Source organism: Zingiber officinale, chromosome 8A (assembly GCF_018446385.1).
Source record: "Zingiber officinale cultivar Zhangliang chromosome 8A, Zo_v1.1, whole genome shotgun sequence".
NCBI classification, from domain to species: Eukaryota; Viridiplantae; Streptophyta; class Magnoliopsida; order Zingiberales; family Zingiberaceae; genus Zingiber; species Zingiber officinale.
Window position 1 is genome coordinate 2,859,458 of NC_056000.1, and position 67,440 is coordinate 2,926,897.

At 39.9% G+C, this 67,440-nt stretch overlaps 6 protein-coding genes and 1 long non-coding RNA gene across 9 annotated transcripts; 2 read left to right on the plus strand and 5 right to left on the minus strand.

Moving 5' to 3' along the window:
- Positions 1 to 10,838: 10,838 nt before the first annotated feature.
- LOC122011905 lies at positions 10,839 to 13,277 on the minus strand. Its single transcript, XR_006120059.1, has 4 exons — positions 13,026 to 13,277; positions 12,811 to 12,954; positions 11,392 to 12,674; positions 10,839 to 11,209 (listed from the first exon to the last, which is right to left on the minus strand). It is a non-coding gene; the product is annotated as an uncharacterized LOC122011905 (long non-coding RNA).
- Positions 13,278 to 27,848: 14,571 nt separating this feature from the next.
- On the plus strand, positions 27,849 to 29,582 carry LOC122011906 (BTB/POZ and TAZ domain-containing protein 4-like). 2 transcript variants are annotated; one of them, XM_042568337.1, is made up of 6 exons: positions 27,849 to 28,017; positions 28,110 to 28,371; positions 28,450 to 28,577; positions 28,650 to 28,956; positions 29,032 to 29,345; positions 29,410 to 29,582. In XM_042568337.1, exons 2-6 carry the CDS (start codon positions 28,135 to 28,137, stop codon positions 29,537 to 29,539), a joined length of 1,116 nt encoding a protein of 371 aa, XP_042424271.1. In that variant the 5' UTR covers positions 27,849 to 28,017; positions 28,110 to 28,134; the 3' UTR covers positions 29,540 to 29,582. The 2 variants fall into 2 exon arrangements, with proteins under 2 accessions (XP_042424271.1, XP_042424272.1); XM_042568338.1 differs by having other exon boundaries at positions 27,896 to 28,017; positions 28,096 to 28,371.
- Positions 29,583 to 30,015: 433 nt separating this feature from the next.
- On the minus strand, positions 30,016 to 34,582 carry LOC122011907 (GDSL esterase/lipase CPRD49-like). Of its 2 annotated transcripts, none has more exons than XM_042568339.1 (6): positions 34,308 to 34,582; positions 32,561 to 32,638; positions 31,177 to 31,317; positions 31,029 to 31,105; positions 30,790 to 30,942; positions 30,016 to 30,394 (listed from the first exon to the last, which is right to left on the minus strand). In XM_042568339.1, the coding sequence occupies exons 1-6, from the start codon at positions 34,416 to 34,418 to the stop codon at positions 30,181 to 30,183; spliced, it is 774 nt and encodes a 257-aa protein (XP_042424273.1). In that variant the 5' UTR covers positions 34,419 to 34,582; the 3' UTR covers positions 30,016 to 30,180. The 2 variants fall into 2 exon arrangements, with proteins under 2 accessions (XP_042424273.1, XP_042424274.1); XM_042568340.1 differs by lacking the exon at positions 34,308 to 34,582 and adding an exon at positions 34,161 to 34,301.
- Positions 34,583 to 37,719: 3,137 nt separating this feature from the next.
- On the minus strand, positions 37,720 to 41,029 carry LOC122011909 (arabinosyltransferase RRA2-like). Its single transcript, XM_042568341.1, has 2 exons — positions 40,734 to 41,029; positions 37,720 to 39,075 (listed from the first exon to the last, which is right to left on the minus strand). Exons 1-2 carry the CDS (start codon positions 40,911 to 40,913, stop codon positions 37,981 to 37,983), a joined length of 1,275 nt encoding a protein of 424 aa, XP_042424275.1. The 5' UTR covers positions 40,914 to 41,029; the 3' UTR covers positions 37,720 to 37,980.
- Positions 41,030 to 47,233: 6,204 nt separating this feature from the next.
- Positions 47,234 to 48,400, plus strand: LOC122011912 (probable serine acetyltransferase 4). Its single transcript, XM_042568344.1, has one exon. It carries the CDS (start codon positions 47,304 to 47,306, stop codon positions 48,222 to 48,224), a length of 921 nt encoding a protein of 306 aa, XP_042424278.1. The 5' UTR covers positions 47,234 to 47,303; the 3' UTR covers positions 48,225 to 48,400.
- Positions 48,401 to 48,422: 22 nt separating this feature from the next.
- LOC122011911 (pentatricopeptide repeat-containing protein At1g08070, chloroplastic-like) lies at positions 48,423 to 50,188 on the minus strand. The gene has a single exon (XM_042568343.1). It carries the CDS (start codon positions 50,177 to 50,179, stop codon positions 48,728 to 48,730), a length of 1,452 nt encoding a protein of 483 aa, XP_042424277.1. The 5' UTR covers positions 50,180 to 50,188; the 3' UTR covers positions 48,423 to 48,727.
- Positions 50,189 to 50,242: 54 nt separating this feature from the next.
- LOC122011910 (BTB/POZ domain-containing protein At3g08570-like) lies at positions 50,243 to 54,112 on the minus strand. The gene is made up of 4 exons (XM_042568342.1): positions 53,953 to 54,112; positions 53,388 to 53,454; positions 51,675 to 52,820; positions 50,243 to 50,989 (listed from the first exon to the last, which is right to left on the minus strand). The coding sequence occupies exons 1-4, from the start codon at positions 54,036 to 54,038 to the stop codon at positions 50,447 to 50,449; spliced, it is 1,842 nt and encodes a 613-aa protein (XP_042424276.1). The 5' UTR covers positions 54,039 to 54,112; the 3' UTR covers positions 50,243 to 50,446.
- Positions 54,113 to 67,440: the final 13,328 nt, after the last annotated feature.

Genomic DNA, 67,440 nt, shown 5'->3' on the forward strand with positions numbered 1-67,440 from the left:
TCATGGTGCAGAGGGGTGGGCGGGAGTGACTATCCGTGCATACGCTGTTATTATTATACTTGCTTATGCTGCTGTTTATTTACTTATGCATTTCTCTTGCTATATCCATGTGATATGCTTATATTGAGTTATATACCTGTTGCATGTGCTTAGACACTGTCTTACTCATTGGTAGTATACCTCACATGATACCCTTGTAGTATGAGCAGACAAGCAGTACTATTGTAGATCCTCACTATCCCTGATCTACTGTTACTAGCCTAGGATATGGTTTCAAATATGGATATTTACTCTGATATCACTGTAGTATCTGTTAATTTTCCTATAAGACTGTATACCTTTGTATCTCTAGTTCTTTATTATATTCATGCACTATCTGTCTATAACTCGCTGAATCCCAGTACTCACCACCCCATAAACTGATTTATTTCGTCAGGCAGTAGGTAAAGGATTTATGGAGTCGTCTGGAAATCCTGTCCGCTAGTCTCATGTCACATTGAGTGACTTCTATCATTATTGCTTTCACTCGCAGTGTTGCTTTTGTACTTATATTTGTATTATGTACTTTCTGTATGAGTTTTTCGGACTTGTGGTGTCCTTTATTTTGGTTACGAATTTCTTGTGTCAAGTCGGGTCGACTCGCAATTAGTTGTATTGTTTTTATGTTTTGCTCATGTCCTCCGCTGTCTTTTTGTTCCAATCGTGTGGACTGCTTACTATACAACTGCGTGGTTATGTTCTTTTTATTCCAGTCGTGTGGGTTGTGTATATAACTGTGTGGTTATGTTTTATATCCAGCCGTGTAGGCTGTTGTTGGCTTTTGAGTAGTCTTGGGCAATGTCTTCTGGTTTCATTTGTCACTGCTATAGGGGAGGTGTTGTCCGATTTTCGTCAGACAACCTTACTCTCGGGGCGTGACAAGTTATTGGTATCAGAGCTACAGGTTTACGAGGCCTATTTTTTTTTCGTATTTTGGATTTTATGATTTAGTTTCTCGATGTGACTTGTTGAGTTTTAGGACCAGACAGCGACAGGATATTTGCAAGCTATAGAAGGTATGTTTATGTACTGTTATCATATACTTCTGTTGGTACTTGTCTAGTTATTTGTAGCATGTATGACATGTATTGGGTCAGCCACTGTTTAGGTTTATCAATTTCTACAAGAGAGATCAAAGATTACAGTCTCATGAGATTTCTCCTACCATACCACTAGTATTATTAGTTTATGTTACCACTAGTTGGGTAGTGGATAGTATCTGCTAAATATCATGTTGTTTCGGTTAGTGGAGAACCGATTTACTCTTGTTGACTTGAGCAGCAGAGGATCGATTTATCTTAGTTGGTTCGGTCAGTAGAGGACCAATTTACTCTTATTGCTTCGATTAGTAGAGGACCGATTTATTGTTGACTTGGTCAGTAGAGGACCGATCCATTCTTGTTGGTGTAGTTAGTAGAGTACTGAGTTACTCTTATTAGTTTGGTCAATAGGAGACTGACTTACTCTATTTCATGAAGATTCTAACATTTGGGTTATTTGTGTTTGGTTAGATGACCTAGAAGACACATATGAGTACATGACTTGTACGAACATAGAAATGATTGAATTAGCTGTATACCATTGTCGGCTTGACCAGTTTTAGAGGTTTGATGTATCCTATTCCATGAGAATTTTGACCATGGACTGTTATACTTGATTAGATAATTTAGAATGCACATTTTGATAGATGACCCCACTGATGTGGAAAAGTGTAGAGCTACATGCTTAACACTTACTGTTGGAGCAATCTGGGTACCCTAGGTTTTGATGTTTGGGCAAAGGTTTAAGTTAGGTTTATTGTTGTATTTGATATGCATTGTGAGTGTGCAGGATACAGGTACAACAAGGAAAATCCAAGGGTGAGTCTTGGCGGTGTAAGTCCAAGCATGTAGTCTTGGCAACGTATATCCAAGTGTGATCTTGGCAAAGGAGGAAAGTCCAAGGATGAGTCTTGGCGGTGTAAGTCCAAGCATGTAGTCTTGGCAACGTAAGTCCAAGTGTGACTTGGTAATGGATGAAGTCCCGGAGGCGCGACCTCTTGGCAAAGGAAGACCCGACAACAATGACAAGGCTGATGGAAGCTCCAGAAGGCAAGACGTGAAGGATGGGGAGGCATCCGAGGGACGCAAGGCTGATGGAGGAGGCTAGAAGGCTAGGTCTAGGTTGGTCGGGCGAGAACGAGTGCTGAGTGAATATACTCGGGGTAAAATCTCAAAATTAGGGTTTACTGTAGCAGTATTGTAGCGTTACTGTAGCGTTACTGTAGCAGTCGACTGGTGGTTTCATCAGTCGACTGGTGCAGTTGACTGGTTCAGTCGACTGGTAGCGAATAGAGGGTTGGTATCAAGCCGTTGGGCTGCAACGGTCGAATTTCCACGAAGGGCAGTCGACTGCATGTTTTGGCAGTCGACTGGTAGGCGGGGTTTTCTAACCCGTGGCCTATATAACCAAGCATTGGAAGCTTGGTTGAAGTTGACGAAATTAGTAGTGGTTAACCCTAATTAGAGTCTCCAAGTGCACAAGTGATCTAGCGTGCTTGTACGAGGTTGTGGCGAGGTTTCTCCACCCACAAGGAGCTACGTGAGCTAGCCGGAAGTTCTCCGGGGAATCATCTACCGACGGATCGGGATCGTCCACCTTACGGATAGCCGTGGAGTAGGAGCTTTATCTCCGAACCACGTTAAATCAACGTGTTAGGTTTGCTTTCTATTGTTAGTGTTTATCTTGTATTTCCGTTGTGCACACTAACCATTGTAGGAAGCGACGATTTGGGTGAGACGCTATTCACCCCCCTCTAGCGGACGTCAAGGTCCTAACACTTACGAGATATAACTGTTACTTAGTTGTATAACATGGTGAATACATTCAGATATATGACTTGTACTGGTGAAGAAAAGATAATGTTAGCTGCGTATTCTTTACGTGACCAGACACCACGTAAAGGAAGATGCAGAAGACGACTTATGGGAGCAGAGCATCTCTTGTTGATGATTCTGAGATGCTCTAGAGAGATAGTATTTCTCTACCTCCTTCTGTATAGCTTGTCAGGGGTTCTTGAACCAGAAAAAGAGGAATCATGGTATAATGGTTTATAAGGCGATGATTAGCCGACTCGCTTAATGTTATTCCATCAGAGATCCTGACTCATGAATCGATCAGATATGGGTGGATATCCTCAGTGGTACATAAATATATATGACCCATAATGATGCAGAGAAGGTGGTGTTAGTTGATTAACACCTATGAAGTTTTATCGTTATCGAGTGGAAGTTTCATATGATGATCTTCGAGGAGTAGAGCGACGATCGACAGTTATGTCGGTTAGCTATTTGTTGATAGTGCTTCTCTACCCTTGTGTGCATTGCTCGTCACTAGAGGTTACTGAACCTCAGGTGGAGCAATCATAGTATGGTGTTTTACAAGACAATGTTAGTCGACTCAATTTTCATTCTCTCTATAAGTAGCTCAAGACCTTGACCACATGATCATTTACTAATGGTCTTGAAATCTATATTTTAGATCAGAGTGTTCAACCTTTTGTCGACAGTTATCAGAGGACATTTTACGGGTATGATTATGAGATTTGTGGTGATATTCTTTGATGACTAGACTCTTAGTCAGGAGGTTGAGTGACCCTTTGGACTTTGGATTGTGATTCTTTTATTGTGGATATTTGAGAATCTGAAGGATGAGATTTGACATACTCTTTGAACATTTTTAGATAAGATTAGTAAAATTTTTATACTCATATCTGATTGACTGTATCTCTATCATTTAGGGAGTTGTTGATTATCGATTAGAAAGTTAAGGGATATTCCTTGGACTTCAGTGGTCATACACCTTTGGTCACTAGAAAAATTATCAGGTTTGATTGATGTTGAGGATGGTTTGAGATTAATGGATATTTTCGGATATTGTGATATGTTGATTTCTGATGATTTATTGTGTATATCTTTTTACACAACATATAAATGTTGTGATATCTGGTGTTCTAATACTCTATTAGTAGATGTTTGACTTACTGATCTATTATTTGGTGCTTGATGTTGATAGTGATATGAGGAGTATAATGTCTTGATATTTATGGAGTTGGTGATTTGTAATTGGTGATCAGATTACATACTTGTTGTCAGTGATCTTATGGTTAAGTGTATCTGTTGTACGGACATTATGAGTCCTTGGTATTACCATTTAGGCTTACTAGTGCCTAGATATCTTCATGGACTCGATGAACTAGTATTCCTAGGGAATTTGGATCAGTTATAATTGTCTTCAATGACAATATTGTGATATATTCCTGATCCGAGGTGGATCATAAACAATATCCTCGCATACTTCAGAAGATGCTTCGACGAGAACATCACTATGCGAAGTTAGTAAATGCGCATGCTGGACTATCTTCTGTCGGAATTCTAGAGACACATTGTTTCAAGCAGGAGCATATCAGTGAATCCATAGGAGATAAAGGTTATTACCAGTTGAGAGTAGCTGAAGTCTATACAGGAGATTCACAACTTCCTTAGTCTAGCTGGATATTACTGGATATTAGTTGAGGGTCTCTCTAGCATTATTATGCCATAGACTGGACTATTCAGGAAGGGTATGGAACTTACATGGACAGATGCTTGTGAGACCAGTTTTAGGAGCTGAAACGAAAAGCTGATAACTGCATGCGTTTAGTTTCACCTTCTAGTGTAGACGGATTTATACTCTACACAGATATAATCGTACTAGGGGGTTAGGTGTGGTTCTAAAGCAGCACGGTCGAGTAGTTCCATATTTTTCTCGACGGTTGAAAGATTATGAGAAGAATTATCCGACTTATGATCTTGAAGTTAGTAGTTACCATTTTCACGCTGAAAATGTAGAGACATCTTTATACAAGATTCTTTATTTCCATAGGAGATGTGTTCCTGAGTCACTTCCTGGCCGGGAGGAGTTTCTCCAGGAAGCACACTGATTCAGATTTGTGATACATTCGAGTAGTACCCGATGTATAGAGACTTGGAGTGTTCCTATTGAAGGAACAACATGAAGAAAGACATTGGGGATTTTGTAGCTCAATGTCTTATATGTCAACAAGTGGAGGCTAAACATTAGAGATTAGCAGGATTATTTCAGTAGATACGCATACTGGAATGGAAAATGGAAGAATGTTATAATGAATTTTGTTGTAGGATTACTCAGGACATTGAGAGGATATGATGCGATTTGGACAATCGTTAGTTGGTTGATTAAATTTGCTCACATTCGGCCGATCTGTAGGACGGATTCTTGGGATCGATTATCATAGTTATACTGTAGAGAGATTATTGGACCTCATGGTATATCTCTGAGTTTAGTATCGGATGGAGATCCACGATTTATATCACGATTTTGGTAGAAATTACAGTATATCATGAGTATAGAGCTCTGTTTTAATATAGGTTTTCACTCTCACACTGATGGACAGTCTGAGCGCACTAAACAGGTGTTGGAGGAGTTGCTGATAGTGTGTTATGGGATTACGGAGATAGTAGATGTTACCCACAGTTTGCTAGGTAGTAGTGTGGAAATAGCGGAAGCAGGATGAGCTCATAACCCATAGAGTCATCCCTTATGGTTGGAGATTTGTTCATGGTACTAAGTTTGGGTGGTATATGAGTATGTTACTTGGTGGTTATCCTTGGATGAGGATTCCCGAGTTGAGCAGTAAATTTAGAGATCAAATTTTTATTAGTGGGGGAGAATGTAAGATACGACATCCAAATAATAATTAAATAATAAGTATTATTAGAGAAATAACCTTATTAGATTTTTTTGAGAATTTTTAGAAATTTTTCAGGATTTAAATAGAGTCTGTATGACTCGTTTTGAGGGGATGAATCGGTTGGACTGGAGAAAGTCTGTTTAAAATATCCCTTAAGTGGAAGTTGATTGATCTATTAGGCCTAAGGTTAAATTAATTGACCTAGTTATAAATACCTAGCATATTCTCATTTACTGATTCCCTTCTCTCCCTCACGCGTCGAACTCTCCCCCTCCACTTCGTCACCAGCGCAAATTCAGTTGCCGCTCCTCTCCTGATCTGCCCTGTCGTGTCTCTCGGTTGTTGATGTCGACCACTACCCTCCCAGCCCTAACCGTGGACACCAAGCATTCGCTGGGAGTCGAGCACCCGATCCCACCTTTTCAGCCAAACCTTAGCTCCTGATTTCTACAGTCGCGCACCCCCGCGCCACCGTTGTTGATCACTGCCATCCTGGAAGGGGCTAAGTTGGGTTGCTATTGTTGTCAATCTCTCATGCCGCATCTACCACTCTCGTGCCCTAGGCCGCAACCGCTGCCCTCTTCATGTGGGGACAACTCAGAGCCACTGACGACCGCCGAGCTTCTTCTCACTTACGTCGATGACCCGTGCCCTTTGACTTGAGGGCAGATCATGATGTCGTCGATCGTGTGAGAGTCGTCGGTGTCCCCTCCGTTCTTATTCATCACCGCCCCCTTCCATGTGAGTCTATGCTAGCGACATTGTTTTCCTCCCCTTGCGTCACTGCTGGACGCTTGTCGCTGGAAATCCATCATCGGAGAAGAAGGGGCCAAATAGGGTAAGTGCTTATTTCAATTTCTAGGGTTGTGTCAACCTGATTATCTCAATTTGTGGAATAAAATTGATGTAGTTGATTGATTGTTAGTGTTGGAACCCCAAGGTTGTTTTGGTGTGATCAACAAGTTAAGTTAGGTCCTGTGTGTATTTAACATTGTGTCTAAGTGTGCAGGAGCTTAGGAACACAGGTAGTCGAGCGGAAGACGCAGCTAGCGAGAAGGACGACAGTCTGAGGGACGAGGTGCTGCGGAAGAGTACCCTGGTGGACGAGAAGGAAGCGTGCGGTGGTTCCGAGGGACGAAAGCCGGAGTGGAAGATTGCTCGGGGAGCAAGAGACGCAGCTAGCGAGAAGGTCGGCACGCGGTGCGATCGAAGGACGAAGACTGCGGATGAGTACGAGGGACGAGAAGCCGGAGCGGAAGGCCGCTCGAGAAGACCGGAAGTTGGGTTCGGGTGAGCCCTTTTCCGGATGGCAGAGATCACCCAAGCGAGCGGATCCGGAGGAGAAGAACCGGACCGAGGCGGGACTGAACCAGAGAAGAAGTCCCGGACGAAAAAGTCAACAACTGTTGACTTGGGCTCCGGGGCGCCGGGAACCCTCCGGGGCGTCCTGAACAGTAAAATTGACCAGATCGAGTTTTGACTCGATCTGAACATTGGGGGATAAGTTTTATCCCCCCCAGGGCGCCCGGAACCCTTCCAGGCGCCCTGACCAAGGCTATAAATATAGCCTTGGTCCAGAAGCTTTAAAAATGAACTCTGAATTGTAATTCCAAACACTTGTGTGCTTCTGTTCTAGTTTAGCTTCTGTTTTCTGCGCTACATTGCTGTACGAGCCTTCTCCGCCTGAAGGAGATTGATAGTGGACTTTATCTTCCTTGGATTAACAACCACATCGGTTGTAACCAAGTAAACCTTTTGTGCCTCGCTTTTTCTTTATGCTTTACTTATTTATCGGCTTAATTTATTTATGCAAGTGTTAGCTTAAAGAGTTCGAGGAAGGTTGTTGTTTGCTTTTTGTATTTACAGGACTATCCAACAACCCTCTCCTAGCCGGCCCAACGATCCTACAGTTAGGTTAAGGGAAATCAATAGGATTAAGTCGTTTCTAAGACGTAGGCATCTGATCATGGTCCATATATCAGTGTAAGTCTTCTTCAGTGTTTCCCCTTTCGATTTCTATCTTAGATGATTTATTCTGATAAGAGGATTGTGGGGATTATTGATTGATCATGATGTTAGTATATATGTTGGGTTAATTGTGGGATTATTCCATAATCATTTTCGATTAGAGTTACTTTAGTTAGGTGGGAGAGTTTATTTAGTTATTTACTTCATATATAATTAGCTAAATACATCATGTGATTGCAGGATTTGAATTCGGGACGAGCATCTAAAAGTAGGATTTATTTGGCACAATCGACAGATAAAGGCAGGTACTTCTTACTTTGTCTCTTTATTACTTTGACCTTAGTGCATGAGCTATATATTTGGATAGTTGCTGTATTTACCTTGACTCCACTCATATTTTTTCTGTGCTTGATGTTTATCCACTCGATCTTTGGGATAATCAATTTGATGTCTATGCAGTCTCTCGTTGTTATCCATGATATTTAGCAGATACCAGATACTGGATATATAGATATTAGATATCATGCTTGCTTGCTTTGACTACTGTTTATTCATGTATCTTATTGAGCATGTGGGCTTCATGTAGTATACATGATTTCTATTTATATATATATGATGACTATTGCATTTTACGCATCATGTCATTGTATGTATATCGGCGAACATGCCTCCCTTGTGGTTGAGAGGGTAGCTGGAGCAGATATCGGTTGTCCTGTCGTGCCCCCACTCACTCACTCAGGGGTAGTGATAGCTGGAGTTACGGGCAGCAGGGACCCCCGTCGCAGACGTAGCTAGTTAGCTACTATGCAACTGTCCCCTCGGTCACTCGAGAGTAGTGGTAGCTGGAGTAGTGTACAGTCTGTCACTGATCTAGTCTCTCGACCATACAGGGATTATGGTGCAGAAGGGTGGGCGGGAGTGACCATCCGTGCATACGTTGTTATTATTATACTTGCTTATGCGACTGTTTGTTTACTTATGCAGTTCTCTTGCTATATCCATGTGATATGCTTATATTGAGTTATATACCTGTTGCATGTGCTTAAACACTGGCTTACTCATTGATAGTATACCTCACATGATACCCTTGTAGTATGAGCAGTACTATTGTAGATCCTCACTATCCCTGATCTACTGTTACTAGCCTAGGATATGATTTCAGGTATAAACATTTACTTTGAAATCCTGTCCACCAGTCTCATGTCAAATCGAGCGACTTCTATTGTTATTGCTTCCACTCGCAGTGTTGCTTTTGTACTTGTATTTGTATTATGTACCTTCTATATGATTTTTCTGGACTTGTGGTGTTCTTTATTTTGGTTATGAATTTCTTGTGTCAAGTCGGGTCGACTCGTAGTTAGTTGTATTATTTTTATGTTTTGCTTATGTCTTCCGCTGTATTTTTGTTCCAGCCGTGTGGGCTACTTACTATACAACTGCGTGGTTATGTTTTTTTTTTGTTCTAGCCGTGTGAGCTATGTATATAACTGCATGATTGTGTTTTATATCTAACCATGTAGGCTGTTGTTGGCTTGTGAGTAGCCTTTGACAATGTATTTTTGATTCATTTGTCACTGATACAGGGGTGGTGTTGTCCGATTTTCATTGGACAACCTTACTCTCGGGGCGTGACAAAATATTCAAATTAGGCTCAGAAAGTTTCCACTCATATACATCTTGTTGTATTGTTGTTTTCAATTATGTTTTGAGGCACAGAATCGTTAATGGAGAAAAATATGTATATGTTTTTGTAGGTATTTTTAACTTGAAACCATGGCCTTTGTAGCCGAGTGGTTTACATGAGCCAATTATCTTTCATCTCCATGTAGCTATTTAAAGTACTTTTTTTTTCATCTGTGGCATAGATCGTGATGGACTCGTCTCCTCAAGGTGGTGTGATGATTAAAATATGGAATATTACTATATGAAATTTTGGAGTTAAAACTCGGCGCATCTGAAATTTTGGTGTGATGAAATTTTGGAGTTAAAACTCGGCGCATCTGAGCATGTCCTCTCCCATCTCTTGATCACTTACACTAATGGCTAGTAGGCATCTGTGATTTACCTCCTCCGTATTGGCCTAGGGACGGATTGGCTGGGTTGTAGGCTCATGATGACTACATTACAGGTGAGGATGTGTCTGTGGACACGACAGAGGACCTATGGACGGAGTAGGCGAGGAGGCGGGATGGACGCATGACATTGTCCGGGTATTAGGGGTGCCGAGCTTATGTTCTCCATGGGAAGGGATTTTTACTTTGGTGTTGTCGAGGGTTCTTGGTTGGCTTTTCTCTTTTTTAAATTCTTGTGTGGGATGTTGGCTTTTACTTCCGATAAAATAAATGTTTGATTTGGTATCATGTTATAAGTATATGCTTAGTTTGTGTTTGGTGGGTTGATGCAATGAAAAAAAAAAAAAAAAGAAACTGAGGGTTGGTTACGAGATTTTTCAGTGTTGAACTCTTCTACTGAGACCAGGGTTCTATTTATAGTTTGCTGGTCGAATCCATTGTTAACGTGGCACGATTCGAACGCCTGGAAGGTGTCCGAGCACCTGGGTGTGGATAAAGTTTTATCTGCATTGCAACGACTCGCTTAAGATAGGTTTTGCGATTAAAACGCTCGGACCAGGCTGATACAACCCTCACATAGGGCAGGTCAAGAGGGCACCCAAGGGGTCCGAGCGCCCGGAATAGCTCCGGGCGTCCGAATTCCGGTCAACTCCGAGTTGACTTTCTATCCAGGTCTTCCCCTCCTCCTCCGCTCGCTTGGATGATTTTAGCCATCCGACATAGGACTCACCCGAACCCATTTTCCAGTATTCTTGAGCAGTCTTCCGCTCCGACTTCTCGTCCCTCGGAAACGCTGCGCGCTCCCATCTTGTCCGCCAGCGTATTCTTCCACAGCGCCTCGTCCCTCAGACACATCGAACCTGTCGACTCTCTCTCGTGTCGTCTTTCTCATTAACTGCGTCTTTCACTCGACTTCCTGTGCTCCTAAGTTCTTGCACATTTAGATACAAAATATCAAAAGACAACATGACTTAATTTGATTTGATTGATCACATCAAAACTATCACGGGTACTTACACAGTATTGCGGAGATTACGAGAGATAGTATAAAAAGGATAATGCTCTCCGTTGGCGACGTACGCACCCACACACACATCTACTATTGTTCTATTATTCATCTTATTTTCGCACTTTTCGCTCAACTCCATTCTGACTTGAGTGTCAGAGTGCTTGCGCAGGAGCCTCTTCCCTGGTTCTCACCCTAATGCTCTTGTATGATCTCTCTGTGGTGTGTGCAGACCCGAGGGTATCATTTTCGACGATCTTTCCTCGTCATGTGTGAAGATCTGAAGGATACCACGCATCTTCAAATTTTAGCCCCAGGTCCACTCTTCGTCGACATCCTCACTTTCATCATCGACCTTTCTGTCTGACTCAACTTCTAGACGAAATCACATAGCTCTATAAACTTTTTTTAAGTAAAAGAGTGAACTATATTCTAAAACAACACAACCTCAATATTAAATATCTTTAATAGTTTAAAGGGATGAATAGCAGAAAAGGTATATTACTCAAGAAATACTAACCTATTAATACATGCACCAGAAGTTTATGCAATCGTACCTAAAAATTAAATTGCAGGATTTTGTCATCTTTGAGGCAGTGATAAGTAAAGGAATTCTTATATAGATTCTGGTATGTAGGTACAGTTTGTACCTTTCTATCTGACTCAACTTCGTCTAGATCATATAGCTCTGTAAACTTTTTTTTTAAGTAAAAGAGTGAACTATATTCTAAAACAACACAACCTCAATATTAAATATCTTTAATAGTTTAAAGGGACGAATAGCAGAAAAAGGTATATTACTCAAGAAATACTAACCTATTAATACATGCACCAGAAGTTTATGCAATCATACCTAAAAATTAAATTGCAGGATTTTGTCATCTTTGAGGCAGTGATAAGTAAAGGAATTCTTATATAGATTCTGGCATGCAGGTACAGTCTGTAAGGTCATTTCAAAAGCAAGATAGCACATTTCATATAAAGCAAAAAATAAAAACAAATTGAGTATAGCTGACCTAGAAAGAAACTGATCCAAAATAATGAATATTAATCCGACTATGGTCCTTGTTGATATATGATAAGGTTAAGGGGAACAAATAAACAACTTCCACGATGTTGCTCCCACGGAGGGCAGAAAAGATGCATTCCTCACAGACCAAAAAGAAGCTGACACACGATTCCATCAGATAGCCAACCCATTAGCTAGCTCCAGTACACACCAACTAGCTAAAGAAAGAGCACATAAATGAAAAGCTTTTAGCACATCATGGAGATCCGTAGGGCGAAGCACTAGGCAAAAAATCAGCCATTTAGAGAAAAGATATTAACAAGCAGATCATCTCACACGGAACAAAGAGAGTTCTTGTCACGTCCCAAGTAGTCCTTACCAAAAGAAATTTTGATAACATCTTCTTTGTACATGTAACAATCTGAGACATTTCTACATACAAAATATACATCAGCCACATGTGACTGGAATATATACACAACCACACAGTTTATATCATTAATCCACTCGGCTGGAATAAAATAAACAACCACAGTTATATATATATTTAACAACCCACTCGGCTGTACTAAAACCAAAACACAACGAAAAACGATAGAAACCAATACAAATCAAAATACAAGACTACTAGCCGGCTAGACTTACACAACTCTACAACACCACGAAATACCACATAGCAACACCAAAAACAAAATCGGAAGATACAAAGGTAAGTACACTTAGTACATAAACAAATAAAATTCAAATGAAACTATAAAACAGGTATTCTGATATGATGTGAGAACCGACAGACAAGATACTCCAAACGACTCCACATACCTCTACCGGTATCTGAAAAAAAAATATATCCACGGGATGAGTCCAAGAACTCAGCGGATACCAGATAGATAGGCATAATCATGCGATACAATTTTCTGACAAAAACAGGAAATGCATACTGAAAAGAGCTGAAGAAAACTGTACTGACCAGGACCTCTTATTCAGATGCTTCGCTGTTAAATCTTGCATAACCCATCATCCAAACTTACCCAGACCGGATGCTCTTTATTCACAACTGGAAAAGCTTGCTACTGGAAATTCATGATCGAAGTTACTGCAAAGCTGCTGTCACCTAAACCAAATCTCCAAATTAGCTCTAAGTCTACATCCAACACACAATTCATATACTAGACAACAAATTACCTCAAATGTGGCAGCCAATAACAAGACACCCTCCAATGACCTACTATTGGCCAAACATGACCAGACATCCCTTCCAAAGATCCACAGCAAGGCGTCATCTCCAGCGAAGCCTTATTGCCCATAAGCTCTAGAGAAAAGCTCGACACCAGTTTAGTGCAGAGGAATCCAGTGGCACTATTAGGCGAAGCTCGGGACTGTGAACAACGGATGGCGATGCCCTAGTGGTAGAGGTTTAGCCGAAGGGTCCGAGGTTGGGGTCGCGGCGTACAAAGGCAGCGACTACAGGTCATCGGTTCCCCGCCCTTGGCCGACGACTCCCCTGCGTGAGGTGGCTCGAAAGGAACTAGATGTGCACGGAGGAGGAGAGCAATAACCCTCAGCCGACAGTGGATCGAGGTCGGCGATGATGGATCAGGTGTCAGCATCGGTGAGAAGCGGTGGAGGTTAGGGCACGGGTGGTGGATGTGCGCCACGAGATCTGAAAGTGACGACGGAAATCCGCAAGAGGGGTTGAAGAAGAGGAGAAGTCGAGAGGGATCTCGTTCGCGCCGACAAAGTCGCCTCTCATGCTGGTTGCTGCATTGCCTCTGGGCCTCGCACGAATGACTAGCAAGGGTCGGGTGGCACCGACGATGAACGGAACAGTGGCTCCGGTGAGATGAGCAGCGAAAGGGGAAAGAGAAGAAGGATTCGATGAAATCGGAGAAGAGGAAAGGTGGAAGAGATCGGGAGAGAAAGAAAAGGATTCAACCGAGGAGATGGTTCAGCGAAGGTCTAGGACCAAAAGTAGCTAGGGGGGGTGAATAGCTCGTCGCGTGCCCGTTGTTCGGCGTTGCTTGTTTCTTCGAAGATGTGCAGCGGAAAATACAGAAACAATTCACACAACGCTAACACGGTTGGTTTACTTGGTATCCACCTCACAAGAGGTGACTAGTCCAAGGATCCATACCTACACACACACCCTCCACTAAATAAAACTCTCCTTTATGGTAACTACCAAGGGCGGAGAAGCCCTACAAGACTCAATACAAGAAGAAGAAAGGGTAGTAAAGAAATACAAGCCTACAATGAGTGCACAAACCCTAACCCTAGTTTCTTCTTCTTGCTTTGATCCGCCTCTTGACTTGGAAGAGCCTCCAAGAACCTTCAAGAACTGGCGATCTCGAGCTTGAGAAGAGCTGTGGAGGAGCTAGTGAAGATCTGAAATGAATCGGTGAAGAAGTGCCGAAGACAACGCTCGCCTGCGGCTCAAATACGACTCAACGGTCGGATTCCGATCGATTCGTTTATTCCCAATCGATCGGGGAGGCTTTGGATCGATCCACGGATCGATCCAGCGCTTATCGCGCGAATCAGCAGCGTCCCAATCGATCCACTGATCGATCGAGACCTCTGGATCGATTAACTGATCGATCCAGAAGCTTTCTGTTCGCTGGGAAAGGTCTGGATCGATCCACTGATCGATCCAGCACTTGGTTTTTGCCCAAAACCAAGTCCCAAACCTTCCAAACCAACATCCGGTCAACCTTAACCTGTTGGTACGTCATGCCTAGCATCTAGTCACTCCCTTGACCTGCTAGGACTCCCTCACCAAGTGTCCGGTCAATCCCTTTGACCCACTTGGACTTTTCTTTCATGCCAAGTATCCGGTCACTCTCTTGACCTACTTGGACTTTTCTTTCATGCCAAGTATCCGGTCACTCTCTTGACCTACTTGGACTTTTACCTAGCTTCACTCACTAGGGTTTTCACCTGGCTTCACTCACCAGGATTTCCATCCAGTCAGGTATTTCTACTTGACTCTTCTTCATTCACACTGATCAGTCCCTGATCAGAATCTCCCCATATGAACAACTGCACCTGCATTGTCCATGTGTCTACATGTATTGTCAAACATCGAAACTATGACCAAGACTCAAGCTTGGTCAAACCAGTCAACCTTGACCTAAGAGATATTGCACCAACACGAAGGAGATGAGGGAAATAAGAAAAGAAAAGAAAAATAAATAAATAAAACTTAGGTTTCCTTTTATTAAAACCTAGATTACTTTCTTAATCAACTCTCATATTTGAATATTTCCAAAAAAACCGTTTCCAAAATCTATAATTTCATCTCCTTAAACTCATTTTATGAACTTCGAAAAATAATCAAAAAATTTTCAAAAATTCTATCAACGCTTTTTTATATATTAAATATTATTATTTAATTATTATCTATTATCGTATTTTACGGTTCTAGTTCCTTGTCTGGTTTATGTCAGTGTGATCTTGACGAATGAACTGCGGCATATTAAATAGGAGAGACAATTGAGTCTATGTCACATGCCATCTCACTTGTAACAGGTGAGAAAATGCGTCTGCTGCAGTGATTTCAACAGTTCCAATGAGCTCATCAACCTGCATTCTCCAGTTTCCTCCTCTCTCTCTCTCTCTCTTTCTTCTGTGTTTATCTTATTTTTCTTCCTGACCAATTGACAGCAGAACCACAGGAACATCTCATTTTGACTAGAGACTGAACACTCACCACAGAACGAGACCTTGAACCTTGGAATTAATTACTATTTTGGAGAACTGTAAATATTCTTCATTTTTTATTGCTAGGAACAAAGGTGAGCCCTGGCTTCTTGCCTGATTTGCTCCAATTGTGATTATGATGGATCATGTTCCGCCTTTTGTTACTAAAACTATACTCCATTCAATGTGTGTAATGCATATGCTAGCACGCAAAGTAAGGCCATTTAGGATGGTCAAACCAAATTAAAGGGTATTAATAGTTAACAAATATTAGAAGGTCCAATGACTTTTTGAAATCTTTGCAAATCTCATTTTCATCCTATCAATCCTACTCAAATACATGTAAGCGTTGATGCTAACAAACATAAACTATCATTTGAACATTCATTCAGATAACCGCTCCTTTAGGTCTCAATTATCATTTGAACATTCATTCAGATAAGTGCAGACTCTGACAAGATAACCGGTCTTCTCGACAATTCGGATTAGCTAAAAATAAATTGTCATTCAATAGAACACTCCAGTTAATATTTAAAAAATGTATGTGTCAGAGAAAGTGAAAGATGATAGGTTGAGTAGAGAAAGAAATAATTGTGTTAGAGAAAGTGTTGAGAGGTTCAAAGACCCTATAAGATCTCCAATGCAGAGAAGGTTTTTGGGGGTTTTTTTGTTGCCCCCACCAAAAACAACAGTTGATCCTTAGCCTTCAGGGTTGGTATTTCTCTTCTCAAAATTCTGACTTTGCCTAATTCTAGCTATAACCCTAGCTAGGATCAGTGCTTTTCCAATGGAAAAGATAAATTGATCCGTGGAAGATAAGCAGTTGGAAAGGAACAAAACTAGCAGTCGCAGACAGAAACAAAAAAAAAAATGGTGTCTTCATTTTTAATAGAAACGAACCTCTATAAAAACACCCCATGTCTACAAAAACGAACCTCTACAAGTCTCCTAGTCTCCGTCGAAATACATGGCTGACGCTTCATTGATCCCTGTTGACGTCCGCAGCAACCTCGCCGATGAAATCTACGATAATCAAATGAATGCGGCTCTTGAGGTATTTGACCTGATCCCGATCCTTTTCCTAATTATCTGGTTTTACATTCAAATGATTCGAAACCGCAGATCGAATGTATCGTCAAACAGCTCGCACTTTCCGAGGAGCATGATAAGATTTCCAACCAATCGACCATGGAATTTGCAAGTTCACCGCAGGCTAATCATAAGAAGCACGAGTTAATAGGACTTCACGTTGCAACTTTTGGCTGGGGATCCGAAGTTGTTCGACATCTGGCGGTGAGATATGCACTTTACATTTCTAAAATATTTTATTAATAAATTTATTTTATCAATATGATAACAAATTATCATACCAATTCTTAGATTGACCGAGACAAAAATATTCAATATAATTAATCTCTTAAAACCTTTTTTTCCTGGTTGATTATTGATAATTTTTGTTATTATATAATGGTAAATGTTATTATATCGTGATGTATGTAAGTTCTTGGAGAGGATTTTATCTTATTTTTTAAAAAAATATTCGAGGTATTTTATGGTATTCCATTGAGAACATATCCTGATTGTATTATGGAGCCCACAGATTGTAATACTAGTACTCAGACAACTATTGCGATTTTAACTAATCTCGTAAAGGTAAATTTTAGTTTAATGAATTTATACTATAAATAATTGATAAATATAGGTAATGAGTGAATGTTATCATCATGGAATCGTGTAGGATTGTCATCGGCCTAAGTATGTAGAATTCTTTATCTTTTTTATTTTAGTTCATCTCTAGAATCTCTTAAACAAACCTATGAAAAAATAATTATGATATGTAATAACTCTAGAGTAACTCAAATATAAAAATTATTTTGATTTTTAAAGTATATTACATTCAAGAGAACTCGGGAAAAAATGAAATTTATTAATATCAGAGAGTCTATGCCATTTGATTATCCATCCAATTAAAAGTTGTATTTCAGAATTAATGTAATACATGAACGATGTTTGTTGCTTTATAATTCTTTGTATGCTTTAAAATGGAAACAAAAATTAATCATATTAATACAGTCATAGATATATATGAGATTAACTAAAGGCTGCATGCAACGGATCCTTCCCCGAGACCCCGCATAGCGAGAACTTCGTGCACCCAACTGTCCTTTAGTTGATCTCATATATATCTATAACTGTATTAATATGACTAATTTTTGTTTCCATTTTAAAGTCAACAAGGAATTATAAAGCAACAAACATCGTTCATGTATTACATCAATTCTGAAATACAACTTTTAATAGGATGGATAATCAAATGGCATAGACTCCTTGATATTAATAAATTTCATTTTTTTTCTCGAGTTCTCTTGAATGTAATATACCTTAAAATCAAAATAATTTTTATATTTGAATTATTCTAGAAATATTATATACCATAATCATTTTTTCAAAAGTTTGCTCAAGACATTAAGAGATTCTAGAGATGAACTAAAATAAAAAAAAATAGAGAATTCTACATACTTGGGCCGATGACAATCCTCTACGATTCCCTGATGATAACATTCATTCGTTACCTATATTTATCAATTATTTATAGTATAAATTCATTAAATTAAAATTTATCTTTAGAGATTAGTTAAAATCATAACAACAATTTGAGTACTAGTATTACAATCTATGGGCTCCATAATACAATCAAGATATGTTCTCAATGGAATACCACAAAATAGCTCAAATATTTTTTTAAAAAATAAGATAAAATCCTCTCCAAGAACCTACATACATCACGATATAATAACATTTACCATTATATAACAACAAAAATTATCAATAATCAACCAGGAAAAAAAAGGGTTTTAAGAGAGATTAATTACCATACCATGGCAATTTTTAACAATGCTTCATAAGCATTATAACGAATATTTTTGTCTTGGTCAATGGAACATCTAAGAACTGGTATGATAATTTACTATATAAAAAAAATTATTAATAAAAAATTAATAAATACTTTAGAAATATAAAGTGCATATCTCACCGCCAGATGCCGAACAACTTTGGATCTCAGGCCAAAAGTTGCAGCGCGAAGCCCTATTAACTCGCGCTTCTTATGATTAGCCTGCGGTGAACTTGCAAATTCCATGGTCGATTGGTTGAAAATCTTATCATGCTCCCCGGAAAGTGAGAGCTGTTTGACGATACATTCGATCTGCGATTTCGAATCATTTGAATGTAAAACCAAATATATTAGGAAAAGGATCAGGATCAGGCCAAATACCTCAAGAGTCGCATTCATCTGATTATCATAGATCTCATCGGCGAGGTTGCTGAGGACGTCGGCAGAGATCAATGAAGCGTCACCCATGTATTTCGACGGGGACTAGGAGACTCAGAGACTTGTAGAGGTTCGTTTTTGTAGACATAAGGTGTTTTTATAAAGGTTCGTTTCTATTAAAAATGAAGACACTCCATTTTTTTTTCTAATTTCTGTCTGCGACGGCTAGTTTTGCTCTCCAACTGCTTACTTTCCACGGATCAATTTATCTTTTCCATGGGAAAGGCACTGATCCAAGCTAGAGTTATAGCTAGAATTAGGCAAAATCAGAGTTTCGATAAGAGAAATACCAACCCTGAACGCTAAGGGCATCCAGAGCTTTTTTGAGAAAGAAAATTAAGACAAAGCCACGAATAAGATTTTTCAGGGGCTATACAAAGACCCCTGGTCTTAGGAAATCAGTAACAATTGTTGTATTCACTTTCCTAGTATTTTCTAAGATTTCATTGCGTGTAAAAGGCTTCTCCGCCTTCAGTGAAAGAGATTTTTAGTGAGCTTTCATATGCCTTGAATTAACAATCATCTAAGTTGTAACCAAGTAATTCTTGGCCTTTTATTGATTTTATTTAAGTTATTATTTCTATTTTATTTGCATTACTAATTTGAGTCCAAGGATCGAGGAAGGGGTTTTATTTTTCTGTTTCAGGCAATTTCCCCCCCCCCCCCCCTCTTACCGGCCCAACTACGCCAACAACGCCTATTGTCCCCTCAACCGAGACACGTCCCCACTAAGTAACTCTCCTCCAGTGACTTACCTTTACTTACCAATTTGCCAGTTATCCGATCCGTAAACCCAACTAGACTTCCTGCTAGATATCTGGTTGTCCCGTTGATCTATCTGGATTTCCCACCAGCTATCTGGTCGGGCCGTTGACCTAGCTGAATTTTCCGTCAGATATTCGATCGACCCGTTGACCTATCTAGGCTTCTCACCAGCTATTCGGTCGGCCCGTTGACCTATCTGGACTTCCTCAGACATATCAACTCCTGCACACTTGGTAAAGTGGTTAGATCACAACACCACATAACTTAACTCACATGTCATTAGTGCAAACTGTAGGAGTTAAGCTCAATCGAGTTGAGAAAGGTTTCGTAACATACAGGTGGCAAAATATTAGAATATCCTCTGACAAACAGTCGTTATTCTCTAACAGGTTATTGCGATTTCCTGACAATGTTGCCTCCTCAAAACAAAATTGCAAACAGCAATACAGCAAGATCAACGGGCCCATGCCCATGAGAGGCCATGAGCTGAGTTTCAGAGGTCTGACCTGCTCAGGGCCGATCGAGAGTATTCTAGGAGCTGTGCCCATGAGAAGTTAGGGACTGAGCCCTGAGGGTCCGACCGGCACGGGGTCGGCGGGGAGTAGACTAAGTCGTGCCAATGACAAGGGGTTGAACTCTTGGAGTCCGACCGACGCGAGGACCCGCCGGGAGTATACTGGGAGTCATGCCCATGAGAAGTGAGGGACTGAGCTCGGGGATTCGACCGGGGGGCGGGTCAGCCAAGAGTAGACTGGGAGTCATGCCTATGAGAAGTGAGAGACTGAGTGCAAGGGACGGCCGGAAGTAAACTAAGAATCATGTTTATGAGAAGTGAGAGATTGAGCCTTAGGTGTCTAACCGGCCCTGGGATTGGCCGAGAGTGAACAAAGAGCAATTACCTTAGAAAGTGGGGAGCCAAGTTTAGGAGACAATGGCCTATTTAGGCACGAACTCCCTGAACTTAATTGCCACCTTCTTTGAACTTTTGACCGACACATCGACCATTGACACCACACTGTCTTGGAGGCATACGTTGTATCACTATGTATCTAGGGCTCTATTACGTTCTGTTAGCAACCAAGGCACCAGGATATATTCTTAGAAAAAATATGTAAGATATGATACCCAAATAATAATTAAATATATTAGAGAAATAACTTTATTGGATTTTTTAGAAATTTTTTTATAAAAAATTGGGATTTAAACTGAGCCCTATGACTCGTTTTGAGGGAATGAATCAGTTGGACGGGAGAAAGCCTGTTTAGAATATCCCTTAAGTGGGAGTTGATTGATCTATTAGGCCTAATGTTAGATTAATTGACCTAGTTATAAAGACCTAGCTTATTCTCAATTTCTCATTTACCGATTCCCTTCTCCTCTCCCTCATGTGTCGACCTCTCCCCCTCCACTTCGTCACCAGCGCAGATTCGACCGTCGGCCCGCCGCCCCTGTCTTGATCTGCCCCGTCGCGCCTCCAGGTTGTCGATGCCAACTACTGCCTTCCCAGCCCTAACCATGGACACCAAGCATTTGCCGGGAGTCAGGCACCCAATCCCACCTTTTCGATCAAACCTTAGCTCTCGATTTCTACAGCTGCGCACTACTGCGCCACCGTTGTTGATCACTGCCATCCCAGAAGGGGCTACGTTGGGTTGCTATTGTTGTCGATCTCTCATGCCGCATCTACCACTCTCTTATCGTACAATAGCTAATATTCAAACTTTTTTAATGAAAGTCACTTGATATATTTTCATAAATATTAAATTTTTCTCAAGTTAGTCATCTATGCTTACTATCTCAATAATTAGTCCATAAGTTGTCTTAGGTATACATGAAGCAAACTGTATGAATGACAATATTGTCACATGTCATGTAACCATGTAAAGACCTGCTAACCAGCATGTACAGACCAAAGTCATATATCCCAACCACTTAAGGTTGGCTCCATGGATCCTATCACAGCCTAGAGTTAAATGTAAGCTATCTTGCAATACTACCGGAGACATTATCATTCCTAATTATAATAGGTAGAGTTCCCCTTTAACTCCAACCCCTCGTTCCTTTAATGATTATCAATTCAACTTTTCTGTTTTATCATGGAGTTATATTAGTCATTTTTTTTAGATGCTCTTAACATTTTGACCTACCAATAGGGAATATCAAAATAGTTCAAGGGATCTGTATCGGGGTAACAAGATATGCTCTACAATATAATTGACATGGTGACAAGTAAAGACAAAAGAAAATGAACTTCCTGTACAGTGACTAGCCAAGCGAACATAGTAATTTTGTTTTTAATATGAGACAAGTTCTTAACTAAGGGTTACCGAACAAGTAAGTTAAAGCAATGAGCCAAGAGTTGGAAAGGATGGATTTAGTAAAAGTGATACACAGGAAACACAAATATAAAAACATTTTGTATCAAGCACCATGCTAGTTCTATAGTTCATAACAAAAATCAAGACATGCTTCAACAACCTTCCCTATAGGTCATAACTATTTTAAAATTCTTAACTAAATAAAGATGAATGCAGAAGCTATTTCTCAATGAGCCAAACAATATTAATACCAAGTAACACATACAAAAGGTTCACAAGGAGTAGATTGTCATCTAATTCTTTTGTGATTCTAATTTCATGTCCAAATAAAAATCAGATCCGCCTACATTTCCTCAAGATAGTAATCATGATTATAGATCTATCAGACCTAATAAAAAAATATTATTATATTCCTCAACTTGGCATTATGCCGTTCCGCATCCAGATTTTTTTAAAAAAAACTTACTTTGATACATAAACCCAAAAGCCTGAAGCTCCATGTCCATGTCTGGAAACCCAGAGCAACTATGAAAATAATATAAAGTAGAGTTTTTCTTGGTATATGGACCTTATTGCAACATTGATTTAATATAGACTATATTGCAATTATTACCCACGATATTTAAATCACTTCTAACGATAAAAGTTTCTTGTTCTCCTGTTCCTTCAACCTTCAATATTATTATATTAATTGACTAAACTTATCTTATCTTTGATCATCTTGAAGATCCATAACATCTTAACCTACCAGTATGGAAATATCAAGCATAATTCAGGGGTTCTACATTAGTGTAAAGATGTATTATATTAATCGACTAAACTTATCTATCTTTGGTCATCTTGAAGATCCATGACATCTTAACCTACTAGTATGGAAATATCAAACATAATTCAGGGGTTCTACATTAGTGTAAAAATGTGTTTTCTACATATGGTAGTCATGGTGATTTTTCCTGTAAGGTAACTTGCTAATGCTATTTCATGGATATGTAGATTTTTCAAGCAAGCATAATTATTTTTATTCCCATATAACATGAGATGAACGCTTAGGACTTTTTGCTATCTTCTTAACGGTTATTGGGCAAACATATTAAAACATTGCTTAGAAAGGAGGGTCATTATGAAAGATACAAATATAACAATATTGTGTATCAAACATCATGTGGCCCTAGAGGGTATAATAACAATGTCATTTTCCCTAGAGCCTACCCAACATGTTACAACTTTCAATAATAAATTCTTAACTAAACCGATATGATTACAGAAGGCAGTTTCAATCTGTCAAAACAAGGCAAATGTCAATATCAATTCAACCTCACAAGCTATTTGATATACAGAAGTGCACATCAAATGCTCACGCTTAAAGAGAGACACTTTTACATTTACAATTTCATGCCCTCATTAAACCCGAATCTATCTATACTTCCTTGAACATGACAATCAAAATCACATCTCTCAGGCCCAAGCTAAGAATAAATTCCAAAGCTCCATTCCGTGGAGATGTAATGATTATTTACCTTGCCATCCCCAGGAAAAGCAATAAAAGAAGATGATCTGAGCAAAGGAACCCAAAGAGAGGGAACAGCATACTGACTCAAAAACAATTGGCTCATGAGTTTGAAATCAACAAACTGGGAAAGTCAAATTACCTCGTAGGTATTGTCTTTGCCTACTCCAAAGAAGGTATCTTTCTTTCCAAAGGAAGGTCAGTAACATTTCTTATTTGCCTTTTGTTATTTATAATGGTAGATATTTATTATGATTGCTAATGTTAAAAGAATCCTAGATGGGCTTCTCAGATGCATCTCCATAGTCAATCGCATATATAACTCATATGCCCTATGACGTTATCTGACCCTATATACACTTTTTAAAACCTTCATAAGACATACATATGATGAGTAAAATAGGTACTGTGGAAAAGTTAATAGCCAACATAATCATATTACTACTTCACATATATTCATAAACATAACTAAATTCATGATTCTAATTTGAAGAGGTAAATCTTACACACTTGAAGGCGGGCATGTTCAAGTAGCATGTTCCATCATGGCATTTAGAACTTGTATACATATATATCTTTGCATAGTTCGGTCATGGCTACTCCTACTGGTGATACATGCAACATAATTCATTACTAGCAAACCTTTAAACATCAATAAGGAAAACATTAAACTAAGCAAATGTGAAACATTAAACTGAACCAATGTTCGAGCTATCCTCTACCACTAAGAAGGTGCAGCATCAACTTTTAACTTATCTGTTACATGAGTTGGAAGATCATACCACTAGATTTACATAGTTACTCTAAACTGTACATGATCAAAGTGCCCCTAATCGAATTAGGAAATTGTCCTAACCCTTAGATCAGTGACCAAACATTTGTGGTAAGAATTTGGAACAAGAATTGTGTCGGTTATGCTACAGAATTCAATTAACACAACCTTAAAACTAAATTATGCAGCATTAATTGAAACTCAAGAAGAAGCAGGTTCAGGTATATTCAATACATTAAGTTATGCATACCCACATACGGTGGATCCATAGTGTCATAGTCTCAACATCAAAACTAAGGAAACGACAACTAAATGTATATCTTGATGTTTTCATAAAGCCACAGAATGCTAAACGATCAGCAATGAAAATTCGACCCCATTAGAATGCCCCCAAATTCCACCACCTACCTCCACCTTTGAATCAAAACAGTCCAGCGACAAATTGGAAAACATCATAAATCTGTAGTCTCCACAAAACCAAGCAAATTTCATCATCGAACCCGAAGAAAAATCAACAACCTCAGTTAGGACTAAGAAGAGAAATGAAATTCCCAAATCCTCTAGATCTGCATACCATGGTTGAATCCCAAAGGAATCTGAGCACTCGGACCAACCAAAAGGGAAGCCCATACTTACCTATGCGGCAAACACCAAGAGACTCAACCAGGACACAGAATCTCCCATATCCGTTTAAGATCCAAGGAAAAATCGAACAAACACCGGTGCTCCAGGAAGAAGAACAGTTACTCTTGACTGCAATACCTCACATAAATACAAAGTAACCGATAAACCTTCAAATCATCGCCGAAATCCTGAATAAACGAACGATACAACAAGAATACGGCACCAATTCGGCTTGAAACCCTACCCGTACCTACAAAGGGAAGAATACTTGCCAACTCATGGTATCAAAATAATCAAGCAAATACCGAGATCGTTGCTAGATCTGCAGCTTCCGTAAAGCCAAGATAGATCCTTCATCAAATCTGAAAGAATCAAGCAACGGAAACCAAGACTATCCAAGAAAACATCGAACAACAGAAACCGAGCTCCCAGAGGAGCAATCTGAGCTCATCTACGCGAAATTCACAGAAAAACTCAACGGAGCACAAGATCGCTAGCTTCCGTGTAGATCCAAGGCCCTCAACCAAAACAGCATAACTAAATGAGAACAAGCGATTATTCTGGACAACAAAACCCCCAAGAACACTACAAAATCGATAAACCTGCTCACAGTCACCTAAATTCGTGAATACCGCACGAGACACACAAGAAAACCTTCGAAATCCTGCATTATCCTTCCTAGGAACCCTACCAGCATCTATAGAGGGAGAATACTTGCCTTCCTTGCGATTTAGAGGAGAGATCTCAACTTCGGAATGATTCGAACCTTCAACCCCAACAGCCCACCGTCGAAAGCTCTAGTCTGCAATGGTTGTGCCACCGGCAACCCTCACGTCCAAACAAGGAGGCACGCCGGCGGGGGTGGCCGGGTGGGTGAGGAGCAGTGATGAGGATAACGGTCTGTTTGTGAGAGGGTGAGGGAAGGGGAGGGAAGAGAAAATAAGGGGAAGGGAAATTTTGAAACTTGTTTGGGGAGTGAGAGAATCTTCATTTCATTATCTATGGAAAGAGATATTTTTTTATATCATTGGAGTGTAAGGAAGGGAAAGGGAAAAAAAATATTCTAATTTTATCTCTGTTTTTAATAGTTTAAGAAATTTTTTAATATCTAATTTTCCAATTTCTAATTTTACTTTGTCGGAATCTAATTTTCTCGTCTTCTTCACAATTCACTTGTTGCCAAAACATCAGAGGTTGAATTGAAGGGAGAAATTATTTTTGCTATCAAAATTTAAGAAGATATTCACTATTTTTTAATTTTGTCATCAAAATTTAATAAATTTTTAAATAATAAAAATTTTCGTTATCCGTGTTATCTTTTAAATTTTTTTATCTAAAATTTTTAAAATCATTATTTTTATTATTTCTCATTTAATTATTTGATTATTGATAATTTGTTATTTTATTATGAATAGTATAAAAAGATTAATTTTTTATTAAAAAAATAATTAATTTAAATGATAATATAAAAATTAATTTTATCACTAAAAATATTTAATTTATATTTATAAAATAAATATTAATATTATGAAAAATGTCTAATTTAAAAAGTTAAAATATTTTTATAACTTTATCTATTTAATTTTCATTCCCTTTCCTTTCCTCCCAAACAAAGTAACATTAATGAACTTTCCCAAACAAGGATAAATTAAATACTTTACTTCCCCTCACTTCTCCTTCCTTCCCCTTTCGTTAATAAACCACATCTTAAACCTATTCAATTCCTTCAACCACATCTTAAGAGGGTAAGAGAGGAGAGAGTGACGGCGGCGGAAAAAAAAAACAAAAAGAATCGGGATGATGGAATGCTTAGGTCTCTTTATATATATATATCGAAAAGGTCAATTTAGTTACAGCTTAAAACTATTCAATTCCTTCAACCACATCTTAATTAATATTTTTGTAATGCTTCCTTCAATACCGAATGAGTTTAACCTCATAGACCTACGTGTTCATTTCCAATCCCGAAATTTTCTTACAAATTCCTAGAAAATCTTATAAGTTTCTTTAATTAGCGCCTATTATTTTATGTTAACATCATCCGTGAGACCTTACATGGTCGGTCCTTGAAATATTTCCTTACATACAGTAATATTCTCTTATAGGTAATTACGATTTCTTGACTTTGTTGTCGTCTAACGCATTCTGTCCCGCCCGAGTATGACTAGGGGTAGCATGGGGCGATAGGGAGTTGGCATACTAGAGAGATCAGATTTGGATATAACCGAGCTATGGGAACTCGATCAGTCAGAACAGGTCAGACATTACCCGGTTACCTACCATGCCTCGGACCTTGATATCTCAGATCTGGGATCCCGGTCTGTGAGAACCCAACCGAGTACCATGTCACTGTTGTCTTCAGACGATCCTACCTCTTCTACTTCCTAATTATCGTCTGTCACATCGTCTTGACTTCTGACTGTCACGTCTCTTTGACTTCTGACTATTCAATTTTATCAGACTCCAATATTATGCACCGTATCACAATTTCGTATCACAATTAATAATCAAAATAAAGAACACTCGTCGTAGTTGACCTGCCACCTATCCTTCCCATCTATCTGTTAAACCGTCCCTAATTTTATTAATATTTAAGAAATTATAGAATGTCTCCTATGCCATATGAGAACTCACAACATACTTTTTACTATTTTTAAGGGAGAAAAAAAGATAATGCGATTTCATATTAGACATGATAAGGCTGCTCCCACTGTTTTGCAAGATAATAGACTCAAGAAATCTATTTGTTGAGTATTGGCATTATCCATGTTGATCGTCTAAACTAGACATGATGAGGCTGTTCTGACTATGTTTGGCGTAGTCTGACATTGTTATTTTAGTCAGTTGCCATCTTTATTGACAGCTAATATTACTACAGTGGGAGGCTAAAAAGAGGATAATTTTTCCACCAGAAGATTTTGGAAGGGAACGACACGGCTAATTCTTGCATGTCAAAGGATGTTTCATGGTTGATAAACAAAGATTAACCTTAACATGTATAAAAGAAAAAGATTAGCCTCTGGATTTGCATCTTTGTCCCAGCTTTACTTTGTCCGAGGGGAGAAGAGGAGGGTCATTTCACAATTAATCATCTCATCAAGGGGGCTCTGAGATCTCTTGCTGGATTGTAAGGAGTACCTCTTCCCCTTCACAAATTCCAGGTACTTTCTTTTTTCTCTGATATCGAAGAACAGATCTTTTGTTAGCTATTCTTGTTTGATTGAATGGGCCAATGGAAGTTTTGTAATTGAAGCGACGACGAGCAAACTAATTAAGGCATGGAAGAGCAGAGGAGGGAGATGAGCATGGAAAGGTGTTGCCCGCAACCGCCCCCGTTGCTCGGTTTAACAACCAGCAGCAAGCATGTTGAGCCGAAAATGTCCCACGGCAGACGCTCCGCCGCCTCCGGGAACTCGAACGCTGATCTACTAGAAAGGCTTTTTTCCGACGGCTATCGAGCTGATGTTTCGGTCTACACCAATGATGGAATCGTCCCTGCCCATGCCAGCATTCTTGTAACACCCTCCTCCTCTTCGGAACAGAGTGGAAGTTTTTGATGAATTTATCGTGGGACTTGTAACAATTGACGACAGGGCATAGTTTCGCCGGTGCTGAAGAGCATGCTGAGGCAATCCAAGAGGCGAGGCCGGAGGGCCATCTCCGTCCGAGGCGTTCCTCACCGTGCAGTCCTCGTCTTCCTTCGCTTCCTCTACACGTCGAGGTAAGAATTCAAAGTAATGCTGGAGTCAGATTTTTGGCCGTGCAATGAGGCGTGTGGTGTTGCAACTGATAGCTACGAGCAAGAAGAGATGGACCAGTTCGTGCTTCACCTGCTGGTGCTGGCGCATGTGTTCATGATCCCCTCTTTGAAGGAGGAATGCGCCAAGCAACTGGAGCAGGGCCTCCTCACAGCAGAGAACGCGGTGGACGCGCTGCAGCTCGCGCGGCTTTGCGACGCGCCTCGCCTCTCCCTTCTCTGCCAACGGTTGATCGTCAAGAACTTCAAGCAGGTGTCCGCTTCCGGCGGGTGGAAGGTGATGAGGGAGAGTGATCACAAGCTCGCAAATGAGCTGCTCGACTCCGTGAAGGCTGCGGATACGGTAATTCTGAAGCTCTTTTGCGTACAGCTTAAGATTTGAACTTCGTTGCCTTAAGCGAATCGTACGACTCATCAGAGGAAGTCGGAGACATTGAGGATATTAGAGGAGAGGAAGATTTACCAGCAGCTGGACGAGGCAATGGATGCCCTTGTTCATATATGCACAGATGGATGCCGGACGATCGGCCCTCACGGCAAGGTTCTGAGGCAGAACGCGGAGCCGTGCATATTCCCGGCGTGCAGAGGATTGGAAGCCTTAGTCCGCCATTTCGCCGGCTGCAAGAACCGAGTTCTTGGCGGATGCACCCACTGCAAGAGAATGTGGCAGCTGCTTGAGCTCCATTCTCGGCTGTGTTTTCTTGGTGACGGCTGTAAAGTCCCTCTTTGCAGGTATTTTGTATCACCCATCCTTCACCGATTATATGGGCATAAATAATCTTATGAATTATTGAAGGAATTTTAAGGAGAAGTTGAAGCATCAGAGCAAGAAGGACGAGCTGAAATGGAAGTTGTTGGTGAACAAGGTTATAGAGGTGAGGAGCTTCTCCGGGACACAAGCGCACTCACCCACGGTGGTTCTCTGACAGTGGCTGTTTTCGTTGTTCCTTGTCACCATTGGAATGTAATGAAAAAAAAAAAAATCAGGTTGTGGCAATGAATTGTGTAGTTTGGAATACATGTTGAAGAACAAGGAATCACAAACCATACTAATTAAAAACAATTTAATATAAAGCAAAAACCACCGAATTATCCACACGAAGTCACTGGCAGAGTTCCACCCAAACTCCTGGAGATCTGAACTATAAATGGAGGAATTTAGTGTAGTTCCAGTTAATTTAGCTGGAGATTGACCTCGTGTTTCATCGTTTTAGTTACCAAACATTGATCTGTTTCAAGTATTCCAATTGCATATCCAAGTCGTAACGAGTCAGAAATTGGGTTTCACCGTTCACTCCCTTTGCAATATAACTTCAAATCAGATTATACACTTGAATTGAATGCAGAAATAACAGATAGGATTAGCCAGCTGGTACTATTAACACAGCAGAAGATAAAGAACTAGTCAAATGCATAAAATTTTAATTAATGATAATGCAAGGTCTAGTTCAAGCACTATGTTTAATTCTAAGCTGTCTTAGGATGCTCATACCATTTTACTTAGCGCTGGGATGTTTCAAGCGGAGCACATCTACATAGCTTATTTACTAGTAGGGTCATAGGTTTCTCAATCCCATTGAATTTCTCTGTGAGTTGTCAAATTGGAAATGTTGATCGTAGAAACTCCATTCAAAGCAACAACGTCGTAAGGTGAATCCTCCGAGAACTCGGTTGGCATAGATTTCCAGTACAGAGAAGGCTTCCAAACAGCTTCTTTCAAGATCTTAATTATCTCAGCTACTAGTATCTTGCTTCCTTCTGAGGATAAGTGAATACCATCACTGTGATGAAGCTCTTATCAGTAAGAACTATCAAGTAAAAGAGCATTACAAGTTGTTCTAATAGACCTAGATAAGTGATAGTTGAAATGAATGAATGGTATCCCTACCATTTGCTTGAGAAAAATAAAAATATCTATATGAACTAGATTAGATTGGTAAGAAGATTAACTAATAAAGTTTTTGTTTTTAACCTAAATGAGCAGTCGGTGCATCTCAAGTTATCACTAAAATATCAGCATCTAGAAGTGCCCAGGAACAAAATGTTAAAAGCAATGCAATATGAGGATACAATATGGCGGATCTCATATATTTGCTTGCGAACAACAATAAAATTAAGGTCTCTAGACAATCAAATTAATTGCAATGAACCACACAAGATGGTAGATAAGACTTACGGAGCAAAACAAGCAGTTTGCCAGCCATCCTGCTTTTGTATTGCATTGAACGTATCAACAAATTTTATGTCCATCTCCTCGCACAGTTTTATACAAGCTTCAGAATATTTCCGGCATAATTCATTTGTCCGAACTAACTTAGTTAGGTAAGGACTGGATATGATAATAAGATGGTTAAAATTTATGATAGATGAACAAGAAATCAAAACCACAACGCCAAACACTAATCAATATGCTACCTTTGCGTACGGTGGATCAATTCCTCGTTCACCGGTGGATTAGTAAGGAAGATAATGCGCGTCTTTTCAGATAAGTTCTGAACATAAAATCAATGTATTATCATGTAAGTGGATGGTCAAGTTTCACCTATGCCTTAAAAGCAGTCACCTTGAGATGAGTTCCTATCTTTCTCATGTTCTCAATATATTCTGGAAGAGGCACGTGAGGACCTAGTCCAGATGAGTGAGAGCCCATTGAGTCATTGCCACCAAAATAAACTATCACTAAAGAGGGTTGCACAGCTGCATCCTAAACTTAGCAAAAGTATGTTAGCTTGTGGCATTGTTAAATTTCCACTAGTAACAAAAATAACAGAAAAAAAAAATTTAGCAAAAGTAAAAGAAAAAGAGATAGTGAGTACACAAGGAGAAGCGAATGGAAGAAAAAAGAGTTTGGAAGTTGTTGCACAACAAGTAAGCTTTAGAAAAAGAGAAGACAGCTGTTCAAAAATCTGCATACAAAGAATCACATAGAGCTGTTTGACACTAAAAGATGGAGAAGAGAAGTGTTTCTACAAAGCATCACATGCTAAGACTAAGTCATGTACGTACATTTTAGTGTTACGCCACATGCACCAACATCTGGTACAAGTAACACTGATGAAATTGTCTGACAACTAATAGTACTCTCCCGATCCACAAGACGGGAGTCATTTGAGTTGTAATAGTTTCACATTGGTCCAATGTAGTGTGTAGACACCATGTGGTCAAGACCAAAGAAAACAAATGCAGTAGAGTAAATGCAGAAGCATAATTTTTTTTTCTTCCAGAAATTATATGATGAAAAGTTAAATGACAACATTAAAAGTTGTACAATCATTTAAGGAAAGGGGATCGAATATGAAGTGCCGTCATCATTCCATCAGCTGATGATAGAATCCTTTTAGTGTCGGTGGAAAATTAAGCACATTGAGTGGTAAGATCTGGAGAGTCATGGTAGACAGCCAAACCATTACAAGCAAAGTAGTAGTCTTCTGTCATTGTAAATGCTGAACATACACAAGGACCAAAACTTAGATAAATTCAATCCTTCAAAACAACATATTTTCCAACAGTATAATTTAAAAATGAAAATAAAAATAAATTGAATCATATTGAGAAGTGAGTTCATTTTATGGCATGAATTGCAGCCTGTCTGGGATGGTGTGACAAACTGTTTTTGGTGAAAATGGTAAAGCTCCATTGCCATAGGCACTTAGATGGTTTATGAGGCGACTGCATGGATCATGCCTAGAACAACAGTCAGTACCTTTCTGATTGCACCAAAACACAGAAAGCGGCCAAGGATAGAAAAATAAAAGTTTCCCATAAGAATACTTAGACATAGAAACCCACCAACTGTACAAAGTATATAGTTCTAGGAAGAATTTCATGGACAACATAACATAATAGTGTTGCAGCATTCAAAATACACAAGTGCATTTAAAACTTTCTAAATCATCAAGTTCCCTAAGTCATCAAATATGATAAATAGAAGGAATAAAAGGTCATACTTTTGGGAAAACTTTTTCAAGCACTTGAACACCACGCTGTGAATTCCAACCAAGATATCCACGTAGCAAAATATCAGCCTAATAGGATAAACAAAATAAACAGTATGTGAATGATAAAAAATATGATACCACAACATAAAATAAAAAATATAACTTCAAGATTGAACTGCTAAGTCAATGTTCTGAACATAAAATCAAGTTGATACCACGAATAAGAAAAAAAAAATCAACAACACTGAGATTAGATTTAATCTCATCTCTAATTCTTGATTAACCCCAACCAATCTCAAACTCGATTTGTATAAGACTGAACCAAATTCCAATTTTACTTCAAATTGATCCAGATTATCAATCTAAGAAATAAATAAAGACTCCATTGAATTGATAACTTTATTTCTTATCATTAAGAGGCTAAATTTGTTTCATCTATCAAGTTGACAAGTTGATCTTTGTGAGGTTATCTTATGCAACAATATGATATTTAGGATTGCAAATTCTCCTCTCTAAATACAAAATATATGTTCTACTACTCTTCTTCATTTTCTCCTAGTCTTATGTTCAACACAAATTCTCCTCTCTAGCTACAAAATATAGCATTCACTACTCTTCTTCATTTTCTCCTACTTTTATGTTTTTAGGGTAATGGTGATTGGCTCTTCAGAGACGTATTGTCCATGGAGGCTTAGGTGCACCAATCAATGTAGTGCCAGAACCTATTTAAAGACTATTTTTGGTTGTCTTGGGAGATATGTCGCCCGCGAGAGGTAAGAAAACCAGGGAGCATTGAGAGAAGAGGACCTTTTCCACTACTAGTGTTTTTTGGTATTCAAGAGCACGTGAAGTCACGTTTTTGTTGCATTTCTCAAATATTTGAAAATGGTGTCTAAAGAGCTAGAGTGGGAGCTAATCTGAGTTCGTTTGTATTGTCTACTCTCATATGTGGCAAAAAGGCGATTTGACCAAGACATGGGGGAGGTTATGCTCGGTCACGCCGAGTTTCGATCCCAAGATCTCATGTGGCAACACCCCTTGCCTTAACCATCGCACCGCCCCGAGGGGACTATTGTCTACTCTCATATGATATGAGCCCTTGTTTCTTTTCGTCAATTATGCGTAAGTTGAACTGCTAATTGGTGTGTACATTTTGTGTGCTGTGCTTGATATCTTGTGCTGCTACAGAAGAATTCCAGGTGCTTAACAACTGAATCAGCCATAAAGGAGAACTTCCACTATGTGGATTCCGATTTACAATGAAATTGACTTCTAAATTAAATGAGCATTGATCTTGATATAGGGTGGTTTAAGGTGGCAGATTAGGACATCCTACCTGCTTGAGGCTGACGCTATAAAAAAAATAAATTGACAAGGTGATCTGATCTCTCAGCGGGCTATGTCTGTCTGAGACTCTGAGGTCTCAACTCCTGCGGGTTTTCCTTCTTCCCTTCCCTATACTCATTTCGTTCTCTATAATAAACATTGGGAATTTGCTAAAGAGGACTCGAGAAAGCGAAAATGGAAAAAAGGAAAAACAAAATTTGCAAATCCACATTGTTGCTGCTTATTCTCATTCTATTGGCAACAGCAGCAAAAGAGGCCGGACCTTCAATCCAGCCAAATGACCGGAACTATGCACCGTTTGCCAATCGCGCATCGACGAAACCGCCGACTGAACCTCCGGCAACAACTCGACCAGCGCTTGCATCGGTGGCATCGCCGATCGGAAGGAGGGGGTGAGTAGGTCAAGTACCTTACGCGCATAGACGTCCGCGAGGATGGCTCCCCATCCGCCATTGCTGAAGCTGAACTGGACGATGGAAGACCCGAAGAGCACGAAGAGCGGGCGACCCGGCCCCACCATCTCTCGATCCGCTTCGGCTGGTACCCTTCTCCTGAACTCGACGACGAGGAGAGACCGGAAGAGAGCGAAGATTGCAAACGAAAGAGAGGAGAGGAGAGGAGCGGAGCGCGAGATGGTAGCGGCCGCGCGAGATGGTAGCGGCCGCGATTTGTTCTCCAACTACCACATCTCGCTGCCATCATGTCGCATTTAAAGCTGCAACACCTACTCACACAACTACACCAAAAATCAAGTAATATGATTTATGTTATACAAAAAGAAGTCTTAAATGTTCTTCCCATCATATATTTGAATATGGCCAATCATACCATGTACATAAGAAAAGGTGATGAGAGAAATTCACTGTAGGATAATACTGACAGTGCTTTGATTGTTATCATAAGCTTATCTGAATCGATAGATATTTTTTCCCTCTGTTTTATTGTAGAAGGAAAATATGGATGGATCATAAATGGTTTTTGCTCTGCCTTATTGTAGAAGGAAAATATGGATGGACCATAAATGCAAGGAACATGCAGTACAAATTCGGAAGCGATTCCATGTGTGAACGGCTGGACTAAGAAAGAGAGCAATTATGGTCCAACCGTGTATGCGATTCATGTTAAGTAGACGATGTGTATCAGTTGCTCCATGCATATCTTGTTCGGCGATTTCCTGGTTACGGTGAGACAGGGTCCACCAGACATGTAGCTTTTGGCTTTTGCGTAACAAACGTGGGTCAAGTTCTACTTTCTGATCGCACACTTAATTATCGAATTAAAGTTCCATCAGTAAATTTTACTTTCGATTGCATGATATTTATGATACACTGGGTCCCTTGTAAGCTGCAATTAATCATCAGCAGGATGAGTATCAAGCATATCTGCATACATATTAAAAATGATCAATCACAAGTTTGGTATCTATCATTATACTTGAATGCCATTTACTGATTGGGGAATCTTGAGGATGAATAAACCAGTTCGATGGTAGCTACGATATAGTTGAACGGTAATTCTTGTTGGTTAGCATTACCCATAGTTAAATATGTAATAACTGAAGCACTTTACGAGTGAGGAAGTACTGAAGTAGAAACAATAAACAAAAGTTAATAATGAAGTAATGAGGCATTTAATGGACTGGTACCTTAGAAATATGAATGATTGTATAATCTTGTCCCTAAGTTGAGAAGAGGGTTGGCTGGGAAAATAGCTAGGTGGTTGGCTTAAAAAAAGATTTCGTGTTGTCCTGTAAAATTAGAAGCGTTAGTGTCAGGCTAAGAAAGAAGTTTTCGATGTTGATCTTCTGACGCTAAAGTCAGTAATCTGTATATGAGGAGAGAAATAGTAAAAAAAACTTTAGTAATGAGCTTGTATAATATGAAGCATCGCATACCTCCGTCTGGATAGAGACCCCTTTTTATAGTGTTACTGTAGCGTCTATACACGTATATGCACATTTTTCAAAGTATCTTAGGAAAAAATAAGTCGAAAAGTATTCCTAACACCTTTTGCATTCCTTAAACAAGCACACAAGTCAATGTGACAAGCTAGAAGCTTCTAAAGTACTATTTGTTTGCTGAACATTTTTTTTTATCGGCAACACAAACTTTCAAACGAGTACGACAAGATATGTATGTGGGTCTTACTATAGGCCAATCGGAAGCCACTTGGTCGGGACATCACCAGCTCGATCGTACTGATTGGAGCTATCAACCTATTTTTCACTCGGCCTTATTGTTGTCGGAGAGGCAAATTATGTCCGATCGGACCTAAGGTCCAATCAGTCAGGGCGGTGGGCCGGGGTAACTTAGTATTTGACTCTGGACCCTGGCTGCAAGTTGCGGAGGGCGACTACTCGGATGGTCCAGTTGGCCTTTCACGTTCGACCAGCTCAAATGGTAGCTTGGCCTCCCACAATTCGTGGTTTCGTAGTTCACCCAACCCTACGATTGACCGTTTGACCTTGACCTCCACATCAGCTAGCCTTCACTGTTTGACCCACTTCTAGAGGGGCCCATCTCTATCACCGTATCAATATAAATATGCATCTTTTTTTGAGATGTGCACATTCGTTTATCACGTGTTTTGATATATGCATTTCTATTATCCATGTATTTTGTGATGCGCGCTATCATTCTCCACACCTTCTGGGAGAAATGGTTCCATGAATGAAGTAACTACGTCACCTCCTTATCCACATGCCTCTTGCATTTTCAACGAGCCATGTAGAGTGTGACCCCGAGCTGAGGACGAATGAGGAGATGAGGTTAATGCTGAGTTGCCCTGAGATAGACGAAGTTGGTGACTGAGACTGAGTCAGAGACAATGTCTCAAGTCGAGGAAGAGGTCGACGACTGAGACCGAGTCAAAGACAAGTTCATCAACTGTGGTCAAGTCGGAGAAAAATGGCGTGCAATTAGCAACCCAACATCTCAAATTTTTCATCTCACAAGAGAAAAATATTTACGTTGCGCCATAGGTAAGAATCAAACTGTGAATACTTAGAAGATTGCATAGACGCCCAGCCACTGCACCATAACCTAGGGCAGCTGGCTCCTATTTGAGAACCTGGCCCCGATTACCACCACAGTGGAAATTTCAGAAACACCCCTACTTATAACTGAACTTCTGAAACTTCACCTGAAACTCTGATAACACCTGCAGGATGCACATGTGATATTGGATTTTACAAGGGTTTATTAGTTCAAGTCGGAGGAGGTCAAGCCATTGCCTGCTCTTTTAGTGCATATGACAGCTTTGAAGGTCTGTTTACCCGATTGAATTGTTAGAGAAGGATATGAGAGTCTTGATTTGGTACCCTTTGTGACCCATGGGTGTCTTCGTCACACTTACATGCAGTGGAATGTCAGTGAGAGTTAGAGAACACTGACAGGGCAATGAAGTGGCAAGACTATGTTCGGCGAGCTCAAGTGCCATGAGCATCAGCGTCGCAAAAGAGGTGCTGAAGCAACAGTGGTCGAGAAGCAACCAATGAGCTATGCCAATCAGCAAAGGTGAAGATACTTGCGCACACAGAGAAAGTATTCAGAATCCTTACTCTAGTTAATTCACTAGTTGGTAAAAACATTTATACATTTTCTAAGTTAATAAACTGCAAGAATCAAAGGAGAGAATTTGAAGTTTGAAAATTGCTGGATAAATCGACGCATATAAGCCGGAGGAAGAAAATAATACACATGGATATAACAGTACAGCACAGACATCATCTAACACAGCAATTGGAATGCTAGCTCGCAGGTAAAATTTCAAATAATTGGATACACCTACAATATCGACAAAACAAAACCAAAAAAAAAAAAAAAATCAAAGTTTAAAATGATCTCTCAGAAAGTTTAGTATTTGATTACACACGAGGGATTTAGGTGAAAACAGCCAACAAAACTAAAACCCTGGGAAAAAAGAAACTATCCTAGTTTTTTGAAGATGAAAATATATTAAGAAATAGCTAGAAATTATAGTAGGAACAAGCAAGCATGCATATAACCTACAAAGTGGAGGCAGAAAGCCGAAGCTGTGACTCTTATAGATTCCAAGCCGAACATGGCAGGTATCAGATGCAACTAGGACATTGAACCATCTGGAAAAGGGTCTAATGCATCTTGCTTCCCATTCACATAAAATTCGATGACAGCTTTCATTCTAGCAAACTTTTCTGGATGGTAATTGACATGAACAATCACAGGCTTCAAGCGACGCAAGTGAGCATCTTTTCTAACAGTCTTGAAGAGCACTTTGCTGTTCATGAAGAGATACATATCCATGGTCCTCTTGGATGCATGAAGCCCATCATATCCTGGGTATGAGGGGTAAAATAGTTCTTCGTTAAACACTCTTTGATCCCATGCCTGTTCATGTGCCAACCGATCTGCAACACGATCCAAGAGCTCTATAGATGGGACTGTCGGTCGTATGTAAAAAAACCCAGAGTTATATACCCAAATCCTCATCGTATGAGCATATCTAGCCCATCCCATTGTAATCTCATCAAAGACATCATCATAACCATAAGCCGTCATATTACTGTGACCATCACTCATGGACTCAACGTCGCAATCCCTGTAGAGATGATCAAATGGATTCTGCAAGTAGATTATATCAACATCTGAAAGAAGAATGCTGTATCCAAGCTGCAAAAATTCCCTCAAAATACGAAATTTTAATCCAGAGACAACATGATTTCCACCAGTCCTTCCAATGCTATCAATACTTTCATCAGGATTCCTTCGGTAAACAGGAACTTCATTAGAGTTACAAAATCGTTCTGTCTCATCATCCAATGCTACAACTAGATAGTTGGGTATACCTATTCTTTTAATATTCTGAAACCATAGCTCAAGCATATCCTTCACATTGGAATTTGCTAGTGCAACTATAAGTTCCTTCCTCACGGCTACTTTTGTAAGTATGTTTGCCAATCTGGTGTTCACAGATTCATCAGGAACAACAGTAGGATTTGTTCTCAATGACTTCACAGTGCCAAAGGGACCAGCTTTAGGTTGCTCTCCTAAAGTTAGGGTTTGCTTTTGAGCCTGATTTACACTCTGTTCAGTCAGTTTAAGTTTTGCAATCAACTCTGACACCTGCTTCTTCAACTCTTCATTCTCGGATTTCAACATACTAGTCCTCTCACTTGTCTCACATTTTACCAAGGTATCCTACACAAAAGAACAAATAGAATCAATTGAGTAATACTTGGTTGTTATATAACATCTAAGCCACACAACGAAAAAACAATAAAATAAATTAGAGTTCTACGTGTAGCTTTTTGATTGGGATGAAGAAGGTGGTGATACATGGTGAAAAGTAATTTTTTGAAGGGTAGCAAGTCAATGACCTTAGTCAACATATCAAGACAGAACTTAGAACAAGAGAGTAGAGGGTTACCGCTAATTCAGGAGCTCGACTAATAAACATAATCGTTCAAGTAAATTTTCATTTTCAAGAACAAAAAGTGTTAGAGATTTTGCTACTCATCTAACGCTCTATTTCCTTGAATTTACTACATTCGTTTAATGATCATTTGAGCATGACTTAATAGTTTCTTCTGAATTGTTCAAATTTCATACAGTTTAATTCAATTAGTATTCAAACCTGAAGTTACACTATAATTTATTTCGTTCTCATCATCTCATGACTATCAGCTCACTACCAACATATCTGTATTGTACAAAGAGAAGAGATTTCGAAAAACAAAAGTCAATAGCAAGCAGATATATATTTGTTCATCTAAATGACTATTAATAGAAAAAATCTAAACAACTATTATTAAGTCAAACATCCCAACTCGATTGTTGAAATGCTAAAACAGTATGGAGTCACCTAACATATATCACTCATGATTAGCCAGGGAAAAATTGGGACAAATATGGCTTGCTCTTGTTTAGGGTAGTGGCGAGTAACAAAAACTCAGTTGTTTTGTGCTTATGTTCACTAAGCTTTAGATTATGTAGAAAGGGGTAGCCCGGTGCATGAAGCTCCCGCCATGCGGGGTCCCGGGGAAGGATCCATTGTATGCAATCTTACCTTGCTTTTTTGCAAAAAGCTGTTTCCAAGATCCGAACCCGTGACCTTTTGGTCACAAAGCAACAACTTTACCGTGGCGAGTAACAACAACTTTAGATTATGTAGAAAGAAAGAACAAAATTTTAGATTATGTAGAGTTAAAATATCTTCATATGTTTGACTATAGGAAGGAAACACGCATACAGTATCATGCCATAATTGAGTACAAAGAAAAGTCTAACAGAATAACATGACATAATTGGTCACAAAAATCTACAAAGAAAACAATAATATTACTTTATTGATCACAAACGAACACAGTACCACCACATGCCTAAGTATAAAAATCAGCAAATACTGATAACTCATATGCGTGTATCTAAAGAAACGCGAGAAACTACAAAGAAGAAAAAGAGCTCCATTGCCCACAGAGAGATAGACTTTGTTAGAAGGCTATTAACTTCACTATGCACATAAAGACAACATCAATGACATTAGCTTTCAGATCCATACCAAGTGAAACCATAGTTAAAACCCTAGCTGCATCTCAACATTAGGAATCTAATCAGAGATACAGAGATACAGAAACAGAGAAGAATGAATGAAAATAGGAAACAAAATATCGAGATAAAAAAGATGAAGACCATTTCAGATCCATCAGCGATACAACCATTTTTTAAGTAAATATTGCCAAGAAATCATCTTTCTTGCTTAGGTTACCAGGATCAGATCTGCGACTCGATTTCAAAGGGAAGATCCCATCTTTGCATTAGCAAGACAACGAGCAAGGAGAAGAAGAACCAACACTTGCCTGAAACGATCCATCGGCAGAATACTGGACGCGGGAGAAAGAACGGAAGAGGCCGTCCGGGTAGAGAAAAGCACAGACACAGCCGAGGAGGATGCCGACGGCGACGGCCGCGGCGATTCGAGATCCGCGCGACGGCGATCCGTGAGGCCGTGTCAGGAGCCCATCCCGCCTGCCGGCCATCAGTCGATCAAGCGCCCGATCTCGAAACAACGGTACGGGATCGGAATTGGGGCGACGGATTGTTTTTATATCGCCATCGAACAGAGTCGTTCCATTTATCGACTATATCTATTGGATACGTTTTCATTTATTTTTTGCCCTTGGTTTTTTTTTCTTGGTGAGGATGCATTTAAGAAATACTTTTTTATTAAATTAATTACACACATTGTGAATAAATTACAAGTAACAGATAAATATTTAAGGCTTATCGGTTGAAACACTTCCTCCTCACTCAGTATAAAGAAATATTTAATTAGTATACATGTTCCCATTTTATAATGAATTTAGGTGCATTACAAAGTAATCCATAGAGTTAATTTCCTAAAAATGACGAGTAGAGATCATGGAATTGAATTGAATTAGTCAAGTTGACTAATTGAATGGACTGAATTGTTTAGGCTAAGGAAGTTTAAAAATAATGGCTTCCTCTATTATAGTTAAGGTAAAATTTATTATCCCAATGATTTCATATAGTCGGTTTCATGACTACATGTGAGAAAATAAATCAAAAAATTATAGTTGATTAGTAAGAGGAGAACTTTGTTTTTTTTCTAAACTTCGCTGAAAATATGGCTTCCTCATTCTCATTGTTGGTGCCTCCCAAATCCAATGAAGTGCATGTTTGCTTGGAATTGAAGTAGAAGTTACACTAGAAATCTATTTAATGCGTGTACGCTTTCCTTTGCCGGCATGGTCCTCATCAGTAGCCTTGTGAACTATTTCAGAACCATGCCCATATAGATCAGCTTACATGGCACCTCTAGAAATATGTAAAGGTAAGTTTGTATGTAGTCCTTAATCATAAATTCATCTTTACATACAGTCTTCATCCATAAAAATCTTTGTTTCTATTCCCTAGTCAAATATATTTACCTAATTGTTCATACTTTTCGATATAAAAAGTCTAAAAATCAGTATATTTCTTTTTAAATTCAGTACATTAAATTAGAATCTAATATATTTTCTATCAAATTGAGTACGATTCTTTTTTCACCTTAATTGGATGGAAAATATACTAGATTTTCTTTAAATGATACTTAATTTGATGAAAAATATACTAGATTTTTTTAAAATGGTAAATGGTGTTTAATTTACGAGGAATTATATTAAACAAGAAAAAAATTATGCTCAATTTAATAGAAAATATACTCAATTCTAGTTTAATATGCTGAATTTGATAGGAATTATACTCATTTTTAGACTATTTGTACCGAAAAAATATGAGGGTTAATTTTGATAGAAAATATACTCGATTCTAGTATAAAATACTGGATTCTAGTGTAAAGTGCTGAATTTAACTCCCTGCATACTCATTTTTAGACTTTTTATACCTAAAAAACTGAGGGGCAATGCAGGTAACAATATTTACATGAATGAGTAGAAACAAGTAATACTTTGTATGTAGGGAATGGAAATAAAGTTTTTTATGATTGAGGACTGCATGCAAAGTTATGATTGTAATTAGGGATTTTTCTCTACTTTACCCAATATCTAATCGTTGGGATTTTAAATATTTTTTTTTTAATTTTTCAATATACCACCGGCATAAAAATCTATTATTTTCTTCATAATTAAAAAATCTCTCTATAAATTTTAAATCTCATTTTTAATTATGAAAGTACATTAAATAAATTTAAAGACATCTTTGATACTGTATATTTAGATTGTCACAATGTCACATGAATACACATAGTTCAATCCCTGATTGTAATATATTTATAAAAAAAAATTCTCTAAATAGATGGCGCAACCAATGTGCTTCTCGACTGAGTTTATCATTAAGTAAATTCAAAAAAAAAAAAAATTCCTTTATGGTTCTTCTCAAAATCTCAAATTTCATGCTAATTTTTTGATTCAGCTTTTTTATTTTACTGGCCTCTCTATAAATTTTGCATTTGAGACGCTATTAGCCTAGGGAAATTTGAAAATATGACTTCCTTGATTGCCATCGTTGGTGATCCCAAAATCCAGTGAATTGCATGTTTGCTTGGAATTGAAAGTAGAAGTTACATGAGATAGATATATATTTAATGCGTGCGCGTCCTTTCTTCACATGCACTGATCCATACTGATAGAGTCTTCGCCTTCAATCTTGGGAGCTTACTTCAGAACTTACGTGTCAACGCGCGTTAACGGATATCGACATCACTCCTCCGACAATCTAGTCATTGCTAAATTGAATGGAGATAAAATTTGAAAGGAGATGAATACTAGTATTTTTATTCTTTTTCACCATTATTTTTATTGTCCTATTTATAGGAGCATGTTACATGTTCTTACCCTCTACCGGGCTATCCATGTGAATCGGATCTATTGGGCTGGAAGGGAACATAGCCCTCCGGTATCACTGTCAATCATTCAGCTTCATGGTGAATTTCACGCCTTCAGGTGGGTGATGATCAAAGCAGAGAATTACTTAGCTTATCCTTTGCTCAAGATAGCATCCCAAATTATTGAAATTATATCTCCCAAGTTAGAGTGAAACTTGGTAATGATTTTAATTATTTTAAAATAATTTTATTTATTTTGATACATTAAATATTTTAGAAATTAGTCTTTAAATATAAATAAGTTATTCTGAATTTATTTAGTGGACAGAAGGCTCTCTATCTCTCAAGTTACAGTGTGCATAATTAAATTATTAAAAATAAAGATATTTTTAGTATTAAGGCATCTTTTTGTCTTTTTTTTTTAAATCCATTAATTTATAACACTATTGATACAGAAGGTAATGAACGAACCTAGGAGATAACATGACGATTAAGATCAAGGTGACATGACGATCAAGATCAAAAGGAGAGAGCATCTCCCGACGGGCTCCGTCATTCATCCAACATTAAGGCTCTAAAATCTAGACCGATCGGGTTACAGGTCGGGTGAGTAATGACCGACCGACCCTTAAACTAGTTAAATATATGGAGTCCAGTCCTCTACCTAAAAGATAACATGTCCGGTTGGTTGGTAGCTGATTGAGTTTTGAGGTGGCCAACCTTTTAGGTCAGCCGATATGTTCGACCCATCTCACGATTGACCAGTCATAGGTCGACCGCTCCAAGGTGTGTGACTCTCTATACCCTCTCGGTTGGGTAAAAGGTCATCTAGGTATGAAGCACTTAGCCTCCATTCGGACAGATTTCCAACAAAGCATAAGTTTATTAGATGGACTTCCAAGAGGCACAAAACATCCTATTGTCTTTCAAACAGATTTCTAACGTAACCATGACATTATATTATTATTCTCTGAATGAATGTCTCAATGATGTGCAGAGCATAACTGAACGACTTAATGCCAATACAAATATAAAGACAACTGACTTTACTGTCTTGCCAAGATACATGCAGTATAATACATAATAGAGCAAACTATATAGAATGTAACTGAGCATCTTAATAGGGACGGTCAACCTTAAGGACCGGTCGAGATATACTCAGCAGATAATATCTTAACAACCTGTCAGAATAATAATTATGTGTCAAAAAAATTCTTCTAGAAGCTTCTTCATGGACCATTGTATCTTCTATCAACAAACCATTTATAACAACATTTTCCTTCATCAACCTCAGTAATAATAGAAGTCACAAATGATAAAAGAAGTATACATGTGGGTAAAGAGAAGATTCCTCGGGAAATCATTATGCATTAACTAGGTTGTACAATTCCATTTACCTAACAAATTTTGATATATTTTTGTCATCTCACGACTACGGAGGTTAGATGAGGAAGTATATAAAGAGAAGTCTTCTCCGTGGTGAAGGTACACTCTCTAACATCTATAACTCCATTCTCAGGCACAAGCACACATTCCTTACTATTCTTCATGCACTCGTCCGGACTTATACTGACTTGAGTGTCAGAGGACTTTCGCCAGGGACTCCTCCTAATTTTTGGATACTGATGTTTTGTCGGTTCGTCTACTTGTGCGTAGGATTGAAGGGAAGCATCTTCGGGAGGAGAAAGGTCTTCTGTCGGTCAACGACCAATCCATTGTACCCAACGTGTCATCTTTGTAGTTTTTATACATGATCAAATTTTGTGTCGTATGTGGGAATCTTCACCTGAATCTGAAAGTCAAAGACGGAGGAAGCTGGAATACTCACCATCGTTACCTTAACATTAGAAGATCTAGATTTGCTCATCAATGTTGAGCTCAAAAATTATTGCAACAACAACAAGTGGTTACCGGGGGTACTTTGCCACCACCTAATCCCGTAGCATCTACAACAACCCCTCAGAGGGAAAAGAGGAGTTGGAGAAGAAGGCTCAATTCCTCTGTCGCGAACATCCCACTCACAATTTTCACGTCATTGAGTGTTTTTTTGCACATCGCCTGAACACTTGGGATAAGGGGGATTCCATCAAGAGTCCTCTGGAGAAGCGCCTGTCCGAGAAGGATGCGGGGGAAAAGCTTTAGTAGTGTGCAACTCTCCCGAGAACGAGCAAATTAGCACCCCATTTTCTCAAAGGGTACTTGGGGATAAATTACCGAAACATTATCAATCCTTAGCAATAGGGGAATATACTTAAGGGTCAACGGATCTTGAGGAGCATCTTCTCATGTTTGAGCATGTTTCCCTTCTTCATCAATTCACCGACAAGGTAAAGTGTCGAGTGTTCCTCACTACCCTCAGTGGTTCGGCGCAAAGATGATTTAAGAGATTACCAGCTAAAGTTTTAAAGATTTTTATAAAGCCTTTCTTCACCACTTTACCAACAATCGACGTTATTAAAAGACTCCTTTGAGTCTTTTCTTGCTCAAACAGGGGTCTAAGGAATTAGTAAGGGCCTATATTAAAAAAATTCAACCAAGTGGTCATAGACTTTCTTACAGCCATTACCGAGATTCTGGTATGCGCCTTTTTCCAAGGGCTTAGCAATAATGACTATTAGGAGACCTCTAAGGAACTTTGATCATTTACTAGATCGGACGATCGAATTCATCAACGTCGAGGAGGCGCTGGTTGCCTAGAGGAGAGAGACCCCTACACCAGCTCCTGCTCCGACGATCGAGCGCTGAGCCTTACCCGCTCCTCTGCCCAGGGGACCTCGAACAGGTCCTCAACTTTGACATCCAGAACCACGGTCTTAGACAGTACAACATGTGGAAGTCGAGCGGGAAAGATATCCCGAGTCCCCTCGGGAAGCCCCACAGCAGTGGTGCACATACCACCAATCCTCTACCCATGATACGGAGGACTGCTATAGTCTAGCAAATCATCGTAACAACGATCAGAGATTCTGCCAGCGCTCTCGGTCGCCCAACCATCGCCCTTATCGCAAGCCGAACAGGTCGCCCAGGAGAAATCGATGAGAGGCCAAGCAGCGCTAAAGAACACCTCCATCGCCAGCAAATCGGGCACAAGCTCCAGCCCGGGTCCAACCAGAGCTACCAACCCGGCAGGAGGAGAACCGCAACAATGCTGCTCGGGCAACATCCTTCATCAACCTCAGTAATAACAAAAGTCACAAACGACAAAAGAGGTATACATATTTGTGGGTAAAGGAAAGATTCCTTGGATAATCATTACACATTACCTAGGTTGTACAATTTTCTTTGCCTAACAAACTCTGACACATGTTACCACCTCACAACTGCGGAGATTCGATGAGGAGATATATAAGGGAGAGTCTTCTCCGTAGTGAAGATGTGCTCTCTGACATCTATAACTCCACTCTCAGTCTTAAGCACATGCTCCTTTCTGTTCTTCATTCACTTTCAGAATTTTCCTGGCTTGAGCGTCAGAAAACTTTTGCCAAAAACTCCCTTCAATTTTTGAGCATTGACATTTGATCAGTTGATCCACTTATACACAGAATTGAAGGGATACATCTCTAGGAAGAGAGAGATTTTCTACCGATCAACCGTCAATTTATCATGTCTACGGTGTTGTCTCTACCGTTTTTAGAGAGAATCAAGTACCTTAATTTTTTTACTAAAAATTTTGAGCATGACTTTATTACATTGGACGTCATTTTCCTCAAAATTCAAGAGTAACTTCCTGGCAACCACTGCACGATTATACAATCCTCGCAAAGTTTTCATTTTTTAAATTCCAACCCTCCTCTTCCATCGCCAACAAAACACCAGAAATTTTAATTGCTCAGTTAGCAGCCATCAGTCAAAGGCCCTCCTCCCCCGCTGACCCTCGTTTCGTAATCTCAAACGTCAGCACTTGTCTTTGATCGGATCCGTTCATGACTCCGGGGTCTGCTTAATCAGCGGACGAGATCATTGTTCCCGTCTCCACGAAATTTTGCTCATGTTCTGTTTCTATATGTACACACATATCTGCTGCCTCTCGTACCGAAAATCCCATCAACAATTCACATCGCGCCGTTCTCTTCTTGTCGCAATGCCCTGCGAGGTCATGGCCGCTCGCGTGCGGAGGTGCTGCCCTAATTTCACGTTCGTCGACGCCGCCCGATCCCTTGTCGTCGATGGCACCGACCTCAGTCACTACGTCGCCGTCGACGAGGCCTGGATTCGTATACAGGACGAGGCGCGGAGCGACGCCGAGGAGGAGCCTCTCCTGCTCAAGTTCTACTGCGACCTCGTGCTCGCCCACCCCACCCTCGAGTCCGCCCTCGCCGCGCACCTCGCAGCCAAGCTCGCCATCCCCGACCTCCTCCCCCACGCGGCCGTACACGATCTGCTCATCTCCGCCTTCTGTAGCGACGGCGAGATCCGCCGCGCCGTCCGCGCCGACCTCCGCGCAGCGGTCGACCGCGACCCGGCCTGCGCTAAGATGGTCCACTGCTTCCTCTACTACAAGGGCTTCCTCGCACTGCAGACCCACCGCGCGGCGCACCGTCTCTGGGCAGAGGGCCGCCGCGCGGCGGCGCTCCTCCTGCAGAGCCGCTCCTCGGAGGTCTTCGCGGTCGACATCCACCCGGCCGCCAGAATCGGCGCCGGGGTGCTGCTGGACCACGCCACCGGAGTGGTCGTCGGCGAGACGGCCGTGGTGGGGGACGACACCTCCATCCTGCACGGCGTCACGCTCGGAGGAACAGGGAAGGTGGGCGGTGATCGCCACCCGAAGATCGGCGACGGGGTACTCGTCGGCGCCGGGACGCAAATCCTGGGCAACGTAACGATCGGGGAAGGGGCAAAAATCGGGGCCGGGTCGGTGGTGCTGAAGGCGGTGCCTCCGAGGACGACGGCGGTGGGGAACCCAGCGAGACTCATCGGCGAGAAAGAGAACCCGGTGCGGCTGGAGAAGATGGCAGGGTTAACCATGGACCACACCTCGTGGTCTAACCATGATCGCATCTGAGAAATTTAAATAGCAACAACGTAATCGTATCGATCGATCGAAATATACAGTTTTATTTCTCTGTATTCAATCCTATTTGGCTCAGTGAGGAGCTCAATTTGCTTTGAGCCTTCTCTTTGGCATATGAGAAGAATCTAATTCCTCAATAATTTAAATACTTTTATTTTTTTGGTTTACTTTTGCATATTTTTGGTTTTTGTGTTCCTCCGCTTTTATCTGACATGATAGACAATGATCAGAGCAGTCGTGTTTGAATATTGTACATAATAATTGTGGCCTTGCTTTTGTTTTGTTTTGTCCTCTCCTTTCCTTCCCAGGGGGCATAAGTTTAAAGGAAGCAAACCCAGTTTTGCTTTGCATACACTCACTGTTGCTTGGACGTTGGGAGTCCACGTTTATAGGTATATTTACAAGGTCAAATTGATAAATAAATAAACAATAATAATAATACAAGTTTCTGCAGTTGTTTGAGGTACCTCTTCAATAGGCGGTTTTAGCCAATGTCAATGAACTCCAATCCTACTGCAACCAGCTGTCTTCTTTACCTTCTGTATTCTCATTAGATCTCTCACATGATAAGAAGCCTCGTATCTACCAGCATCAGTCAAAATATTAGACACCAATGCGTAAGTGCCTCCTCCAAAGCCCAAGTGACTGACAAAATCCTTCTCATAAAAGATCATGCTTTCTGCTTGATTGCAACCGTGCTTCTTGCCTGCACTTAACAGAGCTCCTACTACATGCTTGTCAGGTTCAATGGGTAGGCTCCTGAAGAACTCTTCCGCTTCCTTTAGGCGCCCAGCCCTCCCCAAGGTATCTATCATACATGTGAAATGTTTCTTTTCAGGACAAATACGATAGATCTTGCTCATTGACATAAACATCGTCAATCCTTGGTCGACAAATCCTGCATGGCAGCAGGCTGTGAGCAATGCAAGGAAGGTCACGCTGTCTGGCTCGAGCCCATGGCAAATCATCAAAGCAAACAGTTGCAATGCTAGCTCTGCCCGGCTGTTCATCGCAAAACCCGCAATCATGGTGGACCAAGACACCGAGTCTCCGCGGGCAAGGCCGTGAAAGACTCTCCAGGCCATGGCGATTTCTCCACACTTTGCGTACATGTTTATCAAAGCATTGCCCGTGAGAACATTGACACCAGCCCAACTCTTGACCAAGTAGGAATGGATGCTCTTGCCTCTGCTCAACGCTGTGAGAGAAGTACAGGCACGGAGGACGCTTACGAGGGTGGCCTCGTTGGGCTGGACCTGACTAATACCATCTCTTAGCATCGCGCAGAAAGCCGATATAGCCTCTTCAGGTAGTCCGTTCTCGTTGCAACCGGAGATCAGAGTCGTCCACGAGACGACGTCCCTCAGGGGCATTTCGTCGAACAGGTTGCGTGCGCTGGGCAAATCCCCACACCTCATATAGAAATCCAGGATAGCGTTGTCCAGTATGACGTTGGGTGTACCGCGACGAGCGAAGCCGTGGATAGCCCTGCCCGATCGGAGCTCGCCGAGGCGAGCGCAAGCAGGGAGGACGCTGACGAGGGTGAGGGCGTTGGGAAGCACATCCATGGAGCGGAAGGCGACGAGCGCGTCCACGTCGAGGCCGGCCCGCGCTAGAGCGGACACGAAGGAGGTCCAGGAGACGACGTCCGGGCAGGAGATGCCGGCGAAGACGCGGCGGGTGGAGGGGATGTCAGCGGCGGAGGAGTAAAAACTGATGAGGGAGTTCTGGAGGAAGAGGTGGGAGTGGAAGCCGGACTTGAGGAGGCGGGCGTGGAGCTGGAGGCCATGGACGGGGTGGAGGAAGGAGCAGAGACGGAGGAGGAAGGTATAGGTGCGGTGGTCGGAGGGAAAGGGCGAGAGGTGAAGAAGGCGGTCGAGTTGCTGGAGCGCGTCGTCCGGTGAGAAGGATCGGAGCAGGGGTTTGTAGCTAAGGCGAGGAATCATAGCCAAGGGGTAGAAAGTGACCGAAAGAGATTAATTTGTTAAGTCTGTGATAGTAATTTAATAACAAGAAAAGAAAGCACCACACTTATTTGACCAACCAAATCAGCATTAGTACATTCAAGTAGGGAAAATCTCCCTGCAAAATTGAAAACCCTCCCTCTCTGCTTGATGCTGAACTTACACCACAGATAAAATACCTCTAACCATAACTAACTCGCTTACATTCTTACAGTCGAAGCGAAGTGCAGCCGGCTTACATCAAATACCTCAATGGCTTATGAATTCAGATTGTCCTCGCCGTCTATGGCTCTTTCCCTCTGAAAGTTGCGACTTTCTCGTGCTTTTCCGTTGCTTTCCATGTGCCGGGCCGAACATTGCTATCCTACCGATCCCTCTGGAGATGGACGAAAAGAATGCACTACTATGTTCTCCTGACCTGCTATCTGTCATCCCTCGCTTCATGAATGCTTGTTCTTTCTCCAGTTCACTTAGTCTCACCCTCATTCTCGATATTTCTAGCTTGAGTTCTTTGTTTTCCCTCCTTAGAGAAGCATAATTGTCTCTGGGGGAGACTGCACCGCTCGGAACACTACAGGTGCTCATCAGCCTCTGTGAGAAGGAAGCGTCGCCGGAGCTCACTGAGAGGGTAGACTTGAGCCGAATTTGCTCATGGTAGAGCACGCGAACAATCATCTGGAGCGGCAGCCGGTCATTTTGGGCTGCATGGTTGGAGGCTTCCAGGGAAAGCTTCTGGCAGTCAATGAGCTTGCACATTTTCTTGCACTCGGATTCCATTAAGGATGGATGGGCCTGAAAGGATTTACAGATACGAACAAGTTACCACATACCGATATATGAAGCGGTAGAAAGGAAGATGAAAGAATCAGTCTTTTTTGGTTATTTTAGTTGTGCTCAGAGGAAATCAAATTCTAAGCATAACATGAACAACAAGATAATATCAAAACAATGAATTCGAAACTAAACATACCTAATTTTATAGTCTGTTCATCAAACACATGATTCAAGATACTAAGTTTTTCTTTTGGTCTTTGACCACAAGGTGTATCGGATGTGAAACAATTCTGCTCTTGGTAATACCGTCATACAAATTTGAATACTCGACCTTTGATGGAAAATCCAAAGGATCTAACTAGTTGATTCAAGACACTACTATTGACAGTATACAGCATAAACGATCAGCGGATTTACTATCAGCTACTGAATTTAGGCATGAATAGAACTACTGGTACAATGCTGAAACTTTTGACTGACTTTTAAAGAAGCAACTTCTCATGATGGATTATAATCAGAGTACCATTTTCTACAAGTAGCATGTATAAGCAAATTCTGTCACTCAAGTATACGGCACAAAATTCTCTAAATAATATTACATTTAGCATCAACCTTCCAAGTGACACATGGCTCTTAAAAGATAGAAATGCAGTAAATCAAAGAGAAATAGAAACTAAACCAAGGAAATCAATTGTCAAGGTACCTTCAAGTATATGTCAATGGCTCTATAGAGTCCGTCATCAGTAACACGAGAGTAATCTGGTAAGAGTTCAATCATTGCCATGAACTTTGGAAGTTTAAGATGCGGATCAGGTGCAATTTCAGCAAGATACCCATCCATGAGCCTCCCTATTTTTAATACTGAACTGTGGCATGGAGACTTATGTCCTTCAGATTCATATGAACTGTGTGATGATTCTTCGGAGTCTTCTACCTCAATTCTTCTTAAAAAGTTTACGAGTATCCTGTGAACAGTATCAATATCAAACACTGAATCACTTGCTTGTGAGGAAGGAATAAGCAAGTCATCAAGAGAAGCCAGTTCTAATCGGAATCCAATCCTCCTTTCAAGTTCCTGTCTACAATTGAAATTTGCATTGACCTCAATTGCCATCCTTAACATGCCAAACAGGAAGGAGAGAGGAACTGATTTGATATTCTCTGTTACTAGAAGACCAACAAGAGTTTCCACTACCACTCTTTGATTGTCTCCTGCATCAAGGCCAAACTCCCAAGCCTGTCGTTTTTCAATACCCTTTAGAGAGGTTTGAGCATAATGCATAAGAGATTGGGTAATCGTATCTGATCTTACACCTGTTCTCCTCATTGCAGCAATAACTCGCTGATAATGATCAATTTTTAGTACAGAAAGATCTTCCACCCACCAATCCTGACAATGCATCATTAATTTTCCTGATCTGCTATCGCATTCTAAGTGCGCCAAACCAGAAACCAGTTGCTCCTTGCTAGCATTCATTGCAATTGCATCTATACATCTATTTACTATACCAACCTCATCAACTAAAGGATACAAACCATTACATGCATATAAAACTTCCAGAGACTTTTCAAGGCTCTGAAACACAACCTCGTTTAAAAAGGCCTCTGCTCTCACAATCAGGTTGCATTCTTGATATTGTTCTGTCATTTCTAGGTACTCAGCAATGCAACGAAATTGGGCAACGTTACTTGTTGTAATCTCAAAGGTTGTCCCGTAACAGAATTTAGCAGCAAGCTCAAATGCCTCAGCTCCCCCAGGTACCTCATGAAGCTCCAATCGTGAGAGGTCTGGGTCTCTGGATTCAACTACCATTTTCCAGATTTTCCCACTTCGTGAAACGAGAGGGAACTAGGAAAAGAATAGGTCGAATAAATCAAGTTAGCATTACAAAGCATGTAATGTGATTTAAGTTTTTCTTGAGTAAATAGATGTCATGCAGCAAAAGATACGAGTGTTAGATATTTTTTGCCAGTGCAAGAGAGGTTATTGATGAAGAACTGAGATAATAATCTATGAACAAAGTGAACACAAAATGCTAACATGTTGAACAACATACACATTGCATGACAGTTGCAATTTTATGCAATTGGGTTTTGCAAGTCTGCATTTATCTTGTTACAATTTTTCTAAACATTTATAAATAGAAGCCGACTCATGCTTGATAAATACAAGATAACATACAAAGGTTTGCATCAGAATGGGTAGGTAACAATGTCTGGTAAATGAATTCATTCAAATCAAGAAGATGCGTGTGAGAAAATCTGCAAGAAACTTTTTCATAACAACAAAAGCAAATGAAAGACTGAAGGAAGTGAAGGTTCATTATCAGAGCTAGTTCAAGTATTTACCTGAAAAGAACTTTATGAAAATAAGGCTATCAAGTCACATTTGCAGAGATAGTTTAAGTAGTTATACCTTGTGTAATAGGAATGACTGCCCATCCACATAAACAGTTATATCCCCAGCAACGTCCGAGAATATCCTACAAATCAAAATGATACATTTATAGAGAAAACGCAGCAATTCGACAGCTCTAAAGGATAAAAGAAGAAAGAGAACGCTACAGGATAATCTCATGAAAGCCACAAGATTCATAACATTGGAAGCAAGAAGAGCCAGATTTCGAGGTAAAGGCATAGGTGAAAGAAGAGATTTTTCACTAGAGAGTTTCATAACCTCTAAAAGGGTGCAAACTGTGATGTTTTTCCTAATTTACAGCAAATGCCCTTAAACAGAATTAAATGCGTCAAAGAGAAAATTAAAAGTGCTTTATCTGGCCCTAATCAATCATCCGTTGCATGACACACAAAAACAAGGCTGAAAGAACGTTAAAAACCACATTTTTTTTCACGATTTACCCACTAAAGATTTCGAAAACAAGGCAAACACGATGCCATTACGACAAGACAGTATAATCGAAACAAAATCGTGTGGGGAGAAACCAAGTAAAAAAAAAAAAAGCCAAGTCGAAATGGATCACCTCCTGCTGATCGGTCCACAGAACCGGGGAGAGGTCGATGTCTTCATCGCCGGAAAGAGTAAAGACGTCTCCGGCATGGCTCCCATTCACCACCCCTCGCTTCTCCGCTCTCTTTCCTTCTCTAAACACACAGGCACACACACACTGAGAAAGAAAAAGCGGAGACAGAGCTGTGTTTAGGGACTGAGGGAACATAAAAGAAACTAAAGTGCACTTCCAACAGTGTCCCTCCCTAATTCTATCGTTTTTCAAAAACCAAAGCCCTTTAATTAAATAAAATTTCAAAACTACCCCTCTTAAACTAACAATAAATTTCTTATACTTCATACGGCAAAAGGAATAATTTCAACCTACTATAGATTTATTATCTTCTCATCCTTCAAAGAAGGAAGAGAAATTACTTATATTTCATGGTGGTAAAAGACGATTCGTTCGACTTCAGTGCCTTCGTCAATTCATTATTAGGTCAACATGGAAGAAATAAATCACAGATAACTATTAGACTTGCACAGTTGAATAACAAATGAGGGAAAACAGACAGTCGACTACTAGTTGAGATTTAACTCCTAATCTCATGATAACAACACCATTATATACTAGTTAGTTATCCATCTTGAGGGTATTATTTATACTTCATGATGATAAAAGACGATTACACTCATTCCAGCGCCCCCGTCAATCCATCTCAGGACTAACATGAAATCCTTTCTCAACCTTTTGATTAAGATCAAGTATAATTTCTGTTATTATCAGTTTAATACTTATACTTCATGATTGAAGGTGAGGTAGGAGGTCACTTATGTACCATGCAAATGACTAAAAGTTCATTTACTAAAATATTAGAAGTCAAGTTATATATTTAATAGCACTACTATGATTATGCTTGTTGTTGAATTGTTGTGATAATTCATTTGTAGATAGATGAATATCTCTAAAGTCATGGCTAATTTAGAGAGTGAATCTCAAAATCAAGAACCCATCATCCTGTTTTGAACCGATTGGCTACAGATTATGGACCAAAAGTGGATGACAAGAAAGAGAGCTATAAAGGTAGAAGGTAGGTTCATGATTAAAGGCTTCACTCACTCAAAATCAAGTTGTTTTTTTCTCACTAATCAACAATTACAGAAAACTTGTCTGCTGGCTAGCTAATTAATGCCTGTCTGTACACAAAGTAATTAGATTGTGTTTAGGCAAAGAAACATACATGGAAGAATAAGGGCAGATGATTGTGTTCCAGGGAGGGTGTGGTTGGGTTTTTTGGCGTGAGGAACAAAAGGGGGAGACAGATGTGTGGGAGTTGGTTTTGTCACGGAACTCGATAAGGGAAGCCAAGCAATGATGCAGGCGACGAGCCTTCTCTGGTGTCTTTTGTGGACTCGCATTCCTTTTCCCTGTTCATCTACTGCCAAAGGCAAAGCTATTGCTTCCTCTTGCATTAACATAACATAATGGAAAATAGATTCTTCGTCCAATTGCAGTGTGGAGAGCAGTTCAAGGCTGCCACATTCCAAGCTAGATCTTAATTAATCCATGCTTCATTCTCCTTTACCATGCATGCTTCTATATATCCACAGATTTGCTGGACCGATCGCGTGACATTACTTTTTTTTAGTCCGAAATAGGGAATTAGTTAGATATGATTCAAAATTATGAAAAAAATATGAATTGGAATCAGAGTTTGAAGAAGAGGAAGAGAGCATCAACCCGCAACAAATGAAGGAGGATTTATTTAATCAGATAATTTGAGCTCCTAGAATATGGTGCTCTTGGACCATCTATTTGATTGTATTGAAAAGCCTACTGAATTAAAATTTTCCTATCGGGCCAGATCATTTCAAGGCAAGCGAAGTATTTATCATGAAGAGAATGAGCTTCAAAAGCATGAGAAATTCTTGTCGAGGTGAATCATACAGTACTGGACAGTTAGATGGACCATTAATGGAGCCCAATTAGTTATCAAATTCATTAGTTTACCATATTGATGTGATGGAATCCTACATGGGATGGAAAGTCTCAACTGTCAGTCAAAATCAAGATAAGTCAAACGTGATCAAAGGAATCAGTCTAGATAAGACTAGAGTATGATGATCTATGATCAAACCAGCTCAAAATACTTATCCTCAGAAACAGAGTTAGCCAAGAGATAAATCTTACTCTCGGATTCTAGCGTCCTACCTCAGTCTCAACGACCGACATCTTTTGTGCCTCAAATTCATTCTCGGATCTCAGCATCCTATCTCGTTCTTAGCTGTCAACATCTTCCATGCCTCAGTTTGAGTCTCGAATACAAGTATCTTGTTTCGGCCATCCTCCGTGCCTCAGTTTTAGTCTCAGATCTCAGCATCATATCTCGGCTTCAACTATCGACATCCTCCATGCCTTAGCTTTAGTCTTGGATCTCAACACTTTGTCTTGACCTCAATTATCGACATCCTCTACATCTCAATCTCGGATCCCAACAACTTATCTCGACTTCACTTCCTAACTTCTTCTATGCATAAGGCCACTCAACATATCAAGCATGCATCCTACGTTGGCTAGCAACTGCCTTAACAATAAGACCGTCTCCTTACAAATATTCTAGAATACGTGGTACTAGATGAATGGAGAGACAGTTACAAGTTTGTTATATTTGGTCACCTAGATGGTCCCTATAAACATGTGGAATTTGGTAAATTATGAGATAACTAACGCTGACTATCGTATTTAATCCCCCACTATAAAAATATATATGGTTTTATATATTGACAAAATAAATTCATCACAAATCTATAATAAAATTAACAGTAAAAAATAAATCATTGAGTAATGAAATTTGCAATAAAAATAATTTTCGTCACAAATTAGTAATAAAAACTTTCGTCGCAAAATCTATGATTGAAAAATTTATTGTTGAAAATTAGTGATAAAGTTTGAATTCGTTGCAAAATTATGAACAAATTTTGAATTATTCCAAAATTTAACAATGAATTTTGAATCTGTGGCCAAATTATTTCTTTACAAAATTTGACAACGAACATTTAATTCATCGTTAATTTGGCAACGAATTCCTTACCAAATTTTATAATTAGAATTCATTGTAAATTTGTCAACAAACTCAAAGTTAGATACAAAATTTGTAACAAATTAAAAGTTTTTGGCAACAATGAATTTAAATTTGTTGCAAATTTTACAACTAATTTTGAATTCATTACAAAATAAATTCATTGTAAATTTATCATTAATTCTTTAACAAATATATTTCATCGCAGAATTATATCTAAAAAATTGTGAAAGGTGCGAAGGGTTACCGCACATTCGATAGGTGTTCTCTTTTTCTCTGTTTATATCTCTCCAATTGTGGGTTGTCGATCTGGGGTTGGACCGCGAATCTATGTCCTAGAGGATAAATCCGGAGGCTCAGCCACGATCTATCCTGCGCAACCTTTCATTGTTCAATGGTGCTAAATAATGTCCCAATATTCTCAAATCTCTAAGAGGATGAAAGTAATTTTACTCAAGATGTTGATACCCTTGAGGTTGTTATTATTTGGGATTACCATTGATTTGTATTGTGTGCTGATCATTTTGCTAGTTGTGCATTATCCTATTGCTCTTCACTTGCTCCTTCATTTTCCCTTCCCTACATCTGGGAAGATTTCTCATTCGTGGCATGCTTGTTTGCTTCTAACATTGTTCAATGGTGCTAAATAATGCCCCTTGTTAGTCTATGGAAAGTAGACACCTTATTGTGACATTTATGATTGAGTTTATCAAATGATCTTTTTCTTCATTTTGCAAAAGTAGCTTTCTTTGAAACTTCTTGAATTCAGATTTATGTACTAATTGACTCACTTTTAATTGAAACAAAAAGACTTTACTAAAATATGAGTTTTGTGTTTTGTTTCCTTGATTCTTTAATACAGCTTTGATACATGTGTTTCAGAAGCGGCTACACTTGACTTCTCAATATCTTAATTATCTATGACTTATAAAAACTTAAAATGTAATGGCACATTTCTGATTCTATCTTCTTAAATTAGTTTCACTCTCATTTTACACTGAAATGAATAAAGATATAAATCAGTAGTTAGAGTGGTGGTTGTTTTCCGCGTGTTGATTGTGTTTGCATTTGTTTTATTCCATAGCAAATGAGGGTGCGTAATAACTATAAACTTTAGACATTTGTTTTAAATGTTCATCAATAATTGTTCTTTTTCGGTGTAAAGGCAGATATTACAAAAATACAACAGAAGAAAGAAGAGAAGAATGCATATCAATTTCCTACTCATCTTGTTCTAAACAAGCATTAAAAAAAATTGAGGACTAAGGTATCGATTAAAATCAAATTGAACCTAACTAAATTAATTTAACTGATTTTTTTAACTAATCAAATAGATTAAATTTGTAATAAAATTTGAATTGATAAAATATCGATTAAATCAATTGTCCAAAATTTTCTAATTCAGGTCTAGGAATTCGATTTGATTTAACAAAAATTAAGTTTCGATCTAAAAATTAAGATCTAAAATTCGATTAGGTCCAAAATTCGGTTTATTTGGATTAAACGAATTATAAATTTTAAAATAAATTAATTGATTTGTTTTTGAAAACAATAAAATTCTAAAAAAACTGAACCAAATTTCAATAGATTGGTGCATTTAGAGGTACAAGTCTAAAGAAGAGCAGAAAGAAATAGTCTGTGATACATGTTCTACTGTCTAAGTGTTTAGAACTTAGCACATGGACTAGGTTTTGTCTTTTAACTTGGCAAATATTATTATGTACTTGTTTGATTATTTTGATAGAAATAGTGTATGTGTTTGATCATTTGATGTTTCTCTAATTACTTGTGCTTTATTAACTTTGATTATTATGTAAAATGTCAAATATTTATCCCAAATATCTCACACAACTGACCTCATTGTTATCTATAAAAAAGTAAATCAGAAAATCGTATAGTCTGTCATATGGGAGAGTATTTTAATTGACTTTGTCGAAATCGACCTTTGTCTATTTCTATAAATCTATTATATTTTTTTCATCTTCTTCGAGTTTTTTTTTATTTTTTTATGTATGCAAGCGAGCCTTACATCTCAATGTATCACTGATTTGACTATCAAAGAAAATAATACTGATAATGTCAATCCTCAACTGACAAATTTTATTTTGCATGACACCAAGAGCGGACGCATCAACAAACTGACATCAACCACAGATCCAAGCGATTGACAAAAGGCATCATCACTGAATACTTCTATATTTTTTGTTATCTTTTTATGTATATTTTTCCCACTATTGATTCTGTTGGTGCGGTTAGCACTAACGGTCTAACTCAGGTTTTGATGAATGACAAATCAGGTTAAGTTAGGTTCGTCGTTATCTAACACTCTGATCGAGTGTGCAGGATAAGTCCAGACAGGTCGACGGATTGACCGGATGTCTGGCACGAAGTCCAGCTAGGTCGACGGGCTAACCGGATAGCTGGCGAGAAGTCCAAGCGGGTCGACGGGCTGACCGAACGCTTGGCGAGAAGTCTAGCTAGGTCGACGGGCTGACCGGATAGCTAGCGAGAAGTCCAAGCGGGTCGACGGGCTGACCGGACGCTTGGCAAGAGCTGACGGGGCGCTTGGGGAGAAGTCCAGACGAGTCGAAGGGCTGACCGGACGTCTGGCAGGTAAGTGAGGTAAGTCACTGGAGGGGAGTGACTGCGAGGACGCGTTCCCGGGAAGGGGACATTAGGCATCGATCCGGCTTAGATCCATTTCGGATGTCTAAGTCGAGATCGTGACTAGATTCCGGTCTCGGAAAGACGGAATCTAAGTCATACTCTTTTATCCATCTGTTGAACCTTAACTGTGCTAACAATCTGTTTTACAGGATACATATTTGCCTCGGACTAACTTTGTTTTGCAGGAAAAGGGAGTTTTCTGAAACAAGGTGGTCCGGGCGCCCGGAGGGGATCCGGGCGCCCGGAGGTCCGGGCGCCCGGAAGGGATCCGGGCGCCCGGAAGGCGAATTCTATCCAGCCGAGTCGTCGCCACGTGGAGCATCATGGTTTGTGCAGCTACGTCACATTCCAGGCGCCCGGAAGGGATCCAGGCGCCTGGAACAGCATATAAAAGAAGCCCCAGACAGGAGCTTCAGTGCAATGCAATTAAGCTGAGAACTCCTCTACTGCTAGTCTTGCTGCTCGACGTTCAGTGCGACGCCAACAAAGTTCCGACAAAGTGCTCCTTCAGTTTTTATTTAATTTCCTTGTCGGTATTTGTAATACCCCGGTTCTGAGATTCTAGTTAAGTATGCCTTAAACGGTTAGATGGTACTATCCATATCACCAAGGTGCACCTTCCTTTTCGGAAGCCCAAACTTAAGAACTCCAAAGTTAAGCGTGCTTGGCTTGGAGAAATCTGAGGATGGGTGACCTCCTGGGAAGTTTTCCAGGGTGTGTGCGAGTGAGGACAAAACACGCTGAAAGGACCTCTGGTGGTCTGTGGAGCTAGTCATCAAACCGATAGGCAATTCTGGTGTCGTTCCTAGTTCGGTCCGGGTGGGGCCCGCTTGGGCTGGGGCGTTACAGATGGTATCAGAGCAACCTTGCGACCGTGAGTGCGCCTGTGGTAGGAGCACCTAGGGCACCACCTAGCGAGGGAGATTCTGGGATTTGTTTGTGGTATGATTCATGGTTACACAACGAGGACGTTGTGTTTTTAAATGGGGGTGATTGTAATACCCCGGTTCTGAGATTCTAGTTAAGTATGCCTTAAACGGTTAGATGGTACTATCCATATCACCAAGGTGCACCTTCCTTTTCGGAAGCCCAAACTTAAGAACTCCAAAGTTAAGCGTGCTTGGCTTGGAGAAATCTGAGGATGGGTGACCTCCTGGGAAGTTTTCCAGGGTGTGTGCGAGTGAGGACAAAACACGCTGAAAGGACCTCTGGTGGTCTGTGGAGCTAGTCATCAAACCGATAGGCAATTCTGGTGCCGTTCCTAGTTCGGTCCGGGTGGGGCCCGCTTGGGCTGGGGCGTTACAGTATTGCTTTATTTTCACTAGCATTTCCTGTATTCATTCTGTAATCATATTTCGACTTGTTAGTGATTGCCCAACGAAAGTGGTCAAGGACCACGGGCCTTCGAGTAGGAGTCGTCACAGGCTCCGAACGAAGTAAAAAATATTTGTGTCTATTTTTACTTTTCCGCTGCGTTTATACTCTAAGTTTTCGAATCGATATTCACCCCCCTCTATCGAATCTAACGGTCCTACAGATTCAACTAATGGAAGATTGGTTAAACCTTCGTGATGGATAATACTCAGAGTTGAGTATTAGGGAATAATGGAAGATTGGTTATCTTCGTTGCTAGGATGATAAATGCTCTCGGATGAGCATTGTGAAGAAGATTACTGTTCAAGGGGGAGTATTGAATACAATGAATGGGAGTTTCATTGGGAAGTTGATGCATGCTCTAGGATGAGCAATGTGAAGTGGAGTAGAGATCAAGGGGAGCTTAGGCGGCAATGAAGAATATGAGATCTTCATTGTGGGGTTGTTAACAACATATGAGGTTGTAAACAAAGTAGAGTTAACTCTTATGGAGAAGAGTGTGCTTTCTTGGTTTGATGTGTGAGAAAGGGGGAGAATGGAAGGTTAAGTTAGGCTTTCATCCCAAGAAGGGGGAGTTTGCTCTCTAGGAAAGGGAGAGAATGAAGGAAACCTTCATTTATGCTTTATCATGGAGTTAAGGCTATGAGATTTAACCTTGTGATAAAGAAGAGGTTAAGACTATGGGATTTAGCCTTGTGATAAAGAAGAGGTTAAGACTATGTGATTTAGCCTAACTTAGAGGTATTGTTAAACATCAAAAAGGGAGAGATTGTTGGGGCAATTTTCCTAGGTCAAGGTTGACCAGTTTGACTAAGCTTGAGTTGAGTCAAGCTTGAGTCAGGATTTGAGTTTTGATATTTGACGATATAAGGAGATTGCTAGAGCAATCATCCAGTTATGGAGATAGTCAAAGGGTTGACCAAGTTGATGAGAATACAAGTCAAGTAGATCAAGGTTGACAGGAGACTTGACTGGGAAAGTCCTAACTAGATGTTAGGCATTTGGAAAGTCCTAGTGAGAAGCTAGGTAGGAGGAAGTCCTTGTGAGAAGCCAGGCAATTGGAAAGTCCTGGTGAAGAGTCAGGCAGTTGGAAAGTCCAAGTGTGATCTTGACAAAGGAGAAAGTCCTGGTGAGGAGCCAAGCAATTGGAAAGTCCGAGTGTGATCTTGGCAAAGGGTGTAAGTCCAAGCATGTGGTCTTGGCAAGATAAGTCCTAATGTAACTTGGCAAGGAGAACCCGACACCTAGGATGAGGCCGAAGGAAGCTCCTGAAGGCAAGGTGTAAAGGATGGGGAGATATCCGAGGGACGCGAGGCTGATGGAGGAGACTAGAAGGCTAGTTCAAGGTTGGTCGGGTGTGGCCAAATGCTAGGCATGGAGACCCAACAGGTCACGGTTGACTGGGAGTTGGGTTGGAGACTTTGGACTTGAGATTGAGTCAAGTTGGATTGGGCAATCGATTGAACCAGGGTCCAATCGATCAACCGATCGATTGGAGTGTGCTGCAAAAGAAGAAATGACTCAATCGATCGATTGGAGCTGGGAGTTCTCGCGTGATAGCGAGAACACAGAAAGCATCTGAATCGATCGGTGGATCGATTCAGACTGCCCCAATCAATTAGCCGATCGATTGAGATTCGATCGTTGCGCAGGATGTAGGTGATAGACGGCTGTGATGGAGTGATGCTGATGTGACAATCGATTGAGGTTGATTTCAATCGATTGGAGGCACTGTATATAGCCTAGGCAGAGCGTTTTCTTTGCCAGATCTTTGCGATTTCTTCCTGCGATTTTTCTGCTATCTTCAACGAGCTTCTCCGACTTTCACCGCCAGTTCTTGAAGGCTCTTAAGAGTGTTCTCTCAAGGTTCAAGAGGCAATAACAAGCAATAAGTAAGCAAGAAGAGAGTGTTTTTTACTTATATTTGTATTTTTTTCTTCTTGTGTGAGTTGTTTGTATGTGTGAGAATTTGTACAAGGCTTCTCCGCCTTCGGCTGCGACTGAGAAGGAGGATTTTCATAGTGGAGGAGCATGTCGTGTGTGGATCCTTGGATTAGTCACTTTTTCTTGAGGTGGATACTAAGTAAATCTACTTGTTAGCGTTATGTGAGTCTTGTATTTTATTTCCGCTGCATATCATCATCAAGACGCAACCGACGAGTGCGCGATGAGACGCTATTCACCCCCCTCTAGCGGACACGACGGTCCCAACAGAAAGGAATCCCTGTGCTTCTTCCCCAAAATACATGCTTCACAATGTCTAGTGGTAAAATCAAGTAATGGTAATCCAGACACCACATTATTTCTAGCTATAAACTTTAGACCTTCAAAATGAAAGTGCCCAAATCTCATATGCCATAACCAAGTCTCATCGAAGCCAGTAGTACTATAAGAAGACAATTCATCATAACTAAGAGTAATAGGAAACAACCGACAATTGTTCATATCTACCTTAGCTATTAGCCCCAATTGTTCATCATGAATTGTGCAAACACCACGTCTAAAATTAATATCATAATTCTTCTCTTGCAACTGACCAAGGCTCAACAAATTATGATGAAGATTAGGCACATAATAAACACCATCAATATAACTCTTCTTCCCATTTTTCAAAGTAATGGGAATATTACCTTTACCCATTACAGGAACAACTTGATTATTACCAAATTTCACAGTGCTTCGAAAAGATTCATCAAGATCAGAAAAATTCTCTTTTTTCCACACATATGATTACTACAGTCAGAATCAAGATACCAAACAGAATTTTTATTTTCCTCAGCAACACTAGCAAAAACAAAAATCATTTCACGAATATCATCACCAGTTTTAGCAACTTGAGCATGCCTATTTTTATTCTCAACCTTTATACTCCAACGATCTTTTTTATAATGACCCAACTTTCCACAATTATAATAATGGACCTCACATTTTTGAAATTGTTAACTATAATTAGAATTGTTTAGATTTCCTCTTTGTTAAAATTGGAAATTACCTCTATCACGACTGATCCGGCGGTAAGGGCAGGGGACCCCCTTTGAGAGGAGTCAACGCCACGTAGAGGTCAAAAGTCAAACGGTCGATCGGAGAATAGTAGGGTCAACCGGCCGAACGGGTCCAAGCGGAATCAAAGACAACCCGACGAGGAGTTGGGTTTCCGACGCTCATGGTGAACAGAGTCGCTGGGCCGAGCGTCCTTCCGCTCGGCCGAGGCATAAAGCAGCAATGCTGTGAAGGAGGTCTCAGCCGAGCACGTGACCGGGCATCTTCCCGGTCGGACTGATGCCTGCCGAGCGGAAGGACGCTCGGCGCGAGGAAAGAGGAGACAAAAGGACAAGGAGACATTGGGGAACATCTTCTGACAACAGGCATGTTCAACGATCAAGCCATACACAGAATCGTACGACAGAAGGTTCTGCCGTCCCATCAGGGAGGTGCTCGGACTGTAGCAGTATGGTGTCAGACATGCTTCTCTGGCAAGCTCATACTACGGTATGGTAAAGGACACGTGTATGCCTCGGTAGGCGTGCATACGCCTCCCTACAGCTCTATATAAGAGCCCTCAGACTTCGACGGAGGTACGCAATCACGCGATCTCGCATCTTCGGAGCCACTTCATATTTTCCTCTTGCCTGACTTGAGCGTCGGAGGGTCGTCACCGGGAACCCCTTCCCGGCCTGACTTCCTTGCAGGCTCGCCGGAGATCCATACGGCCGGTCGGAGATCCACGTCATCAGTTCGGAGAGCGTCACGTGCCCACCGTCCATTGATTCAGCGTTCGGACATGATCAACGACCTTGGTAATTTCCACAGCCACCTCGTCCATGAGCTCTAAAATTCTGACCACAAGCATGTGAATCACCACCACCATTATTGGATTGTCCCTGTCCATTGCCTTTTGGAGTCAAGGCTTGCAACACCTTTTCTGTTGAATTCTTTTTCGTCGAATTCTCCAATCTTTCATTAATCCTGCTTGCATGTAAAATCAACGAACCATGCAACTCTTTAATCACTACAATAATTACTGTATTTTGGGACGAAATTACAAAAAAAATTCGTTGCAAAAGATTTGGGGACGAAATTTGGGACGAAAAATTTTTCGTCCCAAACAGGTTGATGCCAACTTTTGGAACAAATTTATGTTTGTTGCAAAATTGGCAACGAAATTGGGGACGAAAATAATTTCCGTCCCCAAATTCGTCGCAAAATTTGTAACAAATTTATTCTTTCATCGCAGAAGTTTATAGAATTTTGGGACGAAAATTTTTTTGTTGCAAACTTAGCAACGAATTTGGGGTCAAAAAATTTTGTCGAATATTTTTTTGTTGCTAATTTTGTCCCAAATTTTGCGTATGATTTTCCAACGAATAGTAATTTTGTTGCAAAATCGGCAACGAATTTGGCAACAAAATTTAGCAATGAATTTTATTTTCGTTGCCAAAGCCGTCGGTTGCAATATTTCATACAATTTTGGGACGAAAAATTTTTTTGTTGCAAACTTAGCAACGAATTTGGGGTCAAAAAATTTTGTCAAATTTTTTTTTGTTGCTAATTTTGTCCCAAATTTTTCGTATGATTTTCCAACGAATAGTAATTTTGTTGTAAAATCGGCAACGAATTTGGCAACAAAATTTAGCAACGAATTTTATTTTCGTTGCCAAAGCTGTCGCCAAATTTGCAACAAAAACCCTTACTTGTTGCAATATTTCATATAATTTTGGGACGAAAAATTTTTTTGTTGCAAACTTTGCAACGAATTTGGGGACAAATTCAGTGACGAATTAATTTTTGTTGCTAAATTAGTCCCTAATTTTACAACGAATAAGATATTTGTTTCAAATTTGGCAACGATTTTGGCAACAAAATTTGGCAACGAATTAAATTTTCGTTGCAAAATCCGTTGCTTTTTATATATATGGGATTCTGGGACGAATCCACAGATTTGTCCCAGAATCTGGGACGAAATTTGCAACAAAAAATCTTTTGTTGGGAAGTGACGATAGATTGGCAACAAAAATTATTTGTTGCCAAATTCGTTCCTACTATCAAACCTACATTACAGATATAGCTGATTTCTATAATTCAATCCATACATACATATGCAACAAATTCAAATAACACATTCAACACATCCTAATTAACATTAACACATCTTAATTAATTCACATACATCTATTCATTCAAACTCAACAAGTCATACAATATCATAATTTGTTCTTTAAGCTACTCAAAAATATTTCACAAGTTCAACACTCCAACAAGTTTCCATACAAGTCCATCAATCCAAGAAGTTAAACAAACTAAGATACATCAAGTTATCTTCTTATTCCACAAAAGCTTTCATCCCCATCAAGTCTTCTTTTCCTACATAAAAACAAACAAATAAACTAGATCATATGTAACCAAAAAGCTAATTAATTACTTAAAATGTAACAGTATCATAATTAGTTTGCTTGCATGGGAGTGTGACATCACAAGCTTGGTTTGAGGCTTGGTGCTTGAGGATGTTATATAACTTGTATTGTTGGCATAAAACAGATCCAACCAGTAGCCCTAGTATTTGAAGATGTCAAACACACATAAAAGATGTAGAGGGAGAAAGTATTAATCCGAATTATATTGAGTAGTGTAACAAAAGGGAAACAATCGATCAGAAATTCTTCTTATAAGTTGGAACCTGAATCTTACAAACCCAACCATGAGATGCTCATTTTAATGGGATGTGACAAGTAGGAACTTGTAAAGCAATGTTGTATTATGTGATGCCAATATATAAGTTCACAGTCCTGCTGTGCTTTATCAGAGAAAAAGAGTAACAAATTGAGGAAACATGAATGATATGAGTTTGGTATTAATTGTTATACAGTAGAGTTAACACACTGTTACTGAGACTACCATAGATTCCCTAGGTAAAAGATCAATTGTATGCAGAATAAGTGAAGCCCGACAGAATGTACAGAAATGAATCAGAGATCTTGTAGCTACAAATTGATAGAGAGGAGTAAAGCTTGGTTTGATATTTCAAACTAATAAGAAGACAAGTCAAAATTAAGACAGGTCAAAAACTTTTAATTGCCCATGGACTGAAGTTAGCAAACTCAAGACAATTACTCTTAAACACCTTTATACAAGCAATCAGAAATTCCTTGAACATTCAAAAAAAAGGCCCTATTTATCAACGGTATCAACTATCCATTTCATAGCAACGGTAAATTAAAATATAAGAAGTATCTTGAAGCTAGCTAACAGTTTCTTAAATATAATACATCCTATTTCACCATAGCAAATAAAAGCTACAAATATCTTATTTCCATTTGGCATGAATTGCATGAGATGTATTCTTAAAAATCCTAACATATGAAAATATCTCAAATGAATAAAACACAAACTAGTTAATATCAAAT

Excerpts from the sequence above, each read along its gene's own strand:
- LOC122011907 (XM_042568339.1), bottom strand. The coding sequence starts at position 34,418 with ATGGTGGGGCCGGGTCGCCCGCTCTTCGTGCTCTTCGGGTCTTCCATC. Across the intron at positions 32,639-34,307 it reads CGGACGTCTATGCGCGTAAG|GCTGATATTTTGCTACGTGG; the intron begins GTACTTGACCTA and ends TTATCCTATTAG. Across the intron at positions 30,943-31,028 it reads TTGATCCACCGTACGCAAAG|TCCTTACCTAACTAAGTTAG; the intron begins GTAGCATATTGA and ends TATCATATCCAG.
- LOC122011910 (XM_042568342.1), bottom strand. The coding sequence starts at position 54,038 with ATGGGAGCCATGCCGGAGACGTCTTTACTCTTTCCGGCGATGAAGACA. Across the intron at positions 53,455-53,952 it reads TGTGGACCGATCAGCAGGAG|GATATTCTCGGACGTTGCTG; the intron begins GTGATCCATTTC and ends TTTGATTTGTAG. Across the intron at positions 50,990-51,674 it reads CCATTGACATATACTTGAAG|GCCCATCCATCCTTAATGGA; the intron begins GTACCTTGACAA and ends AAATCCTTTCAG.
- LOC122011906 (XM_042568337.1), top strand. The coding sequence starts at position 28,135 with ATGGAAGAGCAGAGGAGGGAGATGAGCATGGAAAGGTGTTGCCCGCAA. Across the intron at positions 28,578-28,649 it reads CGCTTCCTCTACACGTCGAG|CTACGAGCAAGAAGAGATGG; the intron begins GTAAGAATTCAA and ends TGCAACTGATAG. Across the intron at positions 28,957-29,031 it reads CCGTGAAGGCTGCGGATACG|AGGAAGTCGGAGACATTGAG; the intron begins GTAATTCTGAAG and ends ACGACTCATCAG.
- LOC122011911 (XM_042568343.1), bottom strand. The coding sequence starts at position 50,179 with ATGATTCCTCGCCTTAGCTACAAACCCCTGCTCCGATCCTTCTCACCG.
- LOC122011912 (XM_042568344.1), top strand. The coding sequence starts at position 47,304 with ATGCCCTGCGAGGTCATGGCCGCTCGCGTGCGGAGGTGCTGCCCTAAT.
- LOC122011909 (XM_042568341.1), bottom strand. The coding sequence starts at position 40,913 with ATGGCCGGCAGGCGGGATGGGCTCCTGACACGGCCTCACGGATCGCCG. Across the intron at positions 39,076-40,733 it reads CTGCCGATGGATCGTTTCAG|GATACCTTGGTAAAATGTGA; the intron begins GCAAGTGTTGGT and ends TCTTTTGTGTAG.